Source organism: Mesoplodon densirostris, chromosome 14, assembly GCF_025265405.1.
Source record: "Mesoplodon densirostris isolate mMesDen1 chromosome 14, mMesDen1 primary haplotype, whole genome shotgun sequence".
NCBI lineage: Eukaryota > Metazoa > Chordata > Mammalia > Artiodactyla > Ziphiidae > Mesoplodon > Mesoplodon densirostris.
Window position 1 is genome coordinate 83,456,198 of NC_082674.1, and position 72,089 is coordinate 83,528,286.

The following is a 72,089-nucleotide window of genomic DNA, read 5'->3' on the forward strand; positions in this document are numbered from 1 at the left end:
TTTAAGTCTTTTCCTGGTTTAATGATTCTTAAATAATATAGAAATCTTGTTAAGAGTGGGGAAAAGGGTAGCAATTAATTTTTTATTGGGTAAAACTCGAGCAGTGATTACTTTTTTGATAGTGACCATGTGCCAAAAGCTGATTGCAGGAGCAACAGATATATTCTAGGAGAATAACAGGAAAAAACAGGAAAGAGAAAAGGAATATTGAAATAGAAGTTTGGAAGTTGATCATGGTAATCTTTAATTCCAAAACATTTCCTAAGACAAGTTAAAAATCAGTTGATGTATCAAATCATTATGTTGTACACCTGAAACTTACACAATGTTCTATGTCAATTACATCTCAATGTTTTATCTCAATACAGCTGAAAAAACTCAGTTGAAAAGCAGAACTTTTAACCATTGTGATTAGATGTAGGCTGCTATACAACAAATAAACAAACAGGCCAGACCGTCCCACCATTGTTTGGATCGAGGTATGGTGATCAGGCAAATAAATAAGAATGTATATCAGGAGATTCAAAGAGTGTGACAACCATGAATATGAAGCTGAAAATGTCCTCTCCAGCAATGACACGTTCAGGAAAATGTAAAGAATTGATGTTGTAATACTGATAGTTGAGTTACTGCCTCAAAACTATCAGGAGATGATTATGATGATTGATGATGATGATGATGATGATGATGATGATGTTATTTTTTTTCAAAATAACCAATAGTTGTGTCATATTATTAGGTACTAATAAATATTTGTTATAGTTATTTATGTTGAATCTAATAAGAGAAGTAACTGTAAGAGCATTTTGGAGTATATGGAATCTGAGAGGTGTAAAGAAATCTTCAGTTTTATGTCAGTTTTACTATGGATTTGTTCAGTAACCTTGCAAAAGACACTCTTTTTTCACATTTTTAAGTAAAGGTTTTGGATCCCAAGGTATGTAACAAATTTTTGTCTTTCTTATTCTGGCATTGAGGTAGTTTCCAAATTTGGAGTGGCCAAGTAGAGATAAAGAATAGTTCAGAGGTTGTGTGTGTGTGAGTGTGCATGTGCACATGCACGTACACATGCTTTACCCTTGAGATGTTAATCTCATATATAAAAAATATGTTCAGTTCCAGATTTTGAAAGAAATATTTAAAAATTCATTTTACAATAAGATAATTAACTCTAAAAAAAAAAGTACTGGAAGAGAATCTACAACAAAGGAGCTAAACCCGATCCCTGAATCTCTGATGGCTTCCTTTTATCCAGCCATGCTTATAACACACAATATAATCAGAGGAAAAAGAGTAACCAATCAAGAAACACAAGCAGTTATCTAATGTGTACAAATAAGTCCTTACAATAATATATTTAAATCAAATATGTTGACATCATGTAATCTGGGGTTAGACTGCTTTTGTTCAAATCTTAGATCTGCTAATTACTATGTGAAATTAGGCTAGTTACTTAATATATTAATTGCTCAGTTCCTCATTCTTAAATGAAGTGGTCACCTACTATTCAACCCAGCAATCCCATTCCTAGGTAATAACTCAAGAGAAATGAAAACATATGTCTCAATAAGTATGTACCCACACAAAATAATCTGACACAACTACTTATTGTGGTTCTATTTGTAATCACTAAAAAACAACCTAAAAATTTTATTAATTTGTGAATGGGAAAACTGTGGTACATCCATTCCATGTAGTACTACTCAAGAATAAAAACAAATGAATATTTGCAATACTGTGGATGAATCTGGAATGCATTATACAAAATGAAAAAAGACAAAATAAAAGGTCATATGTTATATGATCTTATTTATGTGGTACTATGGAAATAAATAAATAAATAAACAAATAAATAAACATATTCCACATAAGTTTAATGTGTCACAAAATATTATTCTTCCTTTGATTTTTTCCCAATCATTTAAAAGTGGGAAAAAAATAATCTTAGCTTACCATCCCCTGTCTTAGAGCATTGTTTAGTTACACATATTTACCCTCTTTTCTCCTGCTCTGAAATGGCTCTCCCAAATTTTATTCACTTCAGTCAATGCACTGTAAAGTTTTATTGGTTAGAGAGAAGTCTGGAAATTTTCCAGATGTTTCCCAAAGACCCTGGTTCCTAGACCACACCACCTTGTTTCAGATCTCAGGAGTGTCCTCTGTTAGACCATTCCCTTGTCAGAACCTTTTTCCCAAAATGGATTGGCAATTACTGTTCTTTTTACATGTCTTTAATGACATTAAAGGGGATGATATATGCAAAAGAGTTCTGAAAAACTAAAGGGCTATTTAAATATAAATAATGCACTAAACTGCCTTCAACATGATTTTTCACTCTGATAATGATTTATTTAGCTAGTCATTTCTCCTTGATACAATAAAAAATTCTTTAAGGCTAGGCACTATGGCTCTTTATTTTTGAGAGACTAGTAAAATGCCAAACAGGTAGTAAACTCATCAATAACAATTTATGATATTAAATTAAGCAATGATGAAATAGATTATGATGATAACTATCTTTCACACCTAAATGGACCATTGACTAATTTTTGTTAGTATTTTTCTCTCAAAACCACAGGATACCTTTGACACCCTTGGACAGAGCTGTCATCACTTTCCATGTGGTTATCTATATGCCATACTGTTATTAGCTCCAATTACTATTATTATTATTATTATTATTATTATTATTATTATTATTATTGGTGGTATGCAGGCCTCTCACTGTTGTGACCTCTCCCGTTGCGGAGCACAGGCTCCGGACGTGCAGGCTCAGCGGCCATGGCTCACGGGCCCAGCCGCTCCGCGGCATGTGGGATTTTCCCCGACCAGTGCACGAATCCATGTCCCCTGCATAAGCAGGCAGACTCTCAACCACTGTGCCACCAGGGGAGCCCAGCTCCAATTATTTTGAAAGAACATGACTCAAAATTATAAAGTAAAAGAAGCACAAATATTTGTTTTCCTTTCTTTCCAATTCATCCACATCTGTTCAGTTAGAGTCATCATTATAGCTCTTTATCACCTGTCCCACTTTTTCTAGGATGTCCATCCTCGGTCTGATCTCCATTACTTCCTACATGAATGAATGCAATATCCTCCTAGGTGCTTGCCTTTCTTCCTACCTTCCTATTTATTTTCCTTCTCAAATTCATCCTCCTCAGTACAAATTACTTGGAAAAACCTTTCACCTAGGCATTTAACACTATCTTTATGCTTTGACTCAGGATCTCCCTTCCACCTGGAAGTTTTACTTATCACTTCTGCCCACATATCAGAATTCTATCCACCCTTGAAAGTTCATCTCAAATATCAGCCCTTCACTGAAACTATTTCCAATGCCCCTAATCCATGTGACTACCCACTTCTTTGCATCTCCATGGTAGTTTGTTTCTTGCCTGTGCCATTTATAAGGACTTATGGCCTTGGATATGTTTTTAATCTGTCCCTTGGTAGATTCTATATTTCTGGAGGCACACACTTTATTTCTTAATTTTCACATTCTCAGTCTTGCATAATAAATGATCAAGAATAAATGTTTTTTTCATCAGTATGTTCTCCCAATTCAAAGTTTATCTTTCTTTGTTAGCTCAGACATTAAGCAAGATCCTTTTTGTGTGAGAAATTACTGTAGTTGACTCATGGATAGAACACCTTTGAGATAAAATGGTAAAGCTATTGAATAAGTTTTACAAAAGCTATCTGGACAATAGAGGGAAATGGGAGAGTGACACATAAATAGGGGGTTTAACAGGGGGCAGAGCAAAGCAATGATCAGAGATTGATCAGGGATTGATCTGAGAAGTCTTCTTTAAGGACCTAAGTCAGTATTTTTTATATTCATTTCATTAATTAATATAACTAGAGGCACAATTCAGCTGGAGTCACAATAAATAATTTATAGCTAAAATGTTGAAAGTAAAGAATTTGGTGTTAATGGAGCTTTTATTCAGTCTTACAATTATTAAGTTTGAATTCTTTTTTTTTCTGAAAAGCTAAGATTCTATTAAAGGACCACAAAAAGTCAAAAATGAACATTACAGGTATTAGTAGTTAATGTTAATTCTTTTGGACTTCATTTGGAACAGGGCTTGTTATTTATGGACACTGTCTCACTGCTGAAGTCGTTCATCCATTATCACTTGTCATTCGCATCATCCTACCATAGACTGGGCAGGCATTGTTGTGAGACTTAATCCAGTAGATGAAGTGGTGCCACTAAAAACAACCAAAAATACGTGTGTGTTAATTTCAGACTTTTAGTTAGAGAAAGGAAAAGTGTTAGGTTGAAAGAACATGTAGAATGGGATAATGCATTTGAATAGAAACTTCATTCTTTTTAAAGATCTTTTATTTGTCTCAGTTATCCTTTTGTTTTGGCTTGGAAATTTTCAAAGTATTTAACAAAAGACTGATTATATGCCTGACTATATGGAGTCCCATGACTGAAGAAAGAAAGCCAGTGTGAGTTTCTGCTCTACAGAGGCTAGAGATGGGTTTGATTAGCTATGACATTTTGAAGGGTGTGAATGGATTTAGAAGAATAACATAATGGACACAGATTACATTTTGAATTAGCTGCCCAATGGTTATAAATTTGAGCACCGTCAATCAATTTATCTCTCATCGTTTTAGAGGCCAATTCAGTAGAAATATTGCACTAATTTGTTTAAGTATAATTTACATTAGGTTTTTCAAAAGCACATGATCAAAGATATTAACTATAACTTTACACATATGTAGACACAGCAACTAAATGAGAAACTGATATTTTATCTGTCATATAGATATTTTTTCCTGTTTCTCGAGATTTGGAATGGTGAACTTCATTTGGATCCTGAATAAAATTGACTGACTAGGTGCTTGGATGTATTAAAGATCAGATGTTTCCCACACTACTATATGTAAAATAGACAACCAACAGCACAGGGAACTATACTCAATATTTTGTAATAATCTATAAGGGAAAAGAATCTGAAAATTTTGTATATGTATGTATAATTGAATTACTTTGCTGTACACTGAAACTAACACAACTTTGTATATCAATTACATTTCAAAAAAAAAAGAAAATCAGATGTTTCCTCTACCTCATAGTCTGACTTTTTGTTTATGTACCACAGTATAAGAATGTTGTTTGACAACTCCATTACTAAAAGTAGCGCTAGCCCATTAAAAAGATTTAGAAATAAACCCCAGAAGATCTACTCTTAACTATTTACAAAACTGAAGCAGTTTGAAAACAGTGAGTTACTTATTGAATCTGCCTGGACATCTGGAAATTTCCCAAGATGTGTTCGTGTATCTTGTTTTGTCCTACAAGGTTGCCTTAGCATGCCCCTGAATTTCAGTTCCCTGGGTGAGTATTGTGGATTCTCCCTCTAATTTGACCAATTCACAGAGCTGCCAGCTAGTAGCTGGCCTGGCTCTCAGAGTTTGGCTGTGGTGCTCATTACTCAACAAAACATTCACAGAGCACCAACTTCAGACAAGTTGACTCTGTGCTGTGATAGGGTAAGACCAAATAGGACAACCATGATCACATGTGAGCACAGCCCAAACAAGCGTAGCACAAACACATAATGACAAAAGCCCCTCTCTCCCAACTAAAGTAAGTGACTCTTGCTCCTTTACCAATTATGGCCTTAGTTCTCCACCTCTCCTCCTGTTCCATGATACAAACTACTGATGCATCCAATCATAGAATGCCCCTCTCTTTCTAACAGCATCCAAATCAGAGAGAGAAAAAAAAAAAAACGTGCTTCCTTAATACCTTCTCAAAATTACCTATTACAGGCCCAAATTTTATCACTAATCCCTCGTGACACCCTGAGACAGCCCTCAGTTCTGCAGGGTGTACAGTCTTCTTTTAGAAACAAAGAATAAACTCAGATTTGTTTACTAATGAATGTGTTTTTTGGTGGTCAATGGCAGGCGGGCATTGACAATTTATTCATTGAGCATTTCCTACATGAGTTCTATAATCATAGTGCTCTGGTAGATACCATGTAAATAAAAAAAAACATGAAGATGTCCTTGTTTGTATGCTGTAAAAAGCATACAGCATTTTAGAAAAAAGAATATTCTCAATGATTCCTCTATGTTAAGCAGTACACTAATCATTTTATGGGCATTAACTCAGAGATCCTTACTACAGTCTCAGAAGGATGGCAGTGCTGCTATCTTTATTGTGCCCACTATAAAGTTGGTCTTACAAGAGTTATAATTTCCAGAGTCTCTGTGGCAGAGATGAAAATTCACCATTCAGATCACCTGCTGAGGAGGCATAGTGGACTGACAGCCCCATCTGCCATTCGCATGATTCACCACTGTGTTGCCATCAACAACAGTGGTGATGTTGTTGGTGATGTTGAAACTCTTTTCCCAGCTGTCCCCTAACATGCAAATTAGAGGGCAGTGGGAGTATGAGTGTTAGACCATTCCTATAGGACAGAACCCCTCTAATGGACAGTTGTGGCTCAAAGACTCCCCATTGGCCTAGCCAAACCTTTATCAGAAGGAATCAACAGTCTGAGACTCTTCCTACCTAACCTTTCCTTCCTGCCTTTCTATTTACAGGTGTCAGATCTGCACCATGGTCTAAAATACCTTGCTGTCTCTCCCTTGTCTGTCACAGGTGTTTCCCCAATACATCCCTTACACATTTAATCTCTTCTTGAAATCTACTTCTTGGAGAACCAGAACTCACAATCACTCAAAGTGTAAGGAGAGGAGTTAAATTTTAGTATTGGATAGTCTATCACTGTTCCTAATGTTTTTTAAAAAGCAGTGAAAAAATGAGGCCATTTTAACTACCAAATATTGAAGGATGACTTTTAAGATGTCAAAAGCGGAAATTTAACTGAGATAGTGCCCAAATATTTTGTAAAATTTGTCTGAGATGTGCCATGATTAATTTCCTTCTTTAATCTCTCTCTCATTTATTCCCAGGACTTGGGTTTGCTTCTTATGTCTGATACCTATATTTAAGTTGTGGATTTCCATATTCCACTAGCTTTGACCAGAACTGTCTTCCAGTCTGTAGAAAATATTTTATCCTTCAAGACACACTTAGCTTCTTGAAGGAGGAGAATTGATGCATCTGAAGGCTTAGTCTGGGCCTCTTTTCAATTCACTCATAGCATTTTGTGTTCATCACACATGATGTAATTCAAAAGTTCTCCTACTTTTATCTCTCTTAGTGTCAACAAGAAACAATATGTTTTTAATAATTGCAGCTCCTAATAGTTTCTGGTGTAGCATTGCTGATAAACATACTATTATTAAATGAATGCATAAGTGAAAGAATGAATAACCATTGATTAATTACTCTGATTCACCTCTGAATTTCATATTTCTGCATGTACTATATGGTCTTGGTTCCAACCCATGTGAATGTCTGGTATTTCCTCTGCTGCTTGCTCATTGTACTGGCTCATAAAACTTAACAGTCATATGCTCTATTAGGTCATATCTTGACCAACCCTGTATATCTTGACAGTTTTTGTGAAAAATTAAGGTATTCCTGGATATTACATTATGCATATATGATAACATGGGATGTAAGTCCCATGATGGCAAGTGTTTACTTCATCTGTCCTGCCCATGTTCTATATCCAGCACCAGACATGTTTTAGGAATTCAGTTAATTAACATGATACCAGAGTACATAAAATGCTATAAAACACAACAGAAGGTCAGGTTAAGAAGATGAGAACTTATATAGATTACTTGAAAGGATAGAGGCTTTATCTTTAGAGAAGGAGCAGGTGAACTTAATTACATAATTATAGATTATTGGAAAATCTTGAGCACTGGAGAGCTCTAACAATCACACAAAGGTCCATTAATGCCCAAATATTCATATACAAGCTTCAGGGATGACAGAGCATAACATACGTGACCTCATCAAATTTCATCTACTCATGAATGTGCTGTGAATTACTGAAGTAGCCATCTTTAGCTCAAACAGTGAGATTTTTAAAATCCAGAATCTGGATGGGAAGGTAGTAAAGTAAATGAAATTTGAAACTGTTCTGTGATTAAACTCCTATATAGCAATGCATCCAGTATGGTATGTGGCTGAAGTCCTGGTAAGCACTACTTCATTGCACATTATCCATTTTATGACCCACACAAAAAATGTAAAACAGCTATCTAGGTGAGGTAAATGGAACACACTGGTTGTTATATTTAGTAAAGAATGGAGTAGATGTGGTTAATAGATTTAAATATAAATAACAACCTCTTTCATGTCAAGGGGATTCTATGCAGAGAATTAACTATTTATTTATAGGACAATAAATCTTGAGATGTACTTAAAGTTGGGAGTATCTCTTTTACGTGGTAACATTTCCTGTGATAGTCATGGGTCTATAAAGTACCCAATAGAATACATAGATTAAAATCGAATATAGTTGAAATAAACATGTAGCTCTTTGGCCAAGACAAAGCAAACATGACTGTGAAATCTGGTTGCTGAAAAATAATACAGGCTTCCTCATGGCAGGATAAAACTGATGAGAAGGACTTTGAATAAAATCCTTATTAACATTTCTACTCAGTAACAATGGGCTTTCTTTATGGAGCCCATAGGTAAGTAGAAACATGCTAATACTTTTGATGGTCCTGGTGGTAAATTGTTCTTACTAGGCTGCTTTATAAGCAAAGTCAACAATATTTCAGTTATTTATTTGCTGCTCCAAAAGAAGAGGCTCGTGTTGATCTAAATAAACAACAAAAAAATGTATAATAAAAATTCAAAAGCAGTTCTTGCCCCAGGCCTACTTCTTGATCAGAAATGATCTTTGTGCAGCCCCAAATCTCTGACTTACATTTAGTCATTCAATCACACATCTGTCAAATCCTTCCTGATGGCCCAATAAGTAAGTGCCTAGTAACTGGGAGGTTACAAACTTCAATCATCTGGAAGGGAAGTTAGATAAGACTCCTCAAATTGTGAACATGTTTCTTCGCTTACACTGGCTGCCTCACGTTCCTCATAAACAAGTGTCCTGTTGAAACCCCAGTGCAGGACCAACTGAGGTAGGAGTGGTCACATAATAAGGAAGGAAAATGATCAACAGTTCAAATTAGAAGCCATCTGGACTCAAATTCTCAACACCACCTTGGACAAACAAGTCCTAAGCTGTTGTATTCAGGACATTTTCTTCTGGGGGTACAGATCAAGAGGTCCAATGATAACTTGAACAGTCTCAGCTTCAGTTGAGGAAAGAAAACAGGATTGTTTTTACAAATTAGTTATCAAATTAGAATTATTAAAATAAACTTTACCAAAACAACAGCAATACCACAAAACACTTCTGATTATCAATCTGAAGCAGAGATTGGGTCTCAATAAACAGACTAATCCAAAAAACTTACCTACATTATGCCTTTTAATCACCACAATAACTTGGAAACTGAGGAAGAGTAAAGTTCAATACCTTACCCCAGGTCACAATACTAGGAAATAGCTGACCTGGGATCTGAGCCAGGGTCCACCACTGATGTATCTTGTGATATTCCAAGGGAATATGAGTAACACTCATGAATAAAATTGATACAGAGATGAATTTCAACTCAAAAAAAAAAACATTTGTAGTAATTATGGTGCTGCATTAATTGAACACACAGATTCTTGATGTAGTGGCTTCATATCTTTAGATTTTAGGTCCTGGGAGTATTGAAGAAGAAATTAACTAGTCATCTATCACAAATAGTATATGTGGCCTGAACTGTGTTTCTAAAGACTGTAAATTATTAAATCATTTAAATTTAAAATATACTTGTCTCATTCTAAAACCTTAGCTCCAAGGAACAAAATTCAGTCCAGGTAGCTTACATATAGTTTAATTTATCATAAAAAATATAAGAATTAAAAAAAAAAGTCTCATGGAAGCCAATAGGTAAAAATACAGAAAGGTCCCAAGGTGAATGAGGATGACGTCCAATTCCATTCTTGATAGACAGTCATATATTATATATATATATATGTCTATATTACATATATATAGTAAAATAAATATATGTATTTCAAATTTATTTAGCATATGTATGTTAATTTTATCTGAACAAATGTTTAAAAAGGTGAATTTTATCTACCCTAGAAATAATAATACAAATTTGTTTTTCTAGATCAGCATACATAGACAGATCTATCTCTACCTCTATCTCTATCTCTATCTCCTTCTCCAACTCTATCTGTCAATCTATCTATCTAGAGAACTCCATGTATTGGCACAGGTTACCAAATGGGGTCCCTGACAGGGTCTTATTCTCATCTCCTGAAACATAAACCTACAGTTACCTTTGTGTTGCTGAATGGCACCTCAGGCACCATGACCATAGAGTAAAAAGGAGTTAGGGAAATACACAGCCCTTCCTCAGTTGGAGTCATGTATCTACCACTGGCACAACCATCGGTGGTTGGAGAGTAGGGTCACCTAATATTAACATGGCTTTCCAAAATCATACACCAACCAGGAAGGTGCCTGGTGTGGGGAGTCCTTACAAAGTAGCATATGTGTGCTAGAGAGATTCCTAACTGAAGCTCAGCTTAGTCGGTACTCACACCTCTTTATCTCCCTGTTCTTTCAAGTCTCCTCAATAATCTATTCCCAGTCTAATTAAACCTCTAAATTCTAAAACTCTAAGTTCCTATTGCAGAAAAGTAATTCAAGTGAGGTAAGATATCTTTAATTAATTTATTTATTTTAACATCTTTATTGGAGTATAGTTGCTTTACAACAGTGTATTAGTTTCTGCTTTATAACAAAGTGAATCAGCCATTATTTGATTAGAAGTTATCATAAATTCCATCATTGGTTCTTTCTATCCCTATTCAATGATATCAGCTTTGCCTCAGAATTAAACCAAATTGCCTCAGGATTAAAAAATAGATCTTACTATTTAACCCTTATGAACCTGAGTTGGGTAGAGAAATCATTTTCATTTTATGTAGAAATAATGTGGTATTAAACCTTCTCTGTCTATTCAGTTTTTAATCTTTTGGTCACCAGCATTCCTCCAAGTGGAGACTTTCATGTGAATCTTCTAGACCACCAGTTTGTTTGTTTTTGTTTTTGTTTTTTTTTTTTAGTAAGTGACAAATTTACACTGTCATCCTAGCATGACAGATGAGTCAAATGATTTGAGTTCTTGTCCACCAATGGTCAGTGACAGATGTCAAAAATAAGTGATGGAGCTGGAAAAGATTTACATCAGTGCATGTGTTCTGATCAGACACAGAACATCAAACAGATTGTCTTTCCTCCCACTCAGACACTTAGATTATTATACTTACCCTCTCTACCATAGGCCTTTTTGTGTGTGTACATCCATGTGATTCTCTACATCCCCTAGCACTTTTTCTTCTTCATATGTTGCTATCTTGCTTTCATTTTAAAAGATATGTTTGCTGGATATAGAATTATAGGTTTAAAGTGATTTTTATTTGTTATTTCCCCCCTAAAGTGTTGTTCCATACTTTTTCAATTGCCTTGTTTTTTGTTGAGGGTCTTCTTTTTGTATATTAAAGAAGTTGTGGCACATATATACAATGGAATATTACTCAGCCATGAAAAGAAATGAAATTGAGCTATTTGTAATGAGGTGGATAGACCTAGAGTCTGTCATACAGAGTGAAGTAAGTCAGAAAGAGAAAAACAAATACCATATGCTAACACATATATATGGAATTTAAGAAAAAAAAAGTCATGAAGAACCTAGGGGTATAACAGGAATAAAGACACAGACCTACTTGAGAATGGACTTGAGAATATGGGGAGGGGGAAGGGTAAGCTGTGACAAAGTGAGAGAGAGGCATGGACATATATACACTACCAAACTTAAGGTAGATAGCTAGTGGGAAGCAGCCGCATAGCACAGGGAGATCAGCTCGGTGCTTTGTGACCACAGGCAGGGGTTGGATAGGGAGGCTGGGAGGGAAGGAGATGCAAGAGGGAAGGGATATGGGAACAGATGTATATGTATGACTGATTCACTTTGTTATAAAGCAGAAACCAAATATATATATATATATTAAAAAAAGAAAACTGAACTTGTAATTTCCAGTCTGACATAGAAAGAGCTTGGATCGTAACAGAAACAACAACAAAAAAGATGAAAAACTAAAAATCAATAACTCTTCTTAGATGCAACAGAGAATCAGGGTCATAGAACAAGTGACTGAAAACTGGAGAGATAGGCAGATATAGAGAATCACATTTTACCAAGAGAAGAACCACTGCTGGAGGGATACTTAAAGGGTAGTTGACTAACTGCTGGAGACTGAATATTGACTAGCTTGAGAGAGAAAATTTTATGGAGGCCTGACTTTGGAAACATCCTCACATGTTCGTGAGTTTTACCTCCAAGAGTTCCACCAGACTCTGTAAAGATTGGAGAAAAACTCCCTCCTGCTTCCAGCTAGAAGAAGGGGAAAGTAGCTATTGTGAAATAAGCCTACGCCTTTCTATATTCCTTGATAAATGCTGGCCCTCAAGGGAAACTATTTTATAAAATCTAATCAATGTGTGGAAATGGAAATATCCAAGTCCAGCCCCTTCTAGTGTTCCTGTCTTATCTAAAGAGTACAGTAGACAGCTGACAATTACTTAGAAAGGTCACAGCACAGGTGATAGGATAATAGAATATTTCCTTTTTCCATTACATCTTATTATCACAACAATAGGGCTCCTGCATAATAACTGGAGATTACAGCTGAAAAAAATTTCAAGACTCAGACCCTATCTATGCAGTCCTTAGAAAAACACAAAGAAGTCAGGGGAAACAAAAACTAGCTTACCAGAGAAAATTTTAGTCTCTGACACTTATGGCTACAGCAAACAATAAACAGATCCTATCTCCCAGTCAGATAAATATATAAAAACATACAATAAAGATCTATTTACCTTGTTTCCTTTTACCTGCTATATCATGTATAGCTTTCAACAACAAAAAAATTACAAGTCAAGCTAAAAGGCAAAAATACAGTCTGAAGATATAAGGCATACATTAGAACCAGAGCCAGATATGACAGAGATTTTGAAATTATCAGACCAAGAACTTGAAATAACTATGATTAATATGCTAAAAGCTCTAAAACATGGATAATGTGCAAGAATGGATGGGTAATATGCATAGAGAGATGCAAACTTTAACAGAGTGTTATAAAAAAAACTGCTAGAAATCAAAAAAACTGTGACAGAAATAAAGAATGCCTTTGATGGGCTCATGATTAGATTGGATACAGGCAGGGAAAGAAACAGTGAAGATGAGGATATAACAACAGAAACTTCCCAAAGTGAAATGCAAAGAGAAAAAAAGAGAATGGAAAAGATGGAAAAGAATATCTAAGAAAGCTGGAAAAATTTCAAATGGTGAAATATACATACGATGGAAATACCAGAAGAAGAAGAAGAAAGATAAAAGGATGCAGAAGAAAAATTTGAAGTAATACTGGCTAAGAACTTTCTTTGGAAAAAAAAATATTATTTATTTATTTATTTGGCTGCATTGTCTCAGTTGCAGTACGTGGGATCTTTGTTGAGGCATGTGAGATATTTTGTTGTGGTTTGCAGTCTCTTTGTTGAGGCAGTTGGGCTTCTCTCTAGTTGCAGTGCTCGGGCTTCTCTCTAGTTGTGGCGTACAGGTTTTCTCTCTCTAGTTGTGGCGCGTGGGTTCCAGAGCACATGGGCTCTGTAGTTTGCAGCATGTGAGCTCTCTCACTGAGGTGCATGAGCTCAGTAGTTGTGGTGTGCAGGCTTAGTTGCCTCAACAGCATGTGGGATCTTAGTTCCCCGAGCAGGGATGGAACGTGCCTCCCCTGAATTGGAAGGTGGATTCATTATCACTGGACCACCAGGGAAGTCCCAGAACTTTCTAATATTTTTGACAGACACAAAGACAAGAAGCTCCAAGAACACCAAGTAAGATCAATACTAAAAAAATCTACACCTAGGCATTTTAAAGTTAAACTTCAGAATATCAAAGACAAAGAAAATATTTAAAGAGGCCAAGATGGGGACAGGGGCAATAAATACCTTACCTATGGAGAAACAAGAATAAAAATTATTCCAGGCTTCTCTTCAGGCAATATTCAAGCAAGAAGAGAGTTGAGTGAAATATTAAAATATGAAAAGAAGAAAAATCCTAGAAATCTAGATTCAGCAAAATTACCTTTCAAAATTGAGAAGAAATAAAGGTAAAATGAAATTTAAAAAAGAATCTTATTCATAAATGTTCTATCAGATAATAGTTTGTTCCAAATAATAATTGCAATAATATTTTAGATGATTATGGTTAAGTGAAACATATGTCACCAATATTATAAGAGGTGGGATGAAGAAATTTGAAATAAGGTCCCTGAACTAATCACTATGTTGTATAGTTTTATTTGAAAGTAGACTTAAATTAGCTGTAAATGAATATTACAAACTATAGGACAACCGGTAATAACATTTTGAGAAATATAATTAGTATGCTAAGAGAAGTGAGAAATTTGAATCACATAAAATGCTCAATTAAAAACAGAGAATGCAGAACAAAATGAACAAGAAACAAAACAATCAGACAGGACAACAAATAGAAAATACAGTAGTAACAAATGTGGTAAATATTAAAACAACTTTATCAATAATCATTTTAAAAATAAATGGTCTTAATATACATATAGAGACTATCAGACTGGATTAACAAAACAAAACAAAAAATGTATATGTTTTCTACAAGAAACCTACTTTAACTTTAAACACAGGGATGGAAAATATATTATACTAACACTAATCAAAAGAAATCAGGAATAGCTATATTAATTTTAGACACAGCAGATTTTAGTGTAAGAAAAATTATCAGATATAAAGAGAACATCACATACAGATAAAGGGGTCAATTCTTCAAGTAAGCATACAATTGTTAATGTGTGTGCACTCAGCAACTGTACATCAGAATGAGTGAGGCAAAACCTGATAGAACTGAAAGGAGAAATAGACAAATCCACTATTATAGTTGGAGACTTTAAGCCCTAATATTTGTAACTGACAGATCCAGGAGCAGAAAATCATTAACTATATAGTTGAAATGAAAAGTACGATCAATCAAATGAATCTAATTGACATTTATAAAATACTTCATTCAACATCAAAATACACGTTCTTGTTAAGCTCACATGAAACATTCCCCAAAATAGGCTACTTCCTGAATCATAAAATACATCTTAGCATATTTAAAAGAGTAGAAATCATATAAAGTATATACTCAGATGACAATAGAATTAAACTAAAAATTATAAAAGAATGAAGCTAGAAAATCCCAAAATATTTAGATATGAAACAGCATACTTTGAAGTAATACATGGGTAAAGGAGGAAGTATCAGGGAAACTTTAAAATGTATTTTGAACTAAATGAAAATGAAAATATAACTTTTCAAATTTTGTGTGATACAGAAAAAGTAGACAGAGATAAGTTTATAATATTAAGTACATATATCATAAAAGATGAAAATCTAAAACAAATAATCTAAACTTTAACATTAAGAAATTTGAAAATGGAGAGGAAATTGAATTCAAAGTAAGCAAAAAAATAATAAAAATCAGAATAGAAATCAAGGAAATTGCAAACAGAAAATTAACAGAGAAAATCAATGAAACAAAAGCTAGTTGTAGAAAAGAGAAATGGAATCCATAAAACTTTAGCCAAGCTAAACAGAAACAAACAAACAAACAAAAAAAGATACAAATTACTAGAAATAATGATTCTGGGGCCAACACAAAGCATCTCCTGGTCATTAAAATGATAATAAAGGAAGATTATGAACAACTCCTTACCCCAAATTTGATAAGTTAGATGAAATGGACCAGTTCCTTGAAAGTTATTATCATGAAGAAATATTTGACTTTAACAAGCTAGGGATGGAAGGAACTTCTTCACCTGGATAAAAACCATCTACAAAAAATCCTAGAGCTAATATCATACTTAATGGTAAGACACTAGTTGTTTTCCCCCTATAATCTTAACTAATTCAAAAAGACAAGAAAAGGTAATAAAAGACATACAGACTGGGAAGGAAGAAATAAATATGTCTCTTTTCACAGATGATATGATTGTTTATGTAAAAAAATCCCAAAGAATTGACACACACACACAGACACACAAAAACAACAATATCTCCTGGAACTAATAAGCAGTTATAGCATAGTTGCAGGATATGAGGTCAATATATAAAAGTCGATTTGTTTCTTATATGGCAGCAATGAACACTTGAATTTGGAATTAAAAACACAATACTGTTTTCATTAGCAATAACAAAAATTTGAAATAGATATAACTCTATCAATATATGTACAAATTTCAGAGATGTATGAGGAAAACTATAAAACTGATGAAATAAATCAAAGATCTAAATAAATGGAGAAATATTCCATGATCGTGGCTATAGATTCATTGTTAGCAGTCTATTCTTTCTAACTTGATCTATAGATCCAATACAATCCCAATCAAAATCCTAGCAATTTATTTTTTGGTTATCAATAAACTAATTCTGAAGTTTATATGGAAAAGCAAAAACCCAGAAAAGCCAAGACAATACAGATTGTATGAATTCAAGACTTACTATAAAACTACTGTGATCAAGACATTGTGGCAATGGTGAAAGACTAGACAAATGTATCAATTGAACAGAATGGTGGCCCAGAAATAGATTCACACAAATATAGTCAACTTATATTTGATGAAAGAGCAAAGGCAATTTTATGGAAAAAGTAAAGTAATTTTAATACCAGTAACCCTGTAAGACTAAACAAAATATTATAAATTATCCATTCAACATTTGTTAACAAGATACCAAAGAAAAATATTTATTGATTTGCCTCTTCTAGTAAGAAAAAATAGATATTTTGAATATACTTCCAATGCAACATTTATGCTTGAGATATGGTGATGTCACTTCACCATATCTTGTGAAGGGACTTAATGTCTAAATTTTATGATAGCAAAGTTGGACTGGTCTGGCATTTTTGCTGCTATGCAAATAAATTGAACTTTCTAGAAGTGGCCCTTTAAGACATATTAATCCCTCCTGGGTCTTAATCTTGAAAATGAAATACCTACTGGTTGATGTATATTTGCAGACAAATGGCTCACTTAGTAGATAGGTAACAGAGAATTTGGTTAGGAGTGTAGTGTTATATTAAAAGAAATAAATTTTAATTCCATATGCTTATACACTCAGTATAAGTAATCAAAATGATAAGAATGACTACTACGTATTTCATCCCATGTTTCAGATATTTTGTTCACAGTTGACATATGTTGTCATATTTAATAAAGAAAAACACCATGGGATAGGTATCACTATCAGAATTTTGTGAATTAAAACTCTAGCCTAATGTAGGTTAAGCTCCAAAGTCCCACAGGAACTAATAAGCAGAGGAACAAGAATCTGAACATAGATTATTATTTGACTCTAGTTGATGCTCATAATCAGTACTATAATCAGTTAGAGAAAATTCTATTGCAAGAAGGATGTTAAAAATAAAGCAATGTTCATCATATTAGCTATTTTTACAATAATTCTGCATAATTAGAACTCTATAAAATTTAGTGATATACAACAATAAACATTTCACTCATGTTTCTGTGGGTCAACTAGAATATGCCTAATTAAGCAGAGCTCAACTTTGCTCGGTTCCAAGTTGCATGTTAGATCATAATCTACTTTATGTAACTCTTATTCTAATTAGGATGGTGAAATGCAGATAGCTAGAAAAATTAAGCACTGCTGCACAGCTATTTGGAGCTTGTCTTTGTTGTCCAGTCCATTAACTAAAGTAAGTTACTGGCAAAGCCCAAAATCAAGAGCAAAGGAAAGTATACTTTCCATTGTGGTCAACCAGAAGGAAATGAGTATTTGCTATATAATAATCTAATCACACACACACACACACACACACACACACACACACACACGCTACCATCACCCAATCCCCTAAGTACATATTGCCTATGGGTGCCATTTTCTTTCTAATCAAAGAGTCATTGCTCAACTAAATCACCCAATCTTCTTCCACTGTCTCCCTGGCATTTAGTTAGCTTCTTTGAGTTTGAGAGTCCAGATTCAACAACCATCATATTTATAATTTATTTTCAAAAAAAAGAATAAATGTCTCCTGCTGGGCTTAATTACCCATATTATAGCTGAAGAAGAAAAGATTTGATACCACTGGAGATATATTAAAGACACTAATGACTTAATTTTATAACTAAAAAAAAAATTTTAAGGAGTGGGGGTGAAGATACATTCACCCTGAAGTTGGAGAAATTATTTAAAGCCAGAGATATAGGATGTAATATTTTTGGCTATTTAGATGCCAAAACTGTCTCCTCATAAGCAAAAATAAGCATTGTCATATTTGCTAATCTGATATAGTCTGTGTAATTTGATAATGTGATCATTTTCTTTGCAGGATATTGGCTTTTTGGTGCCAGACTAAAAGATATATAGGTATGGGATCACTCAAACCAAGAGGTAGGGGTAGGAATTTATCCATTTAAGACCTTTAAGAACTGACTTCTAAATTAATATATAATGCCTGTGTGTGTTCCTAACACCTAAATCCAGAAGGGGGATAGTAATTTTAGGAGATTACACACTCAGGATCACAGCATAATGATCAATCCTTTCTTGGTAATAGAAATATTTCCTTTATAAATTCACTGAATGGTTTTAAAAGTCACGTGGCAAACCAGTTTGTCTTATGCGAGTGAGAGTCAATTTAGAAAAGCTTTCTGTGCCTTCCACTACCACATGTTCTGCCTTAAAAGTTATTTCTTAGTACTCAAAACAAACACTTGGGAAGATTCTGAGATTATCAGATAAGTTCTCATTTTTCATTGCCATCTGGATGCAGAATCCAAAACAGCACTATTTCTTCAAAAAAGCTATTCCTGGAAAACAGAAAGTTGAAGTTGAATTGAGGAATGCTCTGATTTAATGCTTACTTTGATGTCATCATAATTCCAACCAATCTAAGGCAAGGAAGAGAAAGGAATCCTTTCTAGACCTCAGAATTCAGTCCAAGCTTAGCCATCAACCATATGATATGGTATAGATTCAATTTATGCATTTTAAAAATTTTGTTACTCAAAACAAGGAGGTTGTTAAGGACACTTGTCACTGAGTCTGCCGTTCTCAGGCTCTAGGCAAGACTATAGTAAAATCATATGAAAATGAAGAATTTTGTTGTGAGGTTATTGTAATGATGAAGACAGGACAGGATTTTGCTTAGAACAGACTGAAACATTGTTACTACCCACTCTGGAAAGAGGAAAAAATAAACGTTATAAAATTATGAAGGAGACAAAGAGTATGGACATGGCATCATGGAAGTCTGAAAGACGTGATAGGGAGCCAGAGAAAGAGATGCATAGCTATTGATACTTAAAGGATATAAGTTTTACCTAAATTATATGCTCTACCAAACAGCAGTTACATACATAAAATTTATCATACAGGGAGTTCAGGCTGACATTATAAATTATTAAGAATAACTTGCCTAGGTTTATAGCTATTTTAGAATTTCTTTTGAGCAATTGTTTTCATCAAGTCAAAGATTCATGCTTCAGTATTTATTCCCCATTGACCCTCCTCATCTCCCCAACACCATCACACTTGTACCTTATAAGTGGTGTCATGTAGTGATAATCTGAAATCCCTATTGTGGTTGAACATTATACATTAATCTTTTACTAACTGCTTTATGATCAACTTAATACAGTGTTTTATGCTCTATAGATGCAGGACATAGGGGAGAGCCATAAATGTTAAAATGTGTGTCTAAGTATGTAAGATGCTTCCAGCATCAAAGGATACAGAAAGGGGTAAGGACAATGTGAATCAGTTCATGACTTGGTTGGCAAATACAAACAAACAAACAACAAAAAATTCCCCCCAAAATCACATTTCTGGAGTCAGCAAGATGGGGGTATAGGAATTTCTAGTACTCGTCTCCTCCTAGAGAAATCATTGAAGAAATATCTGCCTATGAAAATGCCTTCACAGGCACTAAGGATTCCAGGAGTTAGGGATTACATCACTTGGGTGGAGCACAGATAACAGACACATTAAAGAAAGTAGTAAAGATAAGTTCACATTACCCCTGTGACCCCCACTCCAGACTCAGTCAGCCCAGCATGGAGAGAGACACCTTCCACTTGACCTCACTGCAAGGAGCCCAGCACCAGGCCTGCACCAGCAGCACTGGTTCCTGTGATGCCAGGCTCCCAGCCCACCCCAGCACCAGTCAGGACACCATAGTTCCAGGGCCCAGGTGGTCTCTTGCAGTCCTAGGCTCACAGCCTGCCACAATACCAGGCTGACCTCCATGGACCCAGCCTCCAGACTAGCTCCCAGAGACCTAGAATCCTCCTGTGTCTCAGTGCTAGGCCAGTTCTCATGGACACAGACTCCAGCATTGCAGATGCAGGATTCAGACCCACCCTAGGGCTAGGCTGGCTCTCAAGAACCCAGGCTCCAAGCCTGCACCAACACCTCCCAGTCTGCCTTGCAGACCCAAATGCCATGGAGACCTAGAGTAATCAAAACAGTATGGTACTAGCATAGAAACAGACACATAGACCAGTGGAAAAGATTGAGACCCTATAAATAAACCCATGTATATGTGGTCAATTAATTTTTGACAAAGGAGCCAAGAATATATAATAGGGAAAGGCTAGTCCCTTCAATAAATGGTATTGGCAAAACTGGATAATCACATGTAGAAGAATGAAACTGGACCACTATTCACTCAAAATAGACAAAAGACTTACATGTAAAATCTAAAACTATAAAACTCCTAGAAAAAAAGCAAAGGAAAAAGTTCTCAGCTTTGGTGTTAGCAATGATTGTTTTAGATATGACAAAAGTGCAAGCATCAAAAGCAAAAATAAACAAGGGGACTATATCAAACTAAAATGTTTCTGCAAAACAAAGTAAACAATAGAATTAAGAGGCAACCTACTGAATGGGAGAAAATATTTACAACCTATATATCTGAAATATAAAGAACTCATACAACTCAATATCAAATAAATAAATAAATACATAAATAAAGTAATGCAATTTAAAAATAGTCAGGGGACTTGAATAGGTATTTTTCCAAAGAAAACATATGAATGGCAAACTGGTACAGGAAAAGGTTCTCAGCATCACTATAATCAGGGAAATGCAAATCAAACCACCAGATACTACCTTACATCTGTTAGCATGGCTATTATCAAAAAGACAAGATTGGGAAGGATGAGGAGAAAAGACAACATTTATGTACTGCTGGTGGAGATATAAATTTGTATGGCCACTCTAGAAAGCAGTATGAAGGTTCCTTCAAAAACTAAACATACATCCAAACATCACATTCTGGTTATATATCCAAAGGAAATGAATCAGGATCTAGAAGAGATATCTGCACCTCCAAGTTCAGTGCAGCATTAGTCACAATAGTTAAGACATGGAAACACCCTAAGTGTCCATGGACAGATGGATGAATAAAGAAAATGTGAAATATTTATCTCTCTTTATCTACATAGATATAGATAGATATAGGTATAAATACACACAATAGCTTGTTCTGCCCTAAAAAAGAAGGAAATCCTGCCTTTTTGTGACCATGTGGATGGACCTTTAGGGCATTATGCTAAGTCAAATAAGTCAGATAGAAAAGACAAATACTGGATGACCACATTTATACATGGAATCTAAAAACGCTGAACTCATAAGTAGTAGAGTCTGAGGGGTGGAAGAAATGAGGAGATACTGATCAAAGAGCAGAAACTTCCAGTTACACAATGAAAAAGCAGTAAGATTCCAAGTTCCAGATAAAAGTTCTCAGTCTTTACAATTATAACTCCTCGGAGCCTCCTATATTCCTTCACATACATTCCTCCCATAATTATTTCCACAGCTGCAAAATGAGTCTTTGGCCAATAAATGCTTCCTCCCTATGGAATGAATTTCCTTTTCCTGGTGTTTCCTATCAAGATCAAGTCTATTTTTTTTTCTTTTCTTTCTTTTTTTTTCAGATACCACTGAAATAATGGGTTAATATAGAATGTTTTGTGTATATGATAAAAAGTGGTAGTAGAAAGCTCCCTGAACTTTGAAGGAAAGAACTTGGAGTGCCCTTTACATGCTATGTAATTAAGGAAGACAATGTCCTCTTCTGTTTAAAGAGGACAATAATACCGGATCATTTAAACTTCCAATTTGTTCTTCAGGTCAAATAAACTAACCAACCTTTTTATTTTTTTGCATTTTCTACAGTAAGCATTCATTAATTGATTATAAAAAAGCATTTCTAAAAATAGTTCAAAGGCAACCTCCACTCAGAAACCTTCTTTAGACTTTCCAACTCATACTCAAATATTCCCATATATCCCCTCATTCAGATTTGGGGCACCATTGATGACAAGCACATTTTCTCTTCAACCCTGCATTTCCTCCCAAATCCACAGGGCCCAGGATGAAGAATCCAGTCTTAAGTGTACATGCCAAACAAAAAGTACACTCACCTACTTTAGAAACACCCAGGATGTTTTGCCCTGAATTTGAAGCAGCACAAGTGGCCTGGTCCATTCTGGTTTCAAGTTCAAAGGCATCAGGCAGGTCCCTGATTTAGCAGCTAACTTCTTTCAAGAGCTCCTTGGTCCCCTCACACATGGGAATCTTGCATTTCTGGGGGATATGCTACTCCACATTTGCGTTATCTAGCAGCACATCACCAACAGGGAGATCTTGGTCAGGAGTTCCTTCTTGATCTTAGAGTCAATGAAAGTGATTCTTTCTATCATTGCCCAGATGATAATGCCCAGGGCAAAGATGTTGGTTTTGGTTGTGTAGCATCCCTCCTAGAGTTCAGGGGGTTATTTAGAAATCTGAGCTGTCGGCTTAGGGAAGCCAGTATTTATCCACATTCACATTTGTGTTGTCTTGACTTCCCTCTTTGATTTGGGGAGGTGGGGGAGAGGGGGCAGCCCACCACAGACTTTGCTTAGTTCAAAGTCTGCCACCTTGAGGACGGGGGTGCCAGACCTCTCTGTGCTGAGCTTGTCCTCCAGCCTTAGTCCCTGTGCATGATGTAGTCTGAAGACACTGGTGGTCCTGAGCTGTAGCATGAAGCTTTGTCGGTGGCTGGGTCCAGCCTCCAGGACAGGACAGACTGATTCAGGCCTCCATGTTCACATAAGTCCATGACAAAGCAGAGGTAGCAAGGCTCCTCAGCATAACCCAGGAGCCTTTCTTCTTTGACGGAGGTCTCCAACAGGCACAGATAAAACTGTGTGCTCTTGTAGCCACTGCTCACGCACGTACTGGTCAGTCACACTGTGTGCCACACTCCTCAAACTGCACGAGGTTCTGGTGGTACCGCTTGAGGCTGGTCAGGGCACAGAATTCTGTCAACCCCTGCTCCAGGTTCTCCAGGCTGTCACAGCAGATGTTCTTGACCTCTGCGAGGGCCTCACTGTCTCCTAATCCACACAGTAGCTGCTGCACCTGACCCCTGCCAATAGGCTATAGTGCCCACCAGCTGCTGCCCTCAACCACCATTGTGCCAGCTAGGATCTCCTGGGGCCTTCGCTTCCACTGGATGCAAAATGTCATGAAAAGATATGTTAAATTAAAGAAAAATATTTTTTTAAGTTCTTTCTTTATTAATCATAGCTTTCATGACAGTGTGAGTGTAATTTGAATATGAATTAAAAAAATATGAGTTCTAGCTCTGCAAAGATGATTAAAATCATCGTTTCCATTTGCTTCTATCTAAGCCCTATTGTAACATGAAGAATCCCACCTGCCTCATTCCTTCCTTCTTGAACAGATGGATCATAAAATTATGGGCTCATGGAGGAACATTTAGTCTCATCCCATTACACCTCCTGGCCAAGGGAGAGATACAAAACAGCCACTATCCAGTTCATAGATTTATAACCATCCAAGAGAATGTTTCTGCAGGCCTTGCTGGCTAGCTGGGTTTGTCCTTGGCTTGTTCCCAATAATATAAAAGTCAATTATAGTAATTGCTGACCATTAGGTATCACATGTATGCAGGCCTGAAGAACTATATTATGCCTATAAGTAGAAAAAGAAAATGGATCCCTAATATGCAAAACGTGAAGAATATATATATATATATATATATTTAATTCTTAGTTTGAAAAAATGGTCAAGAAATGGGTTTTGTTCAGAAGGACCATAAATTAATAGGGTATGTGAGATAGTCAAGCCCATTTTCAGGGATTCTGTGTAATTTACCCCCAGGAACATCATTTGCATGTGAAAACGTGTATTCATAAGTATGTTTATGGAAGTTTACCATCTGTCATGGATGACAAATGGTTGGAAATAACCAAAATCTGTATCAATGAGGGACTGGATAAATAAACTATGGTGTATGTATACAATAAAAAAAAACTATGTTTATGTCAATAATGATGAGTAAAATTGAAGTCTGTGCCAGGTAAATTTGTCCATGATATACATTTGACTGAAAAGGAATATTGCATAAATTGTCTACTATAGTACAATTAAGTTAATACTTGAAAGGCTGTACATGTGTGTATGTGTGTGTGTGTATGTTAATAGATATCAAGAATTCACTAAAATGTTAATTATAATGAAATTTTGGTGACTTTTTATTTCTTTCTGTCTTTGTTTCTCTATCTTCTCTGTGCTTTCTGGTATGCTATTTACATTATTTGATTATATATCACATTTACCAGAAATGATAAATCTCATTTTAAACCATGCTAAACTATATCTCTGTATATGAGAAACATGGGCATTTTAATTCATTCATTCAACAGTTCCAAATGTCTGATATGTTATAGAGGCCAGCTTCCTTATTATTCCTTAAACCTGTCATGGACTAATACAATAGAATGAACCATAACAAACATGTGAAATACAATATAAATGAGTAGCTGAAACCATGATCACACATATTTAGGTGTCATAGAAATATTCAGTTGCTATTAAAAATGTCTACAGTCTTACACTTAGTTTCTATATTTATCTAATTGCTAACTGGTAACACACAGTTTTTTATTCAACCCAAGTCTGCAGATCACACTTAGAGACACTGCTGTAGAAAATATGGTAGTGATTAAGGGAATCAAAGAATGACATTAAAAATAGACCATTTAATTAATGAGGATATGCTGAGCTTAAAAATAAGCCATAAAATCCCAATGGCTTAAACTAATTTTGAATGATGATTTCTCAATCATTCAAAGCCCATTGTGGTTCAAACCATGGTCCTTTATCTTAGATCTCATACCACCTGAAACATTTGGCTTCTGGATCCTCATGACAGAGGGAAAGAGAAATGAAGGAGGAACAGCAGTTCTTTATTACCTCCGATGGTAAGGACTGCATGTCATTGCTGTTCTCAGTCCATTAACCAGAATTAGTCATATGACCACAAACTAAGTACAATTTAGGCTGAGATATATGAGAAAAAGTAGATATTTAGTGAGCGTTAACTTCATTGAGAAGTTGTTCACCTGAGTTACCTGGCACTGTGAAGATCATAAAGATTATAAGGGAGTTGAGACTCAAACTCAGGTTTTTTTATTCCAAATTTAACATATATTTGTGTCAATCTAGATAAACAAGGTTATGCTGAGTAAAAAAATAATGTCCCAATCTCAGGAGCTCAGCACATGATGTTTATTTCATGTACCATTCAGGCTCTTGCAGTCTCACTGTGTGTGTTTCCAGGGTGACAAGAGGAAGAGAAGAAAGTTCCTAGAGAAATCACACCTATTCTCTATGTTCTGGCCTAGGATAGATACTTGTCATTTTTTCCTGAGTCATTTGGCAAGAACTGGACCCATGAACACACCAGTGCAAGAATACTGGGCTTTGAGGGAAAGGCACATGTATGTTTGGCAAGCCGTGCATGGATATATGCATATTTTGTAACATTCAACTAAATCAAACCAGCTTTCAATCATTACTTACAGTTTGGATATTTCTTTTCAATTGCAGGTATTTTAGAATGGTTAAATAGACTCTGTAAAGTTCCTATGTTCTTCTTTATCTTTCACCCTTGTAAATTTATGTATCTACGAAAAGCCAGTTCAACTGTTTTCCCCTAAATTGTTCAATCCTGTTGGGGGAAAAACATCAGTCAAAACTGTAAATAGTTATTTGAAAGGGAAATAATAGTCAAATTTGTCAACCTAAAAATGTGTATAGGTTTATCCTCATACTACCTTCTTTAGGTTTCCAATGATAAAAATGAAAACAGTGACATGCCTAACTATTGTTCTCCTTTTTCATCAACAAAGAGATTTATCATTCTGTTTGCTCTAAAGTGGACTAGAAAATATATGTAGGTACTCACTTATCAGAAAATACCTTTATCTGAGTCAAGTTGTATATGATATTCATTCTTGGAGAACCCTCCAAAAAAATACTCAAAGAATGTATATTTTAATTAACTGAAGAGTAGAGACAGTGATCTGTTCCAGCTGACATAGACTTTCACCAGTGTGAGCCAGGAGGAAGGACTGGTGATGTCTTCAGACAACCATTAGCCCACAAGTATAAGAATCAAAGCCATGTGTTTGAATTAGATTGAAGTCATCACACAGGCCTGTTCTTTACTTAAAATATCCACATTTCATCAGAAAATATGAGTTCAAAAATAAATGTAGGCTGTAGGAAAATGGTACCTGAAGTTGTAACTGTGACAACAGACCACATTGAACTTGTCAAGACCTTGCAAAAGAGGGTTTTGGCTTTCAGTACTCCTTATCAAAATTCTGTCTGAGGTGACTTCCATCTGTCTTGGTAGGTATGTGGATAAAATTACCAGTTCTCTATTAGCATATGTTTTAATTCTCAGATGTTTGTTTATGGGGGAAATTAATGTGGCATGAAACTTGCAATTAGTTTCTTATACTGTTAATGACAGGTTCCCATAAAGTGCCTTGCATTGAAATATGGAAAGTAATGGCATTAATAAGGTATACAGATGCTCAGACTCAGATCTGAAAAAAAAAAAGAAAAAGAAAGCCAAATCAGTAGAGTTTACTGGTTAAAAATAAAGCCATATGACAGGATCAGTAGGAATTTTGCAATTGGCTATCCATTTAGCAACTTGAGTATTAAGGAGTTATTTCTGGCCAAAGTCTTTGATATAACTTGGTCCTCCTGGTTAAATAATGGGAAGGTTACTTTTACCTGTCCATGTGTATATTGTTATGGTGAGAACTTTGGTTTATATTCTATTGAAAAACTGCTCCGGACTTAGTTTGAAAGATAAACATATAAGTAAAGCCTGGTTCCTGCCCTCTAGAAGACAGGTTATAGGAGTGGTTCCTATAGGTCATTGCACATTAGACATACCTGAGAAGCATTTTCAGAAATAGAGAACCCAAGGACCCTCCAATCATAAATTCTTACATAGGTTGTAATTCATTAACCCTTTTTCTTATTTTTAACATCTTTATTGGAGTGTAATTGCTTTACAATAGTATGTTAGATTCTGCTTTATAACAAAGTGAATCAGCTATACATAGACATATATCCCCATATCTTCTCCCTGTTGTGTCTCCCTCCCACCCTCCCTATCCCACCCCTCTAGGTGGTCACAAAGCCCCGAGCTGATCTCCCTGTGCTATGCAACTACTTCCCACTAGCTACCTATTTTACATTTGGTAGTATATATTAGTCCATGACACTCCCTCACTTCATCCCAGTTTACCCTTCCCCCTCCCTGTGTCCTCAAGTCCATTCTCTATATCGGCGTCTTTATTCCTGTCCTGCCCCTAGGTTCTTCATAACCATTTTTTTTTTAGATTCCATATATATATTAGCATATGGTATTTGTTTTTCTCTTTCTGACTTACTTCACCCTGTATGAGTTAAGTTTAGACACCTGCATTTTTTAAACTTCCAATATCTGAGGTAACTAGTCAATTAATTAAAAATTGAGAATCCTTACTAATTTAGTTCCTTTTGTGTTCTTTGAATGTACTATCATCTTCATCTGAAATATCTCCCATTTCCCCTTCAATTTTCCACAACACAGACAACTTAAAAACAATAAGTAAAACACCTTATTTGACATGCCTCCATGAGACTTCTGAGTTCAAAACCTCCAATAGTGACTATTCTTGATCACTGTTCATTTTATAATGATAGAAAGACAATATACAGATAATTATTAGCTATTTCTATGCATTTTCCTATATTCTACATTTCATATTGGAACCACACAATATGTGGCCATTTTTGTTGGGCTTCTTTCACTGTGCATAATTCTTTAAAGGTCCATCCATATTCTAGCATGAATCAGTATTTTATTCACCTTTGTATAGTTGAGTAATATTCCAAACATTCATTTAGCCATTCAGCAGTTGAACATCTCAGTTGTTTCCACATTTTGGCTATTAAGAGTAATGCTCTTATGAACATCCAAGTATTTTTTTTTTTTACATCTTCATTGGGATATAATTGCTTTACAATGTTGTGTTAGTTTCTTCTGTATAACAAAGTGAATCAGCTACATGTATACATATATCACCATAGCCCCTCCCTCCTGAGCAACCATCCCATATGGTATTTGTTTTTCTCTTTCTGACTTACTTCACTTTGTATGACACTCTAGGTCCATCCACCTCACTACAAATAACTCAATTACATTTCTTGTTATGGCTGAGTAATATTCCACTGTATATATGTGCCACATCTTCTTTATCCATCCATATGTTGATGGACACTTAGGTTGCTTCCATATCCTGGTTATTGTAAACAGAGCTGCATGAACATTATAGTACATGTATCTTTTTGAATTATGGTTTTCTCAGGGTATATGCCCAGTAGTGGGATTGCTGGGTCGTATAGTAGTTCTATCTTTAGTTTTTTAAGGAAACTCCATACTGTTCTCCAGAGTGACTGTATCAATTTACATTCCCACCAACAGTGCAAGAGGGTTTCCTTTTCTCCACATCCTGTCCAGCATTTATTGCTTATAGATGTTTTGATGATGGCCATTCTGACTGGTGTGAGATGATAACCTCATTGTGGTTTTGATTTGCCTTTCTCTAACAATTAATGATATTGAGCACCTTTTCATTTGTTTGTTGGCCATCTGTATGTCTTCTTTGAGGAAATGTCTATTTAGGTCTTCTGTCCAATTGTGGATTGGGTTGTTTTTTTGGTTTTGTTTGTTTGTTTGTTTGTTTTGATATTGAGCTGCATGAGCTGTTTGTAAATTTTGGAGATTTACCTTCCTCCTTCATCTTCTGTGTATTTCTCTGTCTTCTCATTTTGTTTAACTTATTGTGCTTGGGGTTTCCTTTTTGCAGCCTGTAGGTTCATATTTCCTCATTTCTGGTGTCTGCCCCCAGTGGGTGAGGTTGGATCAGTGTCTTGTATAGGCTTCCTGGTGGGGAGGACTGATGCTTGTGTTCTGGTGGGTAGGGCTGTATCTTGTACTTCTGGTGGGCAAGGCTGCATCTGGTGGTGTGTTTTGGCATGTCTGGGAACTTAGTATGATATTAGGGAGCCTCTCTGCTAATGTGTGGGGTTGTGTTCCTGTCTTGCTAGTTGTCTGGCATGGGTTGCCCATCACTGGAGCTTGCTGGCCATTGGATGGAGCTGGGTCTTAGTGTTGAGATGGAGATCTGGGAGAGCTCTCGCCAATTAATATTACATGGAGCTGGGAGGTCTCTGGACTCGACTCTTCTACCTCGGAAGTTCAGGCCCGACACCCGGCCAGAGCACAAAGACTCTGCCAGCTGCATGGCTCAGAAGAAAAGAAAGAAAATAAAAAAAAAAATGAACAGACATAACCCCCAAAATATTGGTTAAAGCAAAACTAAACAGACAAAAGAGAAAAAGAAGAGCAACCCAACCAGTAAACAAACCCACAAATGAAAATAAGCACTAAAAACTAAACTAAGATAAACATAATATTAAAAACAAATCAAATGCTGAAAGCAAACCCCAAGTCCACAGTTGCTCCCCAAATTCCCCACCTCAATTTTGGGAACACTTGTTGTCTATTCAGGTATTCCACAGATGCAGGGTTTACCAAGCCAAATCTGGGATTTTAGTCTGCTGCTCCTAAGGCTGCATGGAGAAATTTCCCTTTCTCTTATTTGTTTGCACAGCTCCTGGGGCTCAGCTTTGGTTTTGGCCCTGCCTCTGCGTGTAGGTTTCCCTCAAACATGTGTTCCCTGTCCAGACAGGAGGAGGTTAGGGCTTTCTTGCTGATTAGGGCTCTCTTGCTCACTCTGGTTAAGGAGAGGGAGGGGTATGGTAGTCACAGTTGGAATGCGTGGTGTGCCTGTGGTGGCAGAGGCCGGCGTGAATTTGCAACAGCCTGAGGCACACCGTGTGTTTTCCAGGGGAAGTTGGCCCTGGATCATGGGACCCTGGCACTGGTGTGCTGCACAGGCTCCCGGGAGGTTGTGGGTAGTGACCTGCGCTTGCACGCAGGATTCTTGGGGGATGTGGTGGCAGTGATAGTGGTCCATGCCCGCCTCTGGGGTCCAAGATGATAGCCACAGCTCATGTCCATCTCTGGAGCTTGCTTAGGTGGTGCTCTGTCATCTGTGGGCACATGGAACAGGAAGCCACACTCCTCATGCACCCTGAGAAAATAGTCTCTTGCCTTTCCAGCAGGTCTAGACTTTTGCCCATACTCCCTCCTGGATAGCTGTGGCACTCTAGCCCCCTCAGGCTGTCTTCATGCAGCCAACCCCAGTCTTCTCCCTGGGGTCTGATCTCTGAAGCCCAAGCTTCAACTCCCAGCCTCCTTCTGCCCTGGTGGGTGAGCAGACAAGCATATCAGGCTGGTGAGTGATGGTCAGCCCCGATCCTCTGTGTGGGAATCTCCCTGCTTTGCCCTCTGCACCCCTGTTGCTACACTCTCCTCTGTGGCTCTGAAGCTCCGCCCTGTCCCTGCCAGTGAAGGGGCTTCCTAGTGTGTGGAAACCTTTCCTCCTTCACAGCTCCCTCACACTGGTTCAGGTCCCATCCCTATTCTTTTGTCTCTGTTTATTCTTTTTTATCTTGCCCTACCCAGGTACGTGGGGAGTTTCTTGCCTTTTGGGAGATCTGAGGTCTTCTGCCAGCGTTCAGTAGGTGTTCTGCAGGAGTTGTTCCACGTGTAGAAGCATTTTTGATCTATCTGTAGGGAAGAAGGTGATCTCCATTTCTTACTCTTCCACCATCTTGAAAGTCTCTCCAATTAATTTTGTGTGTGTGTGCATATGCTTTCATATCTCGTGTATGTACCTAGGAATAGAATTGCTGTGTCATATGGTAACTCGGTTTAATCTTCTGAGAAATTATCAGACTGTTTTCCAAAATGGATGCATCATTTTACAGGCCCACCAACAGTATATTAAGGTCCCAATTTATCTATACCCAAGACTTCTAATTGTTTGCCTTTTGTAATAGCCATCCCAGTGTATGTGAAGTGGTATAACATTGCACTTTTTATTTATATTTCCCTATTGACTAATGATATTGAGCATCTTTTAATGTACTTATTTGCCATCTGTGTATCTTCATTGGAAAAATGTCTATTCAAATCTATTTTACATTGGGTTATTTATCTTTTTATTATTGTGTTATAACACTTCTTTATATACTATGGATGCCAGATCTTTATCAGATATGTGATTTGCAAATATTTCTTCAATTCCTGAAGTTGTCTTTTCACTCTTTTTATACTGTCTTTTGAAGAACAAAATATTTTCAATGTGATTAAGTCTAAGTTATCTATTTTTTTCTTTGGTTGATTTTTTTTATGTTATATGTAAGAGACTACTGCATAATCCAAATTCATGAAGATATATATGTATTCTTCTAAGAGTTTCATAGTTTTATCTCTTAAATGTAGCTCTTTGATTCACCTTTATTTGAACTGTGTGGGTTGTGAGAAAGGAGTCCAACTTCATTCTTTTGCACGTGGATATCCAGGTGTCCTAACATACATTTGTTAAAAAGACTATTTTTTCCATTAAATTTGGTCTTAGGCTGTTTGGACTGCTATGACAGAATACCATAGACTGGGTGGCATAATAATAAGAGAAATGTATTATTCAAAATGCTGGAGGCTGGGAGGTCTAAAGTTAGGGTATAGCAGATTCAGTGTCTGGTGAGAGGCAGCTTCTTGTTCATAGATGGCCCTTGTCTCCTGTAACATCCTATGGTGGAAGGGGCAAGAGAGCTCTCTGGGGTCTCTTTAATAAGTGCACTGATCCCATTCATGAGGGTTCCATCCTCAGTATTTAATCACTTCTCAAAGGCCACACTGACAAATGCCTTCACATTGGGCATAAGTTTCAACATATAAATTTTTTAGGAGACACAAACATTCAATGAATAGTAAATTTTCTTGACAACATTGTTAAACAAAAATGTATATGTTTACTTCTGGACTTTCAATTCTCTTCCGTTGTTCTATATGTCTATCCTTATGCCAGTACTACATTGCTTTATTACTATAACTTTTTAGTAAGTTTTGGAATTGAGAAGTGAGTGTCCTCCAGCTTTGTTCTTTCCAAGACTGTTTAGACTCTTCCAGGTTCCCTATACAAATTTTAGAATCAACTTATAAATTTCTGGGAAAAAAAGGTAGCTGGGATTTTGATAGAATTGAACTGAGTCTATAAATCAATTAAGGGAACATATCATCCTAAAAGTTAAGGCTTTCAGTCCATGAATACAGGGTGTTTTTTTCCATTTATTTAGGTCTTATTCAGTTTCTTTTAATAATGTTTTGTGTTTTTCAATACTTAAGTCTTGCACTTTTTTTGTTGTTGTTGTTAAATTTATACCTAAGTGCATTATTCTTTCTGATGCTCTTATACATAGGTTTATTTTCTTAATTCTATTATTGGATTGTTCATTGCCAGTGTATAGAAAAAAATCTTAAGAAGGAAGATAGTCTCTTTAAAGCCTCTATCTTCAAATACAGTTGCACACTGAGGTACTGAGGTTTAGTACTTCCATATATGAATTTGGAGGGAACACAGCACAGCCCATAACACTACCTTTAGGCAAACCCATTTGCTGACTCATCATGGACAGGCAGTATGAACAAAACTTTAGTACACTTTTGTGCATGTTGAGTGACTAAGATTTAACAGTTTTAGTTACTGTAGCATAACATAGGGAATTCTGAATGACATATCTCACTCATTAACAGTATTTTATATATCAGTCTGTACAAAAGAAAAAACAGTGAGTAAAACCCACAATGTTCCTGTTCTAATGGACCATAAATTTTAGTGTGTGAGAATAAGTGATAAACAGAAAAATAACCCAGAGTAAGTGAATGACAAGTTAAATGTTTTTATGAACTAATCTGGGAAATCAATTCATATAATTCATGTAATTTAATAATGTATATAATACTACAATAATGCAATCCATATAAAGGTATTTTAAAACTAACTGAAAACATATTAAATAGGTATTTACATTGTTTCTTTTTGTTATAGTAAAACATAAATTTTATACTTTTAGAACTTCATCCATGGCAAAGCTGAGAGCCAGAGAGCTTAATTAAATTGTTCAAGGTCACACAGCTAGTAAGCAGAAAAAAAGTAGCCTTGTAAAAGTACCTCTGTTCCCAGAACTTGCATGTTTTTTTGAAAGTTCACCATTACATTTTTGCTTGACTGACTCAAATTTCAATTTTGAAAAAATAGGATTTCTTTGATTAATGCCTTAAAATCTCAGAAGGTAGGTGAATTATTCTGTTCATGGGGAACAACTGTTTCCTTATACCTTGCTTGATTAAGCATATAACTGAGTCTTTTATTTCTTATCCTTCAAATATTCATTGTCTGCTGTGAGCTAAATAACATAATGTGTCTAAGATATATATATATCTTGTAATAGATGGATATTAACTTCTTAAAGTATAATTCCAAATACCTCAATTGAGGGGATTTTTTTTTTAAATCCTGAAAAGTTAAGGCATTTATAAAATTCAGTATTTTATAATTATAATTAACCTGATTTATTTTAAAATATGAAAATTAAACCAGATATTGGCCTTTTTCTGTTTGTGTCTCTGGAATTGACTGTTTTTCTTTGCTTCTACCAAAAGATTTAATTATGGAATATTGATAATCCTATTAATATATGTGGATACCCTTTATGAGATTAACAGGTTCCTTCTCTGTAGTATTCAATTACATGTTTTCCAAAGAAGATTTTGCTCTTATCTGCAAACATCTTGGATATGATAAATATCAGATGATAGGACAACAATCTGGCAGAATATTGATTCAAAGAGGTCAGTACAATACAAAGAATAAACAGTCAATTGTATTTCATGAAAGAGGTAAAAAGTAAATTAAAAGGTATGTTTTCTGGATATTTGACCTTGCATTAGGTATTCTATATAGAATATGATAGTATTACTGTAGAGGTCAAGAAACAAAAATCACAATGGACTAATACAGAAATTCCAAATTGATAACCTTGAGATTACCTCCTACACCTCCCCCCCAAAAAAGAGTAAAATTTTATTCAATTAATACAAATTGGTATTTCCTGGGGTTGAAAGATTAAATCTAAGTCTGAAGAGATACAGTGCAAGAACTTAATAAAGACCTTAATGTTTTGCTACCTGAAATAATTTGTAAATTAAAGTATAATATTTCCCTTTAAATTTGATTATCTTTTACTATTCTGGAGTAGGTTTATTTTCCTCCCCAGATTTTCTCTGTGTTTAAAGAAACTAAACTGTGATCATCATCACCTTATCATATTTTCTACTTCTAATTTCTTCCTGCAAGTTTTCAGAGAAGTTGGTTAGCCATGGGTTCCCTCTTCCAGTATTTATGGAACTTTCCCTTAGAAGATGTATCCATAAACATCTGAGGTCTTTGAAAAACCTGTTAGCCTAGAGGTTTTGGAGCTACATTTGAAGGCTGATTGATGAGTTATATCATTTTATTCCCCTGTCATTTTCTTGGGCATTAGAACACACACACACACCCCCCCCCCCACACACACACACACACACACACACACATATACATTTTTTAACATGAAGAATCTTTTCAGAAATTGACACAGTATTAATTTGATATATATATATATATATATATATATATATATATTCACTTATATTACCTCAGATAGATTGAACCATCTAAAACCCAATTTCTTTTGATATATGAATATAAATGTATATTATACATAATCAAATGTATATTGATTATTTTGGTTGGTGTGGCTACTCCCCAGAAACAGAGACTTAGAGAAGTTCTTGAGATTTATACTATCAAATGTTCTGCAATTGTCTTAGGCAGTCAAATAAGTCAAGCCTCTGATAGGTGGTACTGATAACATTGTTTAACCTCTTTGAACTCAGTTTCCTCCTATATATTGATAATATAGTAATGATAATGTAATTATTTAAAATACATGCTAGCTATCTATTTCATAGAAATGATGTCGTGAGTTTTATACCTTTTATTCTTCCCTGATTAAACTGTCTTAGTTTGTGGAACCAGTTAGGTCTTTTGAAATCTCCAGAATCTTTCAAAATGACTATATCAAGCTCATGTGCTTCCTTTGAGTTACTAGAACCTCCCACATTCTTTTATTTATTTCTAGATCTGATTTTCCCTTCCTTATGAACCCTCTCCCACAGACCAGCTGAGAAAGTTATATTTACCAATCTAAACGTATCATTCCTTCCAGTTTAAAAAGAAAATGTCTTTCAGTTTAAGTATTTACCTTCTAAATATTCTAAATATTTAATAATATTCTAAATATTGAAATGTCCCTTATCATACATAGTTTAAATTATCTCTTATAGATGATTTAGTGCATTTAGAAAAAAAATATTCACCCCTGAGTTCTGTCTTCTTTGAATCCCTTTTGTGGAAGCATAGAATCTGAGTATACATAGGGATTTAATATATTTTGTAGTTGTGAGAAGGGGCTCTTACAAGAATGCAAAGTTTTCTGGATCTTCACTGTTCTCTGCTGCATATTGACTAAGAGAAGGCCCTCTTTCAGAAGTGATAGCTAAGGTAGCATTGCAAGGTGGCCTGCTGGAACCTAATGCTGTAGTACTTGGTCCAAGCAGTTTCTCATGCTTGCTAAGCCACTGAAGGTGTTCAGAATATGTCACCCCAAACTGTCACTTTGGCATATTGATTATTTTGAAATAACAGCACTTCAGAAACAGTAGGTGTAAGAAGGACATTCTGACCCTCCTTTGTCTTTCTGAAAGCAGGAGATAAAACTCCAGTGTGAAATGTATGCTCCTTGTACCAGGAGGTAGAAGACATGCTTATCACCAGAGACAGGGAATTTGGGACCAAGAAATCTGTACAAAGTTTGCTAAGCTAACCTTTGTCTTCCTATTTATGGTTTCCACCATTTACTACCCCAGCCCAAACCTCTTTGTTTTGTCAGTTCTTCACAAATTCATGGTTTCTTTGCCTAAAAGGTGTAAAAGCTTCCTGCTCTAGTCACTTCCCTGGATCTTCATTCTCTTGTGAAGGCTCCCACGTGTATGTAAAGATTTGATATAATTTGTATGCTTTTTTTCCTGTTAATTTATCTTATATCAATTTCATTCTTGGGAACAGCCAAGAGACCTAAAGAAGGTAGAGGAGATTTTGTTTCTCCCCTACACCACAGAAACCCTGGTTCCTGGGACCAGAAACTGAGCCTCAGACTGGCACTCACCAAAGCACGTAGGAACACCTGGGGCCCCGCACTACCTAGGCAGCTGAGGAAAAGCCAGGAAAAAGGCATCAGACTCATCTATACAGGCATTTCACGTCTAGAGCCCAGGCCACTGCTCCTCACCTCCTTGGAAGTAATCACTAGCAGACTTTCTCTAAGACTTGGGTGCTTTGACCTCAGACTTCCCCCAGCCATGTGGATCTTCCTCTCCCCTTTCCCAAGGGGAAAGGGGGACATGCTCTCCTTCTTCTTCCCTCAAATCTCTGACCTAGAAAAAGCAGATTCTTCATATATTCCATGTCATCTCCTGGGTCTTGTCTTTTCTGGCAGGTGTGAACTCCAAGGCCTAATATGGCCTGGGTTTTGTGGCATTAGGTAGATTTCAAATTTAGTATACTTTCTCTTACTGTAAAATACTGGCATTAAAAAAAATTATAATTTTCCTAAAAGCAGACTAATAAGTCAGCTGCTTAGTAATCTTTTTGTTCTTGAGGAAACTTCCATCTCCTTCCTAGGGTAATAGCTCAGTCTTGGAGCATAAGGCTCTGAGAGAACATGATTCATTTGTTAACTGAAGAGGGTGAGTAATATTTAGAGTCAAAGTGTTATTGTTAAGACACTAAACAAGTTTGCACATATAAAAATGATCTTGAATAATTCACTAATTTAGATTTTTGTGGATATAATTAAATGGAGGATGAATAATGTTTGAAATTATTCTTATACCAAATAAGTATGTACAAGTATTAGTTGTGTATGATTTCTATGATGGCTTGTTTAATGGAAAAAATACAGACTGGGAAGTGTATGACCTGCTTTGCAGTTATGTATAAGGCCAAATCTCTGCTAACTCTTAAGAGCTGATGATTCCATAAAACACTTTTTAAAAATGTTTTAATATGAGCTTATGTGAATAGAGTTGCTTTTCTTCCATTTAACAGTAGGTCTTTTTCCCCTCATTCCAGTCTTGCATCAGGTATGTTGCATGTAACAGGTCAACTGCATTTGAAAATGAATCGGCCGCTGTGTCAGACTTAATTGCATTTTACCTTTTACGATATGACCATGCACATACTGCATCATATTACTCTGTTCCCAAAAATTGATATCTGTCAGCAGATATCTTGGAAGGTTGGGTTACAAAGGAACTAAATAGTGAATTCTGAGTAATTGTGATGCTGGGAACAGAATAATGCACGCAATTTGTCGGCTCCATGATGATTCAGCAAATTTGTTTGTCCCCACTCATGTTCCATTAACTTTTTTCATAAAATGATTGAAACACAGAGAGGTACCCTTAGCCAATGTGAAAGTAGATGGTAAAAAAGCAAAAGAATATGCTGAGTGACATTGGTCTTTAGCTGGAAAGACAGCACAATATTGTAGAAAATTTTTGTAAGTGATTAAATTGGTATCTTCATCCATCAACACACCATATTTCTGGAATAGATTCAATTGTATTGGTACATGTCACAAAAAAGGGCAAACACATTTCTCTGACCTCTGAAAGTGCAGGGCACAGTTGCACCATTTCAAGATGGAAACTATTATGGTGGTTATATGGAACGTCATCTGTCAAAAGCTGTTGAGACTTGAGCAAATCACTTGATCGTGAGCTTTAATTTATTTTCCATCACTCCTCCCCTTGAGTTATTACTCTGTTCCAGTAACTTCCATGTTTAACATGGATTATTTTCGTAAGAACCTTAAAATACAGGTGCATGGTGTTTTCTCATTCTGCGGACAGGAAAACTGAGGTAAGAGAACATATGTCTGCTGGCCAAGGGCATATAATAAATAGAAGAGCTGGATATAAAGACAAGCAGTCTATCTTTCAAATTCATGTTTTCACAATCAATACTTTAGCCTCAATGATTTCTGCTTATTTCAATATTCATTTGGAGAATGGACATTAATATTTTGATAATAAGTCTTGCTACAGTGTCAGAACGGCTCAGGTGCAGAGGCAAAAAAGACTTTGTCTATCCCTGGAAGCAGGCAAATTACAGCCCTGGGGCTAAGTCTGCTCCAGTATCTGTCTTTGTAAATAAAGTTTTATTGGGACACAACCATGTCTATTTGTTTATATATTATCTGTGGCTGCTTTTGTGCTACAAGTGCAGAATTGAGTATTTGCAACAGAGATTGTATGGACTGCAAATACTGAAATATTTACTATCTGTCTCTTTGGAGAAATATGATGACCATTGGCAGTCTGTAGACATTATTGCTCTCTCTTGAATAACTTGAAGATAACTGAACACCTCATACTTTAGAATGAACATCCTGTCTCATTCTAGCTTTCAGATGCAGCAGCAAGATTTCTAGCCCCGGGTGACGTAATGGGTTATCAGAAGTATCCAGCAGGCAATAGGTACATCACAGTGATGTTGTGGATATTAGGTAGAATACCAGGGCTAGGAGGAGGAGATGGAGATGCGAATCTGTGAAGGTGGATTCATTCATATATTGCCACAAATCATTTAGGAGGGCCTAATTTGTGGCAAATTTTTGCAATGAGCATTTAGGGCAAAGTGGTGAAGGAGAAAAAAAATGTCCCCCTGTATTTTTGTGGCTTAAAGACAATCACTGATGAGGTCATACCTAAGCCTGAAACCGTTATTGATTTTAGGGCCAACATGTTAATTTATATGTATTCAACATTTTAAAAAAATGTGTGCATATATTAAACTATTTAAAACAGAACATATTAGAAAATATACATCAACCTATTGTACCAAAAATCACTGTATGTACATGTCATATGTGCATTTATTAGCGATTTTAATACATATATTAAAGGAAGGAAAAATGGCTAAATCAGTGATTCACTGATCATTAAGAGCTTTGATACAATTGCATATTTTTCTTGTTAATATAAATAAATAAGCTTGTCTACTAAGAAACTAAAAAAAGAAAAAAAAAATCACTGAAAACAAGAGTTTACCTTTCCATTATAATCCCTGGAGCTGACCATAGAAACAAATGTACTCCTTATGTATTGATTCACCTTGTGGAAGCTGTGCTAGATCCTTTCCTCCTTTCTCCACTCTGCATACCCATCCATTAGCATATTCCCCTTTATAGCTACTCTGGATTCTCCTGTGTCCCCCTGTTGTTCACCCTAATCACCGTTCCAGCTCCTTTTGCCTGCTCCCCATTCTACTGCCCTAATGTTCCTGAGGCTAGGATTTCACAGGGAGTATACATGAAACTGGAGGAGAGAGCACACCATGCCAGTCAAAGTCAGTGAGATAGAATTATAAGATTAGTGGCTGAGAGTATGCAGTGGAGGCTATATATCTGGGCCAAAGCAAATAATTTGATGAAGTGTCTCATGAAGTTTCACATATAAAATTTGTTCAAATTGCTTGGAAAAAGAACACTGTCAAAATGAGAACTGGTAAGGGCCTAAGAGGCAGAGATGAAGAGCTTCAGTCTGAAGTATGTGGAGTTCACAAATATCTGGGATTGCATAAAATGGTGGATCATAGGATTCAAAAAAATTTTAGCAGTAAGGTAGGAAAGAGAATGGAAATTGGGTTTATTATGTACCAAGATTTCAGAGAATATAATATAGTTCCACAAATATCTCTCCAGCTCTGGTCTTTCCCTACTAAAAATTGTAATCATTATTTTCATAGAGGTTAATACCAAAACCATTAAAGTTCTTTTTTTTTTTTTTTTTTTTTTTTTTTTGCGGTATGCGGGCCTCTCACTGTTGTGGCCTCTCCCATTGCAGAGCACAGGCTCCGGATGCGCAAGCCCAGCGGCCATGGCTCACGGGCCCAGCCACTCCGCGGCATGTGTGATCTTCCTGGACCGGAGCATGAACCCGTGTCCCCTGCATTGGCAGGCGGACTCTCAACCACTGCACCACCAGGGAAGCCTTAACCATTGAAGTTCTTGAGGAATGTAGATAAAATTAAACCAAATCCAAAACATAGACAAAGCTGTTTTTCTCTTTTATATCCAAATGACTGCATTAGGTACTTTTTTCTTCAAGATTTCAAGATTCTGTTGTCATAATTTACTACTTCAGGTCTCTAAATCTCCTTTCCCTCTCCAAATTGCCCCATTGCTTCATTCCATATTCCTTATCACTTTTTAGTCTTTATAGACTTGATTGCTCAACCAAATTCATTCTCAGCATCTCCCTCTTGCCAACTGGTGTCACCTGGTCAGTCAATTGTAGCCCACTTTATTTATTCTTAATTTGCCTGTTCCACATGGCTTGTGGGATCTTAGTTCCCTGACTAGGGATCGAACCCCGGCACTCGGTAGTGAGAGTGTGGATTCCTAACCACTGGACCACCAGAGAATTCCCAATTATAGCCCACTTTAAACTCAGTACTACTTCCCAAGCTCTATTTTTGCTGTCTCTGCTGATAGGAAACAGCACATAGCTCTCCCTGAAGGAAGACAACAGATTCATCTGGAACCATAGTTCTCAAATGCTCGTGAATACCTGAATTACCCAGAGAGCTTGTTCAAAAACCCTTGACTGGGCTCTGTCCTAGAGTTTCTGATTCAGGATTTCTGAGGTGGAGACTGAGAATTTGCATTTATAACAAGTTTCCAGGTAGTGCTCATACTTCTGGCCTGGGGACCACATTGGGAGAACAGCTGCTCTAGAACTCCAGACTCTGTTCTCTTCCCTCACCCACACTCCTCATACATATCTGACAGAAGTAACTTGTGAACTCTGAGAATATCAGTCCCTTTCTTGAAATTCTCAGGCAGAATTAAGAACAAACTTCTTCCCATATAAGATCTCTAATAATAAAGCCCAATTTCTGGTTTCAGTCTCTTCTCCTACTAAAGCCCTTGGATTCCAACCACGCTAACATATATATATATATATATATATATATATATATATATATATATATATATATATATATATATATATATTAGCTAAACCAAACTATTTTTGAACCTCCAGAGATATCTTGCCTTTCTTCCTGTTTTCTCTATACATACTGATTCCTTTTGTTTGCCTGACAAAATGACTCTCAAACATGGATTTATATAGACAATGCCACCTTCCCTGCAAATCATTCTCACTTTCCCTGAAAATATCAGGCATTCATTTTCTACATATCTTGTATTTACATATTTCAGAGGATTTGTGCAATTGCTTTCTTGCTTGTCTTTCTCTAGTAGGGGTATATATGTTCCTTGAGTATGCTAAGGTGGATGGTTTAATAGTGAATACACAATCCCACAGCATCTTGCATAAAATCTAGCACATTTTTGGTTCTCTCTCTATATCTATATCTATATCTATATCTATATCTATAGATATGTATGATTTAAATAAATGATTCCTCCCTTATGACACTTCACCCTACATCTTCTCTGTGAGCCAGATCTTTCCTTTCTTTCTGATGCTTCCTTTGTACAACTTAAACTAACGAATGCATTATACTAGCACTAGTTACAGGAGGATGAGATTATTTTTCCTATCCTTACAAACCCTGTTAGAAGTGTATTAGTCTCACTCACTCTGTGTAGAGTCAAGCTTAAAATAATAACTTGGTAATACTTTTTAATAATAACAAAAACAAACTAAACATATGATGTTTATTCTATTGCCTTCTTTTTAGGTGTTTGGAGATATTGCTCCCAATTAATTTCTCATGAACCTTGAAAATGATTTTATCACGTGAGTGCTGTTATTAGTTCCAAATTACAGATGGAGGAACAGAGAGATTAAATATTTTTCAATATCATACACATTGTAAATGGTCGTTGATGATTTTAGCTGAAGCAGTCTAGTTTAAGTACCTTGAATTTAAGTGCTATGCAAATATGTTCACAGACCCATGCTTGCAGATTAATATTATTTCATCATTTGCAAGATTCCTAGAACATTCATGCATTCTTGAATATAAAGTAGATTTCCCTTAAGAAATAATTTGTCCTACACTTTGGATGAGAGGAATAAGTTATCCAGATTGTACATTATGGGGTTTCTCAGTCTCAATAAATTTTACTGGTGGCACAGTGTAATAAATCTGTGAAACAGGACTATCTTCATGATCCTCATTCTTCAGTTAGAATTTCTAGTTTTGTTGGAGGAAAGGGATAAGACAATTACTCCTTTACTGCCAGAATCCAAAAAAATAGAAAAGATTCTGGAAGACCTAAAATAGATTTTCTGATTTAGAAGATCCTAGAAGTCATAAGCTAGACTGAATGAGTACAGTGGGACATAGGCTAGAATGAGAGGGTGCTAAAAGATAGGGTATTCAAATGGAGAATATCCTGCTCAAGTGATGATCTTGATTAGGACACAGGAGCTCATTAAGTTATCCAACAAACTATATTCCTTCACAGCAAAATTAGAGATTGACTTTGCTTTATGTCTTTGTGACTATTTTACTGCATCATATTTGTTATTTGTATTCTTCTCTTACACCATAAAACAAAGAGCTTGATACTCTTATCTCATTAATGTCATCAATATTCAAAAAGTGGCAACATTAGCCTCTTTTATGTAATCAAAACTATATTAAAAATGCTTATCTCTGTTCAGTTAAGTTCGTTACTATGAATATTTGTAGAGTACTGTGTGTAAAACTATGAACCAGATACTTATCACAGATGTGTGGATCAATAAAACTCAGTCTTAACCTTAAAGAGCTTAAAATCCAGCAAAGAGGATGTTAGGGGTTTTTATGTACTTTAACAAAATTTCAAACCCAGTCAACTGCTAGAGCCCAGAATCTAAATCACTGCAGTAAATGGGAAAAATCCTTGCAAAGGAGACTGGCATGAATAAAGCATATTACGAGGATTAAATCAGGTAACAATATTGAGGAAAATTTAAACTAGGAAGTGTCTGCAGAAGGTGTGAACTAGAAAGAGGAAGTGTGGAGCAGTGCTCAAAAGCTCAGGGTTTTCTTTATTCAAATCTGAATCTACTTTCTTACCATGTGATTTGGAGCAATTTGTTTAACTATTCTGAGCTTCATTTTTCTTACTAGTAAAATGCAAAAGAGACCAATGTTACTGTGATTATTCATTGAGACAATGCATGTGAATTACTTAACAATGTGCCTGGCATTGAACAAGTGCTCAGTAGTTAATTGTTAATATGATTTTATTATTCTTTCTGTTATTTAGTGTGGAGAGAAAGGGGGACAATCTATGAGGGAGATTATTGAAGGGTAACAAAAAATACAAATTCCTGGCATGTGGAGAGAGGAGAAAGAAAGAGATATCAAGGTGACTCTAAAATATTGATTCTAGGTAAAGGGAGAAAAGCCTCATTAGTAGAAATAAGAACCACAGTGATTACTACTCCCTAAACCATCTCCTGACAACAGAACTAACAATAACAAAATGCAAAGAATATTATTATATTCAGCCTTTCATTATCTCCTTTTCAGATCCACCTGGGAAGCACTGGACTCCCAATTTTGGAAGAGCATAGCAGAGTTGACAACAGAGCAACAAATTTATGCTTATAAGTGACTCTGTTTTGAAGTGAAAGTCATGGTGACCAAGGAAGCCAACAAAAAATATTTTTTATTTACTTTTTCAAAATAAGTTTCATCTATAATATTTCTATTTTTCTTTTTTCTTGTCCATTGCTAACCAGTTATATTCCCAGATTTTGCAATTCCAGTCTCAAAATATTTTTCCCCAAATGTGTTATGTTAATTTATATATCCTGAAAAATTAAGGATTATAGGCTTCTGATCACAACTTATTTTGAATAGGTGGCAGTTTAGATAATGCTTAAAAAAATAAAAAGATAACCATGGCAGCATTTTTTATGTCTTGAGAGAAAAAGACAAAATCAATGTTTCAGTGAATTTGTGACTAAATAAAAACTGAATGATTCTTAGCTATTGAGTAGTATCAACTTCCCTGAGTCAAAAGAAGGGAAGAAATGTTGGCCAATAGAAATTATATTCTTTCCAATTTATAAACCTTGTGAACACATAAGAAGGTTTACTGACAAACTTAAGCTTTCTTTCCTATGAAGTTACATGGGGTTGATTGTATAAGCTACAAATTAAAAGGTTAATTAAAACTATAGTTACTCTCGTTACACAGAGCAGATATATACTTTATAATAATACATATGTAAAGAAAATAAGTTTATAAGGATTGTGAAAAAAACTTCTCTATAAAGTAGCAGAAAGAGAACATAAATTATTTCCTCAGTATACATCCATCCTGTGCCTGTCCAAGGAGCACCCATGGGCTGCAGACTAACATTTCACTCTGGGAACCAGGAGTGGTGATTAGCCCACATAGTGACAGTACTTGATTAGAAAATCTTTCTGGACATCTCCTTTGAGTACCTTAAGAAATGTCTGCTATAGGTCTTCCCCGAGTATCCCATGCTGAAGACAGATCTTACCACCTGTATTTTTTTAAGTCTGTGTCTCTTAGAAATCCAGGTTCTTTTGTCTGTTCCCTCATTCTGTAAACTGGTATTGTGAAGAAGCTCTTCTCTACACATAGCCACATGTCTATGTGCTCTATTTTCACCTATCTATTCAAGATCTTTTCTAAGGATTAGGTTCTTTATTTATTATATGTACTTTGCTTTTTGCTAATGGTTTTCTTCTGTTGGACTTTGATTGTCCCATAAAATTTTAACATTCCGAAACCTGTATTTTTTCTTGCCCCTAGAATACATCTCTACTGGATTTGTATTTTCCCTAGGTTTAAGTTGTCTAGGCTCTTACTTGGACATGAGATTTTTTAAAGTAGGTAATAGCTATCTTACTCAGTCCCTTTCCCACAAATTCACATTAGCTCCTCCTTCAGCTAAATTTTGTTCCTTAACACTTTCAGGATGATATTCTGAGACCTATTAAGCAAAAGTATTTTGTCAGGATTTAACACCAGAAAATAGATTAAGATAAAGACAGCTCAAAACTGCTTCATATAAATGAAATAGTTTTCTAGTTTTCCAATACTAGGTGTCCTGGAAACAAAATCACATTAAGGGGTAAATCCCCACAGAGCCAAAGGAAACCAAAGATTAGATATAAGCCTCTTCAGAAGCAACAATAAATCAATATTAATAATGGATCTTAAATTTGAATACAGCGAAGGTTCTGATATTACTCAAGCCTTTCTATTTGCGAGATGTAGACAAATAGTATATAATGTTCCCTTAAGAACCCCTGAAATTGAAGAATTTAAACAGGCAGTTGTGGCCCAGATATTATGTTTGATTCCTTGGTAACTATATATTAGACATAAAGCACAGAATTTCTGTGAGAATGGGGTGTGAATGTGTATGTGTCCTCATGTATGTGCTAAGGAGGGAGTGTGCAAACATGCCCTAACAAGGACAAATATAATTTCACATAGGATAAATTTGTTAAAATTTAGAACTGTGCTTCAATTATTAATATCCTCTAAGCTTTACTTCTGGGTTTGGGTTCTTCTAATAAGTCTAAACTCAATGAACAATGTGAAAAATTTCAACATTACTTTATCTTAATTTCATGTGAAACTTCCATCTTGGTTAAAATGAAATAATTTTTAAAGAACTTTGTGTATTTAATTTCAGATTATTTTATGAGTATGGGATTAACTGAGAGGAGAAGGGAGAATGGAGTGGAGGACACTAGGTATCTTATACTTTGAAGAAACAACAGAAGGAGAAGTAAAGAAAATGGAGATCCTGGCATTATATGTGATTTTCAACAATTCTCAATTTCTCCTACCTCTTTACCTGTAAAAACAAAAACAAAAACAAACAAACAAAAAATCGGCTGCACTTTGGGAAATGAAATTACCAAGTATCTGTTTTCGTTTCTTTTCCAATCACCAATTTCTTCTCCTTTCCATATCCTAGTGCTAAGATCCCAGGGTCTGCTTAATTTTTGTAACAGACTCTGTGTCATTTGAGTGAATCTGTTGCATCACTGAATGACTACAGATTTAGAATATCATTTATTAAATTAAGCTAAAATTTTACTCTCTGTATCTAGTTCTTTCCTCTGAGGCAATTCAGAACAATCAAATTCCTGTACTTGAGAATTTTTCAAATAATTGATGGATCTGTTGTGTTATCATCTAGATACTTACTATTAATATTTTCCTGGGTTTAACATGACACTAAAATCCAGGTTGACAGACTCTTCACCAGCATTTTTAAAATAAGTCTATTATTTTGGCACCATGTGGATATGACCCTATTGTTTCCTGAGATGAGAATATTTCCTTCTTCAGAACTTCTGCCTAGAAGAAACATAACATTGAAAACACTTAAAATTTGAGTAGAACCTTACATGCCATGGAATCACCAAGGGATGTGGTAAATTAAGTTTTCCAAATATTTTGGAGATTATTAAATTGGAAAATATAACATATGATCAAAAAGTCCAAAGGGATAATTTTGTTTATTGGCCACTTGAAAGCAAATTCAAGTCTAAAACTTAAAATTATTTAACAATATTCTGCCTTCTAAAATTAATTTATCAACCAAATTTTGTGGGAAATATATTTTTTTCAAAATAAGATGACTTTGTTTTGGCTTAGGTTATTCTTTCATATATCTTCTCATGACTTCCCATGCTATTTTTATAGATCTTATTAAGTTTCAGCTCTGTCTATTTTATAATTATGGATTTTATTTTTTTGGATTTTGGCATAGTTATTGAAGAAGTAGAAACTATAACAATCACTACACTTATAGAAAAACAGTATCATAGATTAGACAATGGATGTGGACATGTTAAGAAATCTAACAATCAGCTATCAAAGCAAACAAATTTAATCTGTTCATTATTTTAAGAAGAGCTTAGCACTGTGTTTTCAATATTTAAGGATCATGTTTGAATCAAGAATGTGAAGAATGTTTATACCTTTTTTTGCCAAACAAACTTTGAAAATATTATCTACCATTTTGTTTAAATGCCTAGATAAATATTCATGTGAAGTTAAGATTTCTCTTTGACAAATGACAAACAAAAGTACAGACAACTGAGAGAGTAAATGAACATATTTGTGTCTAAAACCAATAAAAATTAACATCTAGAATTTATAGTAAACTCCTAAAATCAACAAGAAAGTAATACAAAACATCCAATATGAAAAGAGTGGAAGAGTTTAAGTGGGACATTTACAGAAGGGAAAATAAACAGCCCTCATAGTGTTAGTCACCTTGATTAAAAAATAGTCTGTTGATGGGCACTTGGGTTGTTTCCATGTCTTAACTATTGTAAATAGTGCTGCTATGAACATTGGAAAGATATTCATAAAGGAATATTATTTAGCCTTGAAAGGATGAAATATTGCCATTTGCAGGAAAAGGGATGGACCTAGATAATATTATACTTAGTAAAGTAAGTCAGAGAAATACAACTACTATATGATATCAATTATATGTGGGATCTAAAAATAATACAAATGAATCTATGTACAAAACAGAAATAGACTCCCAGACATAGAAAACAAACGTATGGTTACCAAAGGGGTAATTTGTCATCCCTTAATTTGTTCCAAATTAGAGTATGGGATTAACAGATACAAACTACTATACATAAAATAGATGAGAAAAAAGGATTTATTGTATAGCACAAGGAATTACATTAAAAGCACAAGGAATTACATTAAATATCTTATAATAACCTATAATGGAATATGATCTGAAAAAATAACTGAATCACTTTGTTGTACATCTGAAACTAACACAATATTTTAAATTAACTATACTTCCAAAAAAGGTACAAAAAAGTAGTCTGCCATAAAAGGTGTGTGTGTACATACACACACACATATATAGAGATATATATTGGGAAGGAAGACATAAACCTGTATTTGTTCATAGATGCCATGTTCATCAAATAGAAAATTCAAAATAATTGACAAAAAGATAGCCCTCATGGAACTAATAAGTAATTATAACAAGGTTTCAAGATAGAAAGTTAATGTACAAAAGTCAGTTGCTTTTCTGTATACCAACAATGGACATAAGGAATTTGAAATAAAAAACACAGTACCACTTATATTAGCACTCTCCCCAAAAACTAAATATTTAGCTGTAAATATGACAAAATCATATAAGACCTATATGAAGAAAACTACAAAATTCTGATGAATGAAATCAAGGAAGAAATAAATAAATGGAGGGATATTCCATGTTCATGGATAAGAAGACTCAATATTATCAAGAAGTTGGTTCTTTTCAACTTGATCTGTAGCTTCAGTGAAATCCCAATGAAAATCTCAGCAAGTTATTTTGTGGATGGATACTGACAAACTGATTCTAAATTTTATATGGAAAAGCAAAATACCCAGAATAGTCAATACAATGTTAAATGACAAGAACAAAGTAAGAGGATTGATCCTACCAAGCTTCAAGACTTACAATAAAGCTGCAGTAATCGAGACAGCGTGGTATTCCAGATAATGGAATATTAGCCAGCACTAAAAATAAGTGAGATATGAAGCCATGAAGATGTGGAGAAACCTTAAACACATAATAATAAGTGAAAGGAGTCAATTTGAAAAGGCCCCATGTCAAATAGCATGATTCCAACTATTTGACACTCTGGAAAAGGTTAAAATATGGAGACAATGAAAAGATCAGTGGGTGGGGAAGGGGGAAATGAATAGATAGAACACAGAGAATATTTAAGACAGTGAAAATAGCTTATTTGATATTATAATAATGGATATATATCATTATACATTTGTCCAAACCTATAAATTGTACAAAACCAAAAGTGAACCTTAATATATACATGGACTTTGGATGATAATGATGTGTCAGTGTAGGCTTATCAATTATAACAAACATACACCTCTGGTGGGAGATGTTGATAAGGGGAGAGGCTATGAATGTGTAGGGGAAGGGAGTATATGGGAAATTCCTTTAGGTTTACTTCAATTTTATTGTAAATTGAAAACTATAAAATATAGTCTTTAAAAAATTAGTTTTGGGCATGAGGAATATAAAATGTAGCATAGGAATATAAAATATTCAACTTAATTTATCATTAGATAACTGTAAGTTAAAATGATCATGAGGTATTACTATATACCCATTAGAGACAAACATTAGAAAGTTCAATATACCCAACTGTTGACAAGAATTTGGAGCAACAGGAATACTTGTGTATTGCTAATGGTAGTGATATCTGGTGACATTTTGTCATATGAGGAGTATGTATACAACATGATAAAGCAGTCTCAACCTTAGGTGTGTTCCAGGAAATATTTTCACATAATAATTTGTGATGGATATATGCAGGCAAGGATGTGACCCCTAAGATAGCAAGGAATTGAAGGCAATCTAGATGTCTATCACCTGTGGAATAGCAAATAGGATTCAGGAATTCATGGAATGGAATCTTGTGGAAGAGTGCAAAGAAATGAACCTGATAGACATAGGGCAATGTAGATACATTTTTGTAAAATGTATTGAAGGACTAAAGTATGAAGACAAGATTTATAGCACAATATTCCTCCTGTAAATTAAGCAAAAATATTAATGGCCATATATTTTACAAATATCCAATGGAATGAATTGGTACTTATACAGGTATGTGTCAGGGATGAATGGGGTTGATTTTCTGAGAGGTAGATCAAAAAGTAGACAAAGATAGAGATAAGATAGCAATACAGATACAGATAGAGACAGACAGATAAAGATATAGAGATGGAGTTAGTAGATAGAGATAAAGACTGAACTAGCATCAGGTACATATGAGCATAGAGTACCACATGCTGAAAATTATGATTAAATCAATGCTGTGTACATGAAGGGGAAATCAAGAAATCCTCTTAGAATTAGGAGCCAAGAAAACTACTTTTCCCTTCCTGAAGAATTGGGTTGGCCAAAAAGTGCCTTTGGTTTTTAAGTAAAAAGAAAAGACACATTTTTCATTTTCACCAAGAAATTTATTGAACGATGTATTCATCCTTTTGTTCCACTATCTTCTGCCATTTTTTCAGGCAACTTCTTAATTCCATCTTCCCAAAACTTTTTTATTTTGAGCAAAGAACTCTTCCAGCTGCCTTTTACAGTCTTCCAGGGAAATGAATTTTTTTCCATAGAGAGAATTTTCTAAAGACTGAAATAAATGGAAATCCAAAGGTTAATATCTAGTGAATATGAGAGATGAATCAGAACTTCTCAGTCAAGCTGTAACAGTTTTTGCCTGGTCATGAAAGAAACATGTGATCTTGCATTATCCAGATGAAAGATTATGCATTTTCTGTTGACTAATTCTGGAATATTTTTACCAAGTGCTGCTTTCAGTTGGTCTAATTGGGAGCAGTACTTGTTGGAATTAATCGTTTGGTTTTCTGGAAGGAGCTCATCATAGAGGACTCCCTTCCAATCTCAACATGTACACAACGTCAACTTCTTTGGATGAAGCCCAGGCTTTGGTGTGGTTGGTGGTGGTTCATTTCACTTGCTCCACAAGTTCTTCCATTCCACATTATTGTACAGGATCCACTTTTCATTGCCCATCACAATCTGTTTTAAAAGTGGAAATTTTGATACCTTCAAGATGGCGGAGGAGTAAGACGTGGAGATCACCTCCCTCCCCACAAATACATCAGAAATATATCTACATTTGGAACAACTCCTACAGAACACCTACTGAACACTGGCAGAAGACCTCAGACTTCCCAAAATACAAGAAACTCCCCACGTACCTCTGTAGGGTAAAAGAAAAAAGGAAAAAAAACAGAGACAAAAGAATAGGGACAGGACCTGTACCTCTGGGAGGGAGCTGTGAAGGAGGAAAAGTTTCCACACACTAGGAAGCCCCTTCACTGGCGGAGACAAGGTGATGGTGGGGGGAAGCTACAGAGCCACGGAGGAGAACACAGCAACAGGGGTGTAGAGGGCAAAATGGAAAGATTCCTGCACAGAGGATCAGTGTCAACCAGCACTCACAAGCCTGAGAGGCTTGTCTGCTCACCGGCCGGGGTGGGTGGGGTCTGGGAGCTGAGGCTCCACCTTCGGAGTTCAGATCACAGGGATAGGACTGGGGTTGGTTGCATTAACACAGCCTGAAGGGGGCTAATCCACCACAGCTAGCAAGGAGGGAGTCGGGGAAAAAGTCTGGACCTGCCTAAGAGGTAAGAGAAAATTGTTTCAGGGTATGTGAGGAGGGGGATTTGGAGCACCACCTAAATGAGCTCCAGAGATGGGTGTGAGCTGCGGCTATCAGGGTGGACACCAGAGACAGGTATGAAATGCTGAGGCTGCTACTGCAGCCACCAAGAGCCTTGTGTTCAAGCACAGGTCATTCTCCATACCTCTTCTCCTGGGACCCTGTACAGTCCACCCCTGCCAGGGTCGCATGACCAGGGCCAACTTTCCCGGGAGAATACATGACACACCTTAGGCTGTTGCAGCATCACACAAGCCTCTGCCACAACAGGCACATCCCGCATTTCATATCCCTCCCTCCCCCTGGCCTAAGTGAACCAGAGCCCCCTAATAAGCTGCTACTTTAACCCCATCCTGTCTGAGAAAAGAACAGATGCCCTCAGGCGACCTACACACAAAGGCAGAGCCAAATCCAAAGCTGAACCCCAGGAGTTGTACAAACAAAGAAGAGAAAGGGAAATTTCTCCCAGCAGCCACAGGAGCAGTTGATCTCCACAATCAACTTGATGTACCCTGCATCTCTAGAATACCTGAATAGGTAATGAATCAAACCAAAATTGAGGTGGTGGACATTGGGAGCAACTGTAGAATTGGGGTTTGCTTTCTGCATCTAAATTCTTTCTGGTCTTATGGTTATCTTAGTTTAGTATTTAAGTTTATTATCATTGGTAGATTTGTTTATTGATTTGGTTGATCTCTTCCTTATATATATATATTTATTTTCTTTTTCTTTTTCTCTTCTTTGTGAGTGTGTATGTTTCTTTGTGTGATTTTGTCTGTACAGATTTGTTTTTACCATTTGTCCTAGGGTTCTGTCTGTCCAATTATTGTTGTTGTTGTTGTTTTTTAGTAGAGTTTTTAGTGCTCTTTATTATTGGTGGCTTTGTGTTTTGGTTTAGTTCCCCTCTTCCTTCCTGCTTTCATTTTTTTATTATTTTTTATTTTTTTATTTTTAATATTTTTTTTAATTTTGATAATTTTATTATTTTTTTCTTTCTTTCTTCTTTACTCCCTTTTATTCTGAGCCATACAGTGGACAGGGTATTCATGCTTCTGCCAGTGTCAGGCCTGTGTCTCTGATGGGGGAGAGCTGAGTTCAGGACATTGGTCCACGAGAGTCCTCCTGGGTCCATGTAATATCAAATGGCAAAAGCTCTCCCAGAAATCTCCATCTCAATGCTAAGACCCAGCTCCACTCATTGACCAGCAAGCTAAAGTGCTGGGCACCCTGTGCCAAACAACTAGCAAGACAGGAACACAACACCACCCATTAGCAGAGAGGCAGCATAAAATCATAATAAGGTCACAGACACCACAAAACACAGCACTAGACATGGTACTGCCCAACAGAAAGACAAGATACAGCCTCATCAACCAGAACACAGGCACCAGTCCCCTACACCAGAAAGCCTACACAACACACTGAACCAACTTTAGCCACTGGTGGCAGACACTGAAGAAAAAGGTAATTATGAACCTACAGCCTATGAAAAGGAGACCCCAAACACAGTAAGTTAAGCAAAATGAGAAGACAAAGAAACACACAGAAGATGTAGGAGTAAGGTAAAAACCCACAAGACCAAAAAAAATGAAGAGGAAATATGCAGTCTACCTGAAAAAGTATTCAGAGTAATGATAGAAAAGATTATCAAAAATCCTAGAAATAGAATGGAGAAACTACAAGAAATGTTTAACAAGGATCTAGAAGAACTAAAAAGCAAACAAAATATGATGAACAACACAATAAATGAAATTAAAAATTATCTAGAAGGAATCAATAGCAGAATAACTGAGGCAGAAGAATGGATAAGTGACCTGGAAGATAAAATAGTGGAAATAACTATCACAGAGCAGAATAAAGAAAAAAAGAATAAAAAGAATTGAGGAAAGTCTCATAGACCTCTGGGACAACATTAAGCACACCAACATTCGAATGATAAGGGTCCCAGAAGAAGAAGAGAAAAAGAAAGGGACTGGAGAAAATATTTGAAGAGATTATCATCGAAAACTTCCCTAATATGGGAAAGGAAATAGTTAATTAAGTCCAGGAAGAACCGAGAGTCCCATACAGGATAAATCCAAGGAGAAACATGCCAAGACATATATTAATCAAACTATCAAAAATTAAATACAAAAAAATACTATTAAAAGTAGCAAGGTAAAACAACAAATAGTATACAAGGGAACCCCCATAAGGTCAACAGCTGATATTTCAGCAGAAACTCTGCAAGCCAGAAGGGAGTAACAGGACATATTTAAAGTGATGAAAGGGAAAAACCTACGACCAAGATTACTCTACCCAGCAAGGATCTCATTCAGATTTGATGGAGAAATTAAAACCTTCACAGACAAGCAAAAGCTAAGAGAATTCAGTACCATCAAACCAGCTTTACAACAAATGCTAAAGGAACTTCTCTAGGCAGCAAACACAAGACAAGGGAAAGACCTACAATAACAAACCCAAAACAATTAAGAAAATTGTAATAGGAATATACATTTCGATAATTACTTTAATGTAAGTGGATTCAATGCTCCAACCAAAAGACATAGACTGCCTGAATGGATACATAAACAAGACCCATATATATGTTGTCTACAAGAGACCCAATTCAGACCTAGGGACACATACAGACTGAAAGTGAGGGGATGGAAAAAGATATTCCATGCAAATGGAAATCAAAAGAAAGCTGGAATAGCAATTCTCATATCAGACAAAATAGACTTTAAAATAAAGACTATTACAAGAGACAAAGAAGGACACAACATAATAATCAAGGGATCAATCCATGAAGAAGATATAACAATTGTAAATATTTATGCCCCCAACATAGGAGCACCTCAATACATAAGGCAAGTAATAACAGCCATAGAAGGGGAAATCAACAGTAACACAATCATAGTAGGGGACTTTAACACCCCACTTTCACCAGTGGACAGATCATCCAAAATGAAAATAAATAATGAACACAAGTTTTAAATGATACATTAAACAAGATGTTCTTAATTGATATTTATAGGATATTCCTTCCAAAAACAGCAGAACACACTTTCTTCTCAAGTGCTTATGGAACATTCTCCTGGATAGATCATATCTTGGGTCACAAATCAAGCCTTGGTAAATTTCAGATAACTGAAATCGTATCAAGTATCTTTTGTGACCACAACACTCTGAGACTAGATATCAATTACAGGAAAAAAAAAACTGTAAAAAGTACAAACACATGGAGGCTAAACAGAACACTCATAAATAACCAAGAGACTACTGAAGAAGTCACAGAGGAAATCAAAAAATACCTAGAAACAAAGGACAATGAAAACAGGATAACCCAAAATCTATGGGATACAGCAAAAGCACTTCTAAGAGGGAAGTTTATAGCAATATATACCTATGTCAAGAAACAAGAAACATCTCAAATAAACTACCTAACCTTACACCTAAAACAATTAGAGAAAAAAGCAATAAATAAATAAATAAATAAATAAATAAACAACAAAAAAAGAAAGTTAGCAGAAGGAATGGACTCATAAAGATCAGATCAGAAATAAATGAAAAAGAAATGAAGGCAAACACAGCAAAGATCAATAAAACTAAAACCCTGGGCTTCCCTGGTGGCACAGTGGTTGAAAGTCCACCTGCTGATGCAGGGGACACAGGTTCATGCCCCAGTCCAGGAGGATCCCACATGCCACAGAGTGGCTGGGCCCATGAAAAATGGCCACTGAGCCTGCGTGTCCAGAGCCTGTGAACTGCAACGGGAGAGGCCACAAGGGTGAGAGGCCCGCATACCACAAAAAACAAACAAACAAACAAACAAAAAACCTAAATCCTTGTTCTTTGAGAACATAAACAAAATTGATAAACAATTAGACATACTCATCATGAAAAAAGGGAGAAGCCTCATATCAATAGAATTAGAAATGAAAAAGGAGAAGTAACAACTGACAGTGCAGAAATACAAAGGATCATGAGAGATTAATACAAGCAACTATATGCCAATAAAATGGACAATTTGAAAGAAACGGATAAAAACTTAGAAAAGCAAAACCTTCAAGAATGAACCAGGAAGGAATAGAAAATATGAACAGACCAATCACAAGCTCTGAAATTGAGACTGTGTTTAAAATCTTCCGACAAACAAAAGCCCAGGACCAGATGGCTTCACAGGCAAATTATATCAAACATTTAGAGAAGTGTTAACACCCATCCTCCTCAAAATCTCCCAAAAATCTGCCGAGGAGGGCTTCCCTGGTGGCACAGTGGTTGAGCATCTGCCTGCCAATGCAGGGGACACTGGTTCGTGCCTTGGTCCAAGAAGATCCCACATGTCACAGAGCGGTTGGGTCCATGAGCCATGGCCACTGAACCTGTGCGTCCGGAGACTGTGCTCCATAATGGGAGAGGTTGCAACAGTGAGAGGCCCGCGTACCACAAAAGCAAAAAACAAAACAAAACAAAACAAACAAACAAATAAAACTGCAGAGGAAATAACACTCCCAAACTCATTCTAGGAGCCCACCATCACCCTGAAACCAAAACCAGGCAAAGATGTCACAAAGAAAGAAAAATACAGGTCAATATCACTGATGAACATAGATGCAAAAATCCTCAACAAAATACTAGCAAACAGAATCCAACAGCTCATTAAAAGGATCATACACCATGATCAAATGGGGTTCATCTGAGGCATGGAAAGATTCTTCAATATATGAAAATCAATCAATGTGGTACACAATATTAACAAATGGAAGGATAAAAAACATATGATAATCTCAATAGATGCAGAAAAAGATTCTGACAAAATTCAACACTTGTTTATGACACAAACTCTCCAGAAAGTAGGCATAGAGGGATTTACGTCAGCCTAATAAAGGCCATATATGATGAACCCACAGCCAACATTGTTCTCAATGGTGAATAACTGAAACCATTTCCTCTAAGATAAGGAGCAAGATAAGGTTGTCCACACTCACCACTATTATTCAAAATAGTTTTGGAAGTTTTAGACAGAGCAATCAGAAAAAAAAAATAAAAATAATCCAAATTGGAAAAGAATTAATAAAACTATCACTGTTTGTGGATGACATGATACTATACATAAAGAATCATAAAGATGCTGCCAGAAAACTACTAGAGCTAATCAATGAATATGCTAAAGTAGCAGCATACAAAATTAATGCATAGAAATCTTGCATTCCTATACACTAATGATGAAATATCTGAAAGAGAAATTAAGGAAACACTCTCATTTACCATTGCAACAAAAAGAATAAAATACCTAGATATAAACCTACTTAATGAAACAAAAGACCTGTATGCAGAAACCTGTAAGACACTGATGAAATAATTTAAAAATGACACAAACAGATGAAGATACAACGTTCTTGGACTGGAAGAATCAACATTGTGAAAATGACTATACTACCCAAAGCAATCTACAGATTCAATGCAATCCCTATCAAACTACCAATGGCATTTTTCACATAACTAGAACAAAAATTTTCACAATTTGTATGGAAATTCAAAAGACCCCAAAGAGCCAAATCAATCTTGAGAAAGAAAAAAGGAGCTGGAAGGGTCAGACTTCCGGAATTTAGTCTATACTACCAAGATGCAATAGTCAAGACAGAATGGTTCTTCCACAAAAATGGAAATATAGATCAATGGAACAGGATAGAAAACCCAGAGATAAAACCATGCACATATGGTCACCTTATTTTTGATAAAGTCGGCAAGAATATACAGTGGAGAAAAGACAGCCTCTTCAACAAGTTATGCTGGGAAAACTGGATAGCTACATGTAAAAGAATGAAATTAGAACACTCCCTAACACCATACACAAACATAAACTCCAAATGGATTAAAGACCTAAATGTAAGGACAGACACTAAAAATCTCTTAGAGGAAAACATAGACAGAATTCCCTATGACATAAATTACAGCATGGTCCTTTTTGACCCACCTCCTAGAGCAATGTAAATAAAATCAAAAATAAACAAATGGGACCACATGAAACTTAAAAGCTTTTGCACAGCAAAGGAAACCATAAACAAGAAGAAAAGACAACCCTCAGAATGGGAGAAAATATTTGCAAATGAAACAGCTGACAAAGGATTAATCTCCAAAAGTTACAAGCAGCTCTTGCAGCTCAATATCAATAATAAAAAAAAAAATCCAAAAATGGGAAGAAGATCTAAATAGAGTTTTCTCCAAAGAAGATATGCAGAGTGCCAAGAAACACAAGAAAGGATGCTCAACATCACTAATCATTAGAGAAATGCAAATCAAAACTACAATGAAGTATCACCTCACACCAGTCAGAATGGCCATCACCAAAAAATCTACAAACCATAAATGCTTGAGAGGGTGTGGAGAAAAGGGAACCCTCCTGCACTGTTGGTGGGAATGTGAATTCATACAGCCACTATGGAGAACAATATGGAGGTTCCTTAAAAAACTATAAATAGAACCACCATACGACCTAGCATTCCCACTACTGGGTATATACCCTGAGAAAACCATGATTTATAAAGAGTCATGTACCACAATGTTCATTACAACTCTATGTACAATAGCCAGGATTTGGAAGCAACCTAAGTGTCCATCAACTGATGAATGGATAAAGATATGACACATACATACAATGGAATATTACTCAGCCATAAAAATAAACATAATTGAGTTATTTGTAATGAGGTGGATGGACCTAGAGTCTGTCATACAGAGCGAAGTAAGTCAGAAAGAGAAAAACAAATACCGTAAGCTAACACATATATATGGAATCTAAATAAATAAATAAATAAAGATCTGTAGAACCTAGGGGCAGGACAGGGATAAAGACTCAGACATAGAGAATGGGCTTGAGGACATGGCTAGGGGGAAGGTTTAGCTGGGACAAAGTGAGAGTGTCATGGACATATCTACGCTACCAAATGTAAAATAGATAGCTAGTGGGAAGCAGCTAAGTAGGACAGGGAGATCAGCTCAGTGCTTTGTGACCACCTAGAGGGGTGGGATATGGAGGATTTGAGGGAGATGCAGGAAGGAGGAGATATATGAATATATGTATATGTATAACTGATTCACTTTTTTATACAGCAGAAACTAACACACCATTGTAAAGCAATTGTACTCCAATAAAGATATTTAAATAAATAAATAAATAAATAAATAAACTGGAACTTTTCATTACGTTTCAGTAGAGAATTGCCTATGGAAATATGCTGAAGAAGGTTTTTTTTGCTTACCTTATGTGGAACCCAAACATCAAAGCTATTAACATAACCAAGCAAGTGCAAATGATTTTTAACGCTTGATTTGGATATCTTAAGTATGTTGGCTATCTGCCACATAGTATAACGTTGACTGTTCTTAATTAATATATTGATTTGATCACTATCAACTTCAAGTGGTCTACCCGACCATGGAGCATTGTCCAGCTAGAAATATTCAACACAAAACTTCGCAAACCACTTTTGACAAGTTCAATCAGTCACAGCCCCTTCTCCATACACTGCACAAATCTTTTTGTGCATTTCAGTTGTGTTTTTACCTTTCTGGAATTACAACTCATAATATGCTGAAAATGTTGCTTTTTTTTCCATCTTCAATATTAAACTGGGTACACAAAAATTCACCAATTTTTTTTTTTTTTTTTTTTTTTGCGGTATGCAGGCCTCTCACTGTTGTGGCCTCTCCCATTGCAGTGTACAGTGTCTGGAGTGCAGGCTCAGTGGCCATGGCTCATGGGCCCAGCCGCTCTGTGGCACGTGGGATCTTCCCGGACCAGGGTACGAACCTGTGTCTCCTGCATCGGCAGGCGGACTCCCTACCACTGCACCACCAGAGAAGCCCAATTCACCAATTTTGATGCCTTTTTTAAAAAAATGCATGCTGATATGATAGCTGTCACACAAAATCTAACAAAATTGTTCCAAATTAAGTTAAAGACAACTAAGTATTATTAGAACCATCTTACAGAAAAAAGCATACATTTTGGCCAACCCAATATATGATTCCTCTCATTGTTTCATTTATTTTCTTTCTTTCTTTCTTTCTTTCTTTCTTTCTTTCTTTCTTCCTTCCTTCCTTCCTTCTTTCTTTTCTTTTTTTTTTTTTTTTTTTTTTTTTACTGATTGGACATTATAGAGAACCTATTTTAAAAGGAGTTATCTAGATGATAAAACATAGCTTTGAGTAACACTGTTCCTTTTTCCAAGGTCTCTCCTGTCTACTGGGTGCACTTGCATATCTTTCCACTTTATTAATACCTGGTGTTCCTGATCTAACTATGTGCAGGAGGGGGAAAGTTATCACTAGTGATGCAGCAAAGCTGGACCGAAAATTTCAGTAAAATAAGACATTAAATTTATCTAAAAATGTGACCAATATTATCTGAAAAACCAGAGTTAACTTATTCATTGATTCATTGACTGTTTGTTTCTTTTTAACAATGGGTACCAAGCTCTATGGACGTTTTCCACTTGCCAGCAGTGCAGAGTGATAGAGTTTCAAGAGGGGAGGTTACTAAAGAAGGTCAGAAGATGAAGGAATTCCATCCCACTATCTGAAGTCAATGGCACATTAGCTGGAAAGAAACCCAGGGGAATAAGGTGTGTTTTCAACCATTTTTATGGCTGGCTATAAATGCAATTGATTTCTTTTTTATAATGATCTATACTAGCATTCCTTCATATAAATAAAAAAGTGATAAAAATTAAAATTTGTGCTAACTTGGAGATGCCTATGTTCAGAATCATTCTTGAGGGAAGAGATGGGAAGGGGAAGTTAAAAAATAGGGGAACAGTTATAAGGCTGCAGTGGGCAGAGTTGAATACAAATCATCTAGCTTCAAGCCCAGAGCTCTTTCTAATATATTTCTGCTGTGTTTCCGAAAGTGATAATATATTCCAAAGCACTCTGTAAACTGTAAAATACTAAACAAATGGACAGAATTAGTTTGATGATATACCAGTTATCCAAAAATTATTCCTCAGCCCCAAATACTGCACAATGCATTCACTTTGGTCACTTGGTAGGCTATATATCAAATTCCAATTTATAGTTGAATGTCTTATAAGAAAAACAAAACCAGTGGCAAACTGGACAAATGTTCTGCAAAACATGTAGCTTGACTTAGTTATATTTAATGAATTCTACCATGCTTATATGACAGATATCCCCCAACAGAAAAAAACTTAGGGAAATAAATTTATAGACTCACTATCCCTGATCTAACTTGTTGAAGGCAAATTTTAGCCTTCAGTGTGAGGGATAGGTCTAGGAAAGCTCTGAAAATATTCTTCAGACTCATAACTTGTCACAATTTTCCCTGATGCCCAGGCTGCCAAGACTGCACATTTGGATTTATGTTCAATTACAGTAATTTTACTAGCTGAAGTATTTGACATATTTATATCCTATTCCCTCCATATAATATTTGAATTTAACATTTAAATTTAAGTGGTCTTATTTTAAATGTCTTTTATTATAAACAAACTCAGAAAACTTTTAAAGTAGATAAAAATTAAAGCTTCAATAAACAAAAAATTAAAGGAATAAACATGGTTTTGGTGAGAGACTTCGGGAGGAGAACAGAGACTGTCCTGTTTGTATTACAGATATAGTAGTCAGAAAAAGCTCTGGTTCAAAGAATAGTTGCAAAAGGAAGAAGAAGGAAGCAAGGGAGGAAGGCAGGCAAAAGGAAGGAAAACAAAAAGAGTTGCACTTCTAAAATACAAGTATAGACATCATATCATTGAATTTTTATTGTATTTGAGCAGCTCACCTAAGAGTTTCATATATTTTATGGCATTTAATGCTTACACTAACATACTAGTCATTATTTTTATGTTCTTTATACTAAAAATGAGGAAATTGTGGAGTATCTCTCCCACAGTCATACCCTCAGCAAAGTCAGGAGTGGCCATCATGCTGTTTGACCACAAAGCTCTTTTATAAAAACAAAATTGGTCTCAGAAAAAAATGAAGATAATTACACATCAGTGTAATTGGAGATATTTTTTGGAGAAAATGAATCAAACTGTGAGGGGGAACATGGGAGTGTTTTAGGAAGGAAAACAGCATGATTGACAGAGGCAAGGCAAGGATTGTTAGGCAGGGAAGCCATGTGACAATATGAAGATAACCTGCACACTGTTCATTACATAGTCCCAAGTGAAATTCATTTTGTTCAGATATTTTATGTCAATGAATGAACTGAAATATGATTTATTTAACATTTCTTTATACTGACTTGCTTTTTTCCTTGAATAAACTTATTCATAAAGAAAACACTGTAGCACATCTACAAACTGAAAACATGCTTTAGTAATAGGAAACCATAACATAAGGTGAGAGCAAAGCAAGTTTCTGAATTCTAGCAAGAAATTGATGCCTGAACACCTTCCTAAGATTCTGAGTCTGGAGTCTTCTTTTTTTTTTTTTTTTTTCATTTTAACAGAATATAATAATGATGTTAACAATGACTAGTTGAATCTGAGCATATATCATGTGAGCCATTCTGTTTTCTAAATACTTTATGTGGGTGTGATGCCACATTTAATTCTGACAACTGCTTGAGGTCGGAGCCTTTATTATCCCTTCTATAAGGATAAGGAAACTACAACTTAGAGTTTTGTTTAGCAAGTAATAGTAAAGAGAGACAGTAAAGATAGACTATCCACAAACTAAGTCTTTCTACTCTTAAATGAAAGGAGTTTAAAGAATATGGGGAAGAAGCTGCCTTTCTAACAAGGAGATTCGATGTTGTGCACAAATCATTCCTAATATTACGTGTCCTTAGCACTTATAAAGAGTCACAGAAGAGAATCCAGTAAGAATTATGTGGACATTTCTATACCAAAAATGAGTGTTGGGGAGACAGTGTGACAAATTGAACAAGGAGTGAAATCCCAGGCATTCAGAAGGAATAGATTCAGTAATAGAGTAGTATGCCCCTACTTGCCACCTTTTTTTTTTTAATGAGAAAATGTCTTCTACAAAAGTTTGTTTCATAGGCTGATTTATGCAGAGTGTTTGTGTTTCTCTGTATGTGTTACTAGAACAGATTCATGGAACATTTATGAACCACATGGGTCCTGAATTGCAAAGGAATGAGATCTAGATCCATATGATCATTTCTGCACAATGCAGTTAACTTTACTAATGAGAAAAAAAGAAAGCATTTAAAAGACTCCACTACTTCCCTGTCTTCTAACAAGTGAGTGTGCAATGCATCCCAAGTCATAATACCCTGAGTTGGTGTTGCAGTCTTCAGGAAGGGGGCAGCTCACACAGTCCATGTAAGAGGAGTTATCCTTTTTAGGGAGAAAAAGACAGAAACATGCAGATTTCCATTCTCCTAAGAAGAGTTGGCCTTAACCAATTGATGTTTCTTCACCCGTACCACCAGGTTAGTCGCAGAGAGCTTGGTGCCACATAAAGCCATTTACTCTATGTGATTTGGTGTGTAATAGTGTCCTCTGTCCACAAACCCTACATAATGCTTAACAGTTGTGTCATTAGACATTTATTATATACAAAAGTGCTATGTTTGAGAAATAATGTACTTAATATGATCAACAAATAACATCATACTGCCATGGTGAAGATTAACTGCCCTCTGGGGATGATGCAGTCATAGGGCAGTGGGGAGTGAGGGGCATGGTTAGGACAATGTGTTGCTAATGAGAAAAAGCATAAGACATTGCTATATTTAAAACTGCTGAACGTAATGCAGCATGTTTGTGAGAAAGAAGTGATGTATATCTCCGTTATGTGTAGGGTCTTTGAAAAGTATGTGCAGGCCAATAAATCAGTTAATTTCATCTGTGTACATAGCAAGTACAAGTAAAATCCAGGCCCCATAGTCCTTCTGTGGCAATAACCTCTGCTGAAATTATTTAGACATTTGTGTCTAAACTTTAGATACCATTTCTGTCTGCTAGCAAGGAAAATTATCAAAAGTATCATCTTTTGCTCATGTAAGTGAGCAGTGCTCACCTACATTAATGACTTGTTTCCTTCCTCCTAACATAACTTTCTCAGGGCACAGGGTGAGGTTTGAGTCAACTGGGTCATATGAAATATGGTGCTTATTCCTATCGTAGCCCTACCTATTCAGAATTATCATACAAAAAAGAATAATCACAGGACAAGGAAGCCAAATGAATGATCCACATATGAATTGTTACAAAACTTTAGGGGCAGTAGAGATTTGAGCAAGCATGGTGCCAGGGAAACTTCACAGAGGAGCAGGAAGGACGCCCACATAACACATCACAACAACACAAATAAATGCACGGTGGTCAGGGAAAAAGTGTCTAAAACTCCACTTTCCTAAAGTCTTTTCTTGATGAATGCTCTCAAAGCATTTTCTAAAATCTCTCTCTATCTTTTTTTTTTTCTTTTCTTTTCTTTTTTTCAAACCTCTCATGTTAGAGAACAGACCAAAGCTGAGGAAAAGACAAACCAATATGCATGATGAGTCATCTGGGAATCTGTTGTTAAGGCAACAGTTTCATAAGCAGAGGGAGGGAAGGGGATGTTACTTACCAGCAAATGATTGAATCATATCTACCTCTCATAAAAATGTGTTAGCTTGAGCTATTCTAGCTCAAAAGTACCTTTAGTCCTGTGGATATCTTCACAACAGTTTTGTGGATTCAACTTTCTCTAACAAAGCACAACTGATTTTATGCTAGCATCCAACAATTTAGTTTTCTTAATGTACTCATATTGGTAATGGATTCTTACAGAAGCCCCTTTCGTTTTCTTTACTAGATAGATATATTTACACAAGGGCATTGATATTCCATACAGAACCATTTTTCCAACACCTGTTGAAACTAAAAGAAGATGCATGCTTTCAGAAACAGTTTTACCATCCTGGACATTCACATCTTTAACCATGGTGATTAAACCCACATTCAGTACTTTCCCCAAAGGTCTTTAAATGATAGTATAAGTTCCATAAACTTAAATACACTGCTATAAGGTTAAGAGAATATCACTGTTAATAATGTTCCTTAGTGCACTTGTAATTTCCTTCCAAAAGTTATTGGCTGAGGGACATTCCCAAGCCATATGGATATATATTCTCTAATCATTATGGCAGTTCCAATTTGAGCAACAGTATTCTCATACTTTACTATGGGCTGCATGGGGAGCACAGAATGCCCTCAGTTTGCCTCTCTTTTTTAAAAATCATCTTCAGAGAGGACCAATGTGGCATGCAAAATGAACTCTCTTCAAAGTCGACAATTCTTGAGAATGGTTCTGCACTCATTTAGGTTTATTTTCCAGTTAGCTTGGATCATTAGGTCTTCTAAGTTGTCATCATTCAAGACATTTTTATAACTTGGTGTCGGGTGACTGCTCCTGGAAAGATGTTGGTCCCATTTTACACCTTAACATGCAAATCTCTGTCATCAGGATCTCCAAGCAGTAAGAAGACTTAACTTGTGAATTTAGAGAGGGAAGAGACTCCGGGGGCCGGTTTATCACAGACAAGGCATTTACACTCTGATGGAACAAGTAGGAATATTGCAAAAACTTTTCTGATTCCTATTCAAGAATCCCATCAAATAAATCCTACCATACACTACTTATCAAATCTCACATCCTCCATGAACTTGCCCACGGGAATACGCATCACACAATGCAATCTCCCTTGTCTGAGCGTTACCTAGATTTTAATTATGTACCATTCAGTCAGGCAATATATAAGAACCTTATCACCTATTTTATGTTGGAAATAATTGAAAGTTTCTTTAGAGAGTGAATTATTTTGTTGTTTTGGGTTTATTTGTTTGCTTGGTATGCTAAACACTAAAATCTAGTCCTCAAGAAAAGTTTAAGAATGTAAGTATTCTGTAGGCTATTTATCAACTAGTCAATGAAAAAAAAAATGTGTGTGTGTGTGTGTGTGTGTGTGTGCATGTGTGTATGCCACATATAGTAACCAGAAAAATTAGGTGAATTTTTGTCTATAGGGCTAGAATGTGGCAAAGAAAGGAACTTGAAGCCAGATAAATTACTTGTAACTGTGGAGGGAGATCCTTGATAGTTATATCATGAACTTTTGAGGAACCTCGTATAACTCTAAAATAAAATTTTGAAGATATCTTTGACATTTCTAAGCTATTTACTGTCAACTGTGATCGATTGCTAATTTCTGTTAATTTATAGCATTACGGTTCACTGAAGGTCTAGGTACTGGGCATTGCAAGATAGACTTTACATCTATTGTCATATTTTGATAATTTATAGCAGGCCTCTGATATGGATAATAGTATCCTTATTTTATAGATGAGATCTAAGGCTTGAAAAAGGTTGATAGTTCTTCTTGAGATCATATTGTCAGTAAACTGAGGATTAGGGAAATCAATGAGGTCTGTCTGTCTCTCTAAACCCTGAGTTTACCTTTTTTTGCCACATTGCCTTGAATACTAATATTTTCACTATCTCATTCCTTTCATCTGTCTCTGAGTCCCTCAAGCCTTTATCTCTCCACATTTCTGTATAGTTATCATTGTTCTTTGCAAGAACTCTCTGTATCCGGTGACTCCCTCTCCCAAAGCTATATGTTCACCATTGTCTATGCAATTATTCTGATGCATAGTCCAGCTTCATTACCCAATTCCCCAATCAGAATCTTTTAAATGGTTAGTTCATTGATGTTTGATGAATAAAACCTGAAATATTTATCCTGACATGAAAGACCAGTCCTAAAGTTAATTCCAAATACTGTCTTCTACAACTGTCTTTCACCTTCAAATTCCTTTCAAGTAGAAGGGCAGATCTGGTGTATAAACTGTGAACCTCATGCACATTCTAATGTCGCATCTTTTTCTGACTTTCTTCCCAAATCCATTTAATGACAAACCAATCTCAGTTGCAATGCCACCTCTCTCATCTCACTGAAATTGGAAGTTCTCTACCCTTTATAAATTCCCATAACATTTGTTCTATTTCTCAGTTATGAAATGTACTGTCTTTTACTTTGCAACACCGTGTTCATGTATGATCTACTCAATTAACCTAATAGATTTTTGAGTGACTGAGACTTGATTTTGCTTACCTCATTGAGTTCTACCAGTTCTGGGTAAGACTTTTGGCCTCCAATCTACTCCAGAGTGACCAACCATCATAGCTTACTTGGGGCTGTCCCAGTTTTCCTGGGATTGTTCTACTTTTAGCACTGTATAACATGTGCCTTGGGGAATTGTCTCAGTCCCAGATAGATGAGGATGGTTTATCATCCACTAGCCATATGATAATTATGCTTCTTCTCTATATTTGGTTTTTAATAAGCATGTTTGCCAAGTTCTGTCTGATTAGTGACCTATATCTTACTTTTCTAGACTAATCATAGTATTCTTTTCTCCAATTTCTGCTAACAGAGCCTTGCCAATTTTTCTCTTCCATAATAGTATCTTCACATCATATATTTTTTTCTATTCATAGAGCTTACACCTTTTTCTTTAGCTTACACTTTTAACTTTGTGTGTGTTGTTATTACTTTGTTGATGATCTTCAATGTTATATTACTCTAATCAAGATGTTGTTTCTAGTATTATGCAGATCATAAAGAGTTTTCAACTCTGGGCATAATAGTTTCTAGTCTAATTCTTCAGAGGTCCAAATCTAATTTGTATCTCTCTCTTTTATTTATTTGTTTATTTGTTTATTTATTTATTTATTTATCTTGAGGAAGGCTACCATATTTGAGACTTGATTCAAAGAACAAGCTTTTGATTCATTGGTCCATATCTGTGAATTTCACATTCTACACTTGGGAAAAATCATTAATAATAATCTCCTATTGGTTTTGTTGAGATAATTAAAGAAGGTAAAAAAAAACATGAATAACATATTTCAGTTCCTGGTGCATTATAAGTGTTCAGTGAATCATAATTTATCATCAGGGTATCATTAACAAACAAAGAAAATGCTGAGATTTCCAGGGACACTAATTTCATGCCATGCACCTCTCAGAGTCTTTGGAGTCATTGGACTGTAAGCCATAAAGGAGTCACACTTAAAATTGAAAGTAAAGGAGGAACATTCAGCAGACCCCATCTCTTTGGTTGGAGTAAACTAATCCCACTCTTATTCTGTTGGTGATTCTTTTCACTTCAATCCTTGTTGTTATTTTGACAGAATATACTGTGGTGAGGTTCACCCTGAAATATAAAGTGACACAAAACAAAATATCTGAATCCACTTCTAAAATAATTCTCCCACAGGTCAAGGACTAAGGTAAAGCAAGTGAAATATCTGACTCAGGGACACTTAAATAGGAAGTTCCAAAAGAATTGTAGTCAATATAGTAATACTTAATACAATATTCTTTTTAAAAAATCAAAATTATAGCAAGAATTATGATGAGGGCTTCCCTGATGGCGCAGTGGTTCAGAGTCTGCCTGCTGATGCAGGGGACACGGGTTTGTGCCCCAGTACAGGAAGATCCCACATGACGTGGAGCAGCTGGGTCCATAAGCCACGGCCACTGGGCCTGCACGTCCAGAGCCTGTGCTCCACAACGGGAGAGGCCACAACAGTGAGAGGCCCAAGTATCACAAAAAAAAAAAAAAAAATTGATGAGCAGTAAATAATATTTTTAAATGGAGATGTGATCTATGTTATTGATTTTTCATTTTGCCCTAGGCTCCAGTGTGTCTCCTCACACCACTGATCTCCCAGTACAAACACACAGAAAGTATACAAGAAACTAGACTCAGAACAATACAGTTTAGAAGTCATGATATTAAGTACAAGCATAAAAAGTATTCCCATGGTGAATTTAGCTTAGGATTTTATATATTTGGTTTCTAGGAGCAAAGTGAAGAAGACTATTTTGATGGGCCTTGCATTGATTATTGCCTCTGAAACTCTCTGCATTCAGGGGAACTGGAGAAGTTTCTAATGTTTGCCTGGGATCTGTTAGGAACACAGAGCTCCACATATATGGTCTTACTTAATCCTCATAACAACTTATCACTATTTTGTATGTCAGGAAAGTGAATTTCGTGGAGGCAAAACAACTTTCCCAAATGGGAAGTGTGTTGACTTATCAAGATTTGGCTAACTTCTAACCAAGTGACATCTTCTCAACCACCTTTTGTTTAGATTGTTCATGTCTTCAGGTAGAGTGAAATTGAAGATGTCTAGCTATACCAGCCATCTGATCTTACTCATTCTTACTTATTCATTCTTTCTCCCTCTCTCCCACTCACTCACTCTAACTAGCTTATAGGACTTGGCAAATATATCTCCCAGTATGTATTCAGCACCATCTCCTATTTTACAACTCGATTCTTCTAAATACCCATTAAGCATATATTTTAAGATTCTGGAGCATGTATCCTTGCTGACTTGTACTTAAATATTTTCATAGATATTCTTTTATATTTCTTGTTAAAGAGCCCTTCAAATATCTTAAGTAACTCTTGACAGGCAAAAATCTGTCTCATACTAATTTGTTAGTTTTCTCCATTTATGTCAGTGGAGTGCTATAGAATAAATGATTTACTGAATCTTTCATTCAATATTTATATTATCATTCTATGTAGCTTATTTGGATATAGAAAAAAATTAATGTATCCTATAATAGAACTCAATATGGATAATAAGGATGTTTTAATACCTCCCAGACAACAGAGCTAAATGTCTCTATTTTGACAAATGAAGATTTACTTTTTCACTGGGGTGAATCTCACCATGGCCAGGAATTGTCAGCCAACTTGCCAAGTGACCTCAACTAGTTAAAAAGATCTGCCCTTGGCTCTCTGCCACAATGCAATGCAATGATGACAAAACCACTTCCAGAGAAATGACTTAACATGTGAAGTGAATGAAAGATTTCAGGGTCCCAGGATGTCACTTCTCAAATTACATTCTATAGTGCTATGGCTATTCCCTATAAAAGTCTGAGAGGGCTGAGTTTTCTTGGGTGAATTACAGACTGTTGCCTTAGGATAATTTACTCAACCGTGATAACACTGAAATGGAGAGGGTGAACAAGCTGGAAAATAAATGATCACTGAATAAAAGGCAGTGATGGAAACCTTGGCCTGTCTTTCATGGGAGAGGTTTAGGGAAAAAAAAAAAATCTCAAAGAGCTTAAATATAACAGAAAAAGAAGTGACAAAGAACCATGCACCTCTCATAGATTTTCACATCTCTCTCCGGCCTCATAAAGGTTATCTGCACTAAAAAAAGGTTTAATAAGATTTTCAATTGGAATTAATACATTTGATTTTCATGTGTTTCTCCATAAGTTGTAAAGTTTTGAAGGGTTTTGCTCCATTTGACTTATGATTTTTTTATTTGCCCATTTCCTTCACATAACCACAAAACCTCAATATTTCACATGTGTATGTTGATGGTTTTGAAATCTATGGACAATTTGATGCAATTTACCTTTCTTACTCTTTCTTGTCCCAGCCTTGTTAATAAGGATTAAGATCAAAGTATGGTATAGACCAGGATGAAAAAAAAATCAGTTTGGAAAAGAGATTGAAGATAAACCATTCAAGCTCCTGAGGATGACTCTGATGGGGTGAAAGGGGAAGTAAAAAATATAAAATAACATGAAAGGGTTGATACAGCCATTGATATCTTGAGTTGGGAAAGCAAGCGGTCATACTGATGGGTTTGACTGTGAGTTTCATGCTCAAGCCAAGGCAGGTGAGATGGAAAACTCTGATTTTGGAGCAACATGGGAGGCTGGAAATCAGTTTGAGGGCATTGGAGGACTCCAAGTCTAATTGGTAGCAAAGGATACTCAAAAAAAAAATGATGCTGGGAAAAAATTCTTTTATCTATCATTTATTCTTTCAACAAATGTTTATTGATCTCTTACCATGGACCAGATTCTATTCTTATCTTGAGGAATAAGTTGGATAAGGAGTTCTAAGTTCTGTGCAGTGAGAAGCTGAGTCTGTATTCTAATTCTTTCTCTATCTCTGGCTTCTACAGAGGGGCAGGGCAGAGGATCTAAGTAGATGTCTTGAATAAACTTGGGGAAGAAGTGGAGAAGGAAGAGGTGACAAAATGAACAGGGATTAGACAATGCAAGTGGGACAGGTAATAGCCCTTTGTATAGTCCAGCAATTATTGAGGTAAATTTCTTTTTTTTAATTTAATTTTATTAATTTTTTTATACAGCAGGTTCTTATTAGTCATCAGTTTTATACACATCAGTCTATACACATCAATCCCAATCTCCCAATTCATCGCACCCCCACCCCCACCACTTTCCCCCCTTAGTGTCTATACGTTTGTTCTCTACATCTGTGTTTCAGTTTCTTTCCTGCAATCCCATTCATCTGTACCATTTTTCTAGGTTCCACATATATGTGTTAATATATGATATTTGTTTTCCTCCTTCTGACTTACTTCACTTTGTATGACCGTCTCTAGATCCATCCACGTCTCTACAAATGACCCAATTTCATTCCGTTTTATGGCTGAGTAATATTCCATTGTATATATATACCACATCTTCTTTATCCATTCGTCTGTTGATGGGTATTTAGGTTGCTTCCATGACCTGTCTATGGTAAACAGTGCTGCAATGAACACTGGGGTGCATGTGTCTTTTTGAATTATGGCTTTCTCTAGGTGTATACCCAGTAGTGGGATTGCTGGGTCATATGGTAATTCTATTTTTAGATTTTTAAGGAAGCTCCATACTTTTCTCCATAATGGCTGTATCAATTTACATTCCCACCAACAGTGCAAGAGGGTTGCCTTTTCTCCACACCCTCTCCAGCATTTGTTTTTCATAGATTTTCTGATGGTGCCCATTATAATTGGTGTGAGGTGATAACTTATTGTAGTTTTGATTTGCATTTCTCTAATAATCAGTGATGTTGAGCAGCTTTTCATGTGCTTCTTGGCCATCTGTATGTCTTCTTTGGAGAAATGTCTATTTAGGTCTTCTGTCCATTTTTGGATTGTGTTGTTTGTTTCTTTAATATTGAACTGCATGAGCTGTTTATGTATTTTGCAGATTAATCCTTTTTACGTTGTTTCATTTGTAAAAGTTTTCTCCCATTTTGAGGGTTGTCTTTTTGGCTTGTTTATGGTTTTGTTTGCTGTGCAAAAGCTTTTAAGTTTCATTAGGTCTCATTTGTTTATTTTTGTTTTTATTTCCATTACTTTAGGAGGTAGATCAAAAAAGATCTTGCTGTGATTTATGTCAAAGAGTATTCTTCCTATGTTT

The 72,089-nt window shown here is 35.8% G+C and overlaps 1 pseudogene; it reads right to left on the reverse strand.

Moving 5' to 3' along the window:
- Positions 1–6,264: 6,264 nt before the first annotated feature.
- LOC132501438 (serine/threonine-protein kinase 35-like) lies at positions 6,265–52,142 on the reverse strand (annotated as a pseudogene).
- Between the last annotated feature and the right edge of the window lie 19,947 nt (positions 52,143–72,089).